The sequence below is a fragment of the Cannabis sativa genome, chromosome 4 (assembly GCF_029168945.1).
Source record: "Cannabis sativa cultivar Pink pepper isolate KNU-18-1 chromosome 4, ASM2916894v1, whole genome shotgun sequence".
NCBI lineage: Eukaryota > Viridiplantae > Streptophyta > Magnoliopsida > Rosales > Cannabaceae > Cannabis > Cannabis sativa.
Window position 1 is genome coordinate 56973544 of NC_083604.1, and position 72089 is coordinate 57045632.

The 72089-nt window shown below is 32.7% G+C and overlaps 5 protein-coding genes across 5 annotated transcripts; 1 reads left to right on the forward strand and 4 right to left on the reverse strand.

The window, feature by feature from the left end:
* Window positions 1–14281: 14281 nt before the first annotated feature.
* LOC115714731 (RING-H2 finger protein ATL43) lies at window positions 14282–16596 on the forward strand. The gene has a single exon (XM_030643488.2). The coding sequence runs from the start codon at window positions 14537–14539 to the stop codon at window positions 16142–16144; it is 1608 nt and encodes a 535-aa protein (XP_030499348.1). The 5' UTR covers window positions 14282–14536; the 3' UTR covers window positions 16145–16596.
* A 14892-nt stretch (window positions 16597–31488) lies between these two features.
* LOC115714680 (phosphatidylinositol-3-phosphatase SAC1) lies at window positions 31489–48707 on the reverse strand. The gene is made up of 16 exons (XM_030643432.2): window positions 48424–48707; window positions 48117–48321; window positions 47865–48030; window positions 47167–47389; window positions 46947–47023; window positions 40556–40740; window positions 39790–39887; window positions 39310–39443; window positions 39052–39186; window positions 38238–38622; window positions 37954–38075; window positions 37580–37690; window positions 37120–37329; window positions 32757–32945; window positions 32509–32620; window positions 31489–31992 (listed from the first exon to the last, which is right to left on the reverse strand). The coding sequence occupies exons 1-16, from the start codon at window positions 48550–48552 to the stop codon at window positions 31744–31746; spliced, it is 2730 nt and encodes a 909-aa protein (XP_030499292.1). The 5' UTR covers window positions 48553–48707; the 3' UTR covers window positions 31489–31743.
* Window positions 48708–49451: 744 nt separating this feature from the next.
* Window positions 49452–50498, reverse strand: LOC133037015 (protein FAR-RED ELONGATED HYPOCOTYL 3-like). Its single transcript, XM_061113808.1, has one exon. It carries the CDS (start codon window positions 50496–50498, stop codon window positions 49452–49454), a length of 1047 nt encoding a protein of 348 aa, XP_060969791.1.
* Window positions 50499–50624: 126 nt separating this feature from the next.
* On the reverse strand, window positions 50625–51743 carry LOC133037016 (protein FAR1-RELATED SEQUENCE 5-like). The gene has a single exon (XM_061113809.1). It carries the CDS (start codon window positions 51741–51743, stop codon window positions 50625–50627), a length of 1119 nt encoding a protein of 372 aa, XP_060969792.1.
* Window positions 51744–62773: 11030 nt separating this feature from the next.
* LOC133036527 (uncharacterized) lies at window positions 62774–63456 on the reverse strand. Its single transcript, XM_061113062.1, has 2 exons — window positions 63076–63456; window positions 62774–62999 (listed from the first exon to the last, which is right to left on the reverse strand). Exons 1-2 carry the CDS (start codon window positions 63424–63426, stop codon window positions 62814–62816), a joined length of 537 nt encoding a protein of 178 aa, XP_060969045.1. The 5' UTR covers window positions 63427–63456; the 3' UTR covers window positions 62774–62813.
* Window positions 63457–72089: the final 8633 nt, after the last annotated feature.

Here is a 72089-nt window from a genome sequence, read left to right on the forward strand (position 1 = left end):
GTAATTTAAGTCCCTTTACAGTGTAGATCATCCATATAGAGGATCATTGATCACATTAGGATTATAACAATGGATAACTAATAATGTGTCTATATGGTGGAACATATAGAGCATTCTATATACTGAGAGTGCAATTCTGAGTTCTATGTGTGGATTCAACGAAGAATTAATAAGTCAGTGAATTTAAGTGGTAAATTCTAGATCTGCTTATTGGAAGCTCGGATATATAGACCCATGGTCCCCTCACTAGTTGAGATGATATTACTTGTAGGACTCATTTAATTGATTTTAATTAATCAATTAAAAATTCTCAAGATAGACTTGTCAGTTTGAGAATTTAGCACTTATTAAGGGCAAAACAGTAAATAGAGATTTTGAAGGGCATATTTATTAATTGGGAAACTTTAATTAGTTTCATTATTAATAAAATAAATGATAATATATTATTTGATAATTATTTTTTAATTATTAAATAATTAGATTTATCATTAATATGGTTGAACAATGGAATTGGCAATTTTTCACAAAAAGGGGAAACTATCAAGTGTAGGAAAAGGAAAGTTGGAAAAGAGGCAAGCCTTGTTTCCACATTGCCTAGGCCGGCCATTTACCTTCCTTTTCCCTTTGATTTTCTCAGTTCAAAATGTCAATCATAGCCCTTGGTGGTCTTCTATAAATAGAAGGCAAAGGCTTCAGAGTTTCATACATCTGTACAACTGAAAAGCTTTTCACAGCATTATTCTGAAAGAATCAGAAAATTCTCTCTGAGCCGCCACCCTCTCTCTCTCTATTCCTTCACTGTTTTGAAATGTATGAGTGCTAGAGTAGTGCCCACACACATCAAGTAATACCTCAATCATAGTGAGGAAGGCTGTGTAGATTTCAGAGATAACAAAGAAGGACTTTCGGGCTCAGATCTTGATTATACTCGCTACGAAAGGAATCAAGGGTTAGAGATCTGAGTGGGAGGAGACATATATATTCCGCTGCAATCACTGTAAGATTTCTGATACTCTTATGTGTTTAATTTCATATCGTTTTAGAAGTTCATATTTAGGTTGTTAAATCAACATACTTGTGAGTAGATCTAAGTTCCTGGTAAAATAATTTCCAACAAGCGGCAGAGCCATGGTAATTGATTTGCTTGCAAGAAATTTGGACTTAAAACGATTTGCTTGTTTTTTGGATGGTATCATGTTGCTTTGAGTGTCATATTGATGTTTGAATGTTGTTTGTGAATTCTGGGAAAAATGGTTACTGTTTTTATTCTGTAATTATTTTTGTTGGATAGTTTGGAAAATTCTAAGCAATTTACTTTTTTACAGAACTCGATTTCGATTTAATTTGAATTAGTTATGAATTTTTGAAAATTGGAAAAATCGGGGTGACGAGCAACTTCATCACGCGCGCGGAATGGCTGCTTGCAGCCTTCCTGCGCCGTGATTTCTCGGCCAATCACCCAGATCCGCGCGCGGATGGCCATGCACAGCATGCCATCCGTACAGTTCATCCAATTTTCCAATTTTTTCGATTTTTCATGCTATTTCATGGAATTAAATTCTGATTTTTTGTGTAGTTTTGTATGTTGATTTTTGTTTTTCAAATTTCAAATCTAATTATCAGAAATAAATTAATTTTAATTTTTAAAATTAATTTTAGATATTAGTGTAATTTGATTTTGAAAATAGGAAAAATCAAGTTTTGCTTACCTTTTTCTTATTTCCTTTAAAATTTGATTATTTTATTTTTTTTAAGGTCAGATATTAATTTTTTTTTGGTAACTTGACCTTAATTAAAATAAGATCACAATAATCATGATAATTTTAAAAGAGAAAATAAGGTATTTTTGTTAACTTTTAAATTTTGTTATTTTTTAATTAAATTAAATTGTAAAACAAGAAAAGGGTATGTATTTACCATTTTCTATTTTATTATTTAATTTATTAAATAACATGAAATTTAAAAGGAAAGTTAGTAATTTATTTTGAAATGACATTTAGGTTACCCAAAACCTAATTTTTCAAAATAGTAGGTTTAATTTTATTTTATTTTTCGAAATAAATGATTAAAATTAAATAAATCCTACATCCAACTATCCAAATCTAACCTTGTTGCAGGAGTATGTGTTTAGATTGTTTGTAAGTTTTCTAAAACCTATTATTGCTTGATCTAAATTGCCTTGGTTAACTTGATAATAGATCAGATGATCTAGTTTTAACCAAAGGTTCAATTGACGATAGATCAAGTAAATAATTTGTAACAGGTAATTTTTACAAAGTTCTTTCATCTGTGTATGACCTAGCAACATGATAGGATCCATCCAAATGTGTATGCCTGTGTGAGCCTATATGTTTAATTTCTATTATAGATACATATAGGTGGTTGTTGCTAAATAAAATATCATAACTGGTAGATTTTATTTAGGCTCATTTAGTTGTGAGCCTATTCAATTAATAACAGTTATTCATTGTAAGGTTAAATTCCTCTCTTTTGGGCCTTGTGTGAGAGTTGGGAGCCTTAGAAGTGGGTGCGACATACTGGACCCAGCCCCCCTCACATGAACAACCCCAATTGTGAAGGCCCATTTGCCTGATTTGGATAACTGTGCTAGGTTAATTATATTAGTTTGACCTAATAAAAGATTGATTAGCAACATAATTAATTTCATTGTTCCTTGAAATTAATTTAAGAAAAACATAGTTTGAATAGTCATATTCTAGAAAGCTATATACATTTTTCTTGTTTTTAATTAAATAAGGAATTATAACCATATAAATTCTTTCTAAATCTTAATTTTATAATTTTATTAAATATTCCTATTTAAGTTGAGATTTAGTTAAATCTATCAAATCAACTTGGATTTGAATATTTTTGAATTACCTATTATAAATTAAGTTGAGGAATTTTGGCAATTGGTTATTAAGATTCTTTAGATATTTTTTAAGTTGATATTTTCTAAATATGGGAACTTAAAATGGAATATCTTCTAAATTAAGTGGTTACTACTTAATTGGTAATATTTAATTAAGTCATTGTTTGAAGAATATTTTAAGTTGGGTATTTAGATTTTCTAAACAACTTAAATAAGATATTTTTCAAAATTATTCCATTTTTGAAATTTAATTAAAGTTTTTACTTTAATTTGTAATATTTCATTATTGAGATATGGAATATAAATGATTAAACAAAATACATGTTTAAATAATGAGCTTTAATCAAAGAGAAATTCGATCTCCATTGTTGGTTTTACATAGCTATTGTTTTAGTGAGTAATCCTCCCTAATGGAGGAACGTTCATTAGCAAGTTAGCGCCGTTTAATCTCGAAAGATAAGTATTCTTATAGGTTTATTTATATGGTTCATGACCACCCTAATGGTGGCGACTATGTAAGACTTATAAGAATGCGAAACAATGGTAGAAGCTCATAAGATAGAATTGCCTTGACTCTCGCCTAAACGGGACAACGCTGAATTCCAATCTTGATCGAATAAAAGGTTGCTAGAATGTTTGACATTTTAGATGAATTGACAACTCTATTCAATGGATGATGCTTTGACTCTCGCCTAAACGGGACACTGTATCAGTTCGTTGGAAACCTTGGCAAATAAACTATGTTAGATTTAGTATTTTTATAACATAAGTGATTATTTGTTTTCTGAACCTGTGTATGAATTTATAGAGCCAAAACCTTACTTCTGTTTATTGATATGTTGTAGTGCCAATATGAATAACCCTCATCCCGATCCACTCCTAGTTAGTATCTTTGCAAAAGAACTCAATAGTGTGAAAATGCATCCTGGTAGTTGCATTAACTCGCACCTATTGTTGATGAATCTGAAATTCCAAAAGGAAAATTTACTAGGAATTGATTTATCAAAGGAACAATGGGTAAAACTCATACTTTATTGTCTTCCTCAGGAGTATAACAGTTTTGTTCTATATTATCTATTGAACAATCCTAACTCCTCCGACATGGACAAACTCGAGACTGAATTGAGGGCCCATGAACGGGATCTGATTGCAATGAGACCTCCTAGCATTGCAAGCTTTAATCAGAGGAAGAAGATTAAGCATGAGGGCTCTAACAAAGCTGCTTCTTCAAGTACAATTATCAGACATCATGTTCTATGTGCGAATTGTAATGGAAAGGGACATAAAGAAGAACAATGTCCCAGGCTTCTAGACAATTCAAACGAAGGTGATGCTTTTGTATTTGAATCATGTGTTTTAGAGAACGACAAATCCTCCTGGATTGTTGATTCTGGATCTACTAACCATGTATGTTCTTCATTGCGGTACGCTTGAAACTTGGGAGAATCTTCACCCAGATGAGTTAACGCTTAAAGTTGGAAATGGCGAGTTGGTATCAGTTAAAGCAAGAGGAACAGCCCGAATCAAGTTTAATTCTAAGAAGTTTTTACTTTTAGAGAATGTTTTATATATTCCTAATTTTAGTAGAAACTTGATTAGTGTTTCATGTTTACAGACACAATTTTATATATTGAATTTTTCGAGTTCAAATTGTTCAATTTCTCGTAATGGATTTCATATATGTGTTGCAAACATGGAACGAGGGCTTTATGTTTTAAGACCTGATACTCAAATGTCACTAAATACTGAACTTTTCAATGTAGCTAAACCTAGAAACCTTAAGAGAAAAGAGATTGATAATGATGATCAAACTTATCTATGGCATTTACGTTTAGGTCATATAGGCTTTGATAGACTCAATAGGCTAACCAAAGACGGTCCATTGAAAAATGTCGTCTTAGGAGAGCTGCCAGTCTGCGAGTCTTGCCTAGAAGGAAAAATGACCAAACGTTCTTTCTCTGCAAAGGGAGAGCGTGCCAAAGAACCCCTAGGGTTAGTACATTCAGATGTTTGCGGACCGCTGAATGTAAAAGCCAGAGGAGGTTATGAGTATTTCGTCACTTTCATTGACGATTTCTCTAGATATAGTTTTCTTTACCTAATGCAAAAGAAATCTGAAACGTTTGAAAAGTTTCAGGAATTTCATGCTTTGGCTCAAAACCAATTAGGTAAAACATTAAAGATCTTGCGAACTGATAGGGGTGGAGAATATATGGATATGCAGTTCAAAGATCATTTAATTGAACTTGGAATTGAATCCCAATATACTGCCCCTAGCACTCCACGGCGGGAATGGAGTTGCAGAAAGAAGAAATCGCACTCTCTTAGAAATGGTTAGGTCTATGCTGAGTTACTCAACTCTGTCTACGTCCTTCTGGGGATATGCTATTCAAATGGCAAACGATATTTTAAATGTTGTTCCATCTAAAGCAGTCCCTAAGACACCCGTCGAACTATGGAATGGTCGCACACCTAGTTTGCGCCATTATAGGATTTGGGGGTGCCCTGCTCACGTCTTAAGAAAGAAAGAAGGCAAACTGGAATCGCGAACTGAGGTTTGCATGTTTGTCGGAAATTCTAAAGAGACTAGGGGTGGACTATTCTATAGTCACAAGGATAACAAAGTGTTTGTCTCTACAAATGCTACTTTCCTTGAAGACAACTATATGAAAGACAACAAACCGAAAAGTGAAATTGTATTAGAGGAAATGCTCACGAATCTTGTTCCTTCAAATGTACCATCTTCTTCTACTCAAAAAGAGGAACATCCCACTCCCTCAGTTGTAGCAACTGAGAAAACTACTACTAAAGCTCCTGTTCAGAAAGTCACCGCTCCTCGTCGTAGTGGGAGGGTTTCTACGAAACCGACTCGTTATGGCTTGGATGGTGAAATCAATATGGTCGTTGGTGACGGTATTGATGACGACCCATTGACCTATAAACAGACGATGGCAAGTCCGCAACGGAAGCGATGGTCAGCCGGTATGGATTCAGAAATGGATTCCATGAAAAAGAACAAAGTCTGGGAATATGTAGAACCACCTGAAGATTTTCGTCCAATTGGATGTAAATGGGTCTACAAGAAGAAAAGAGGTGCGGAGGCGAAGTCGAAACTTTCAAAGCTAGGGCGGTCGCCAAGGGTTATACCCAAAGAGAAGGTGTGGACTATGAGGAAACTTTTAGTCCTGTTGCCATGCTCAAATCCATCCGAATTCTTCTCTCCATAGCTGCCGCTTTAGATTATGAAATCTGGCAAATGGATGTCAAGACAGCCTTTCTTAATGGGCTTCTTGAAGAAACCATCTATATGGAGCAACCGAGAAGGTTATGTTCTTCACAGGCGGGGAGAATAAAGTTTGCAAATTAAATAAGTCCATATATGGGCTTAAGCAAGCTTCTCGCTCATGGAACAAAAGGTTTGATGAGATCATCAAGACCTACGGCTTTCATCAGAATGAAGATGAACCTTGTGTTTACCAACTCAAGGAAAACCAAGTAGTAGTATTCCTGGTCCTTTATGTTGATGACATTTTGATCATTGGAAACAATGTCAAGAAAATGACTCACATCAAGGAATGGCTTGACACTCAATTCGACATGAAAGACTTGGGTGAGGCAGCCTATGTTCTTGGTATTCAGATTGTCAGAAACCGGAAGAACAGATCCCTTGCTCTCTCTCAAACAGCTTACATTGACAAAGTTCTTGAGAGATTTTCCATGACCAATACCAAAGGGGCAAACATGCCCTCTAGACATGGTATCCGTCTATCTAAGGAACAGTGTCCTACTGATCCTCAAGAGATAGAAGACATGGAAAAAATTCCTTATGCTTCTGCAGTTGGAAGTCTAATGTATGCTATGCTATGCACTAGACCTGACATCTGCTATGCAGTTGGAATCGTGAGCAGGTATCAGTCAAATCCAGGTAGGGTACATTGGAATGCTGTTAAGTATATTTTGAAATACTTAAAGAGTACAAGAGATTATGTATTAGTCTACAAGGGTGGTGCTTTGAATCCCTTAGGCTATACAGACTCAGATTTCCAGGGATGTCTTGAAGACAGGAAATCTACATCTGGGATGGTGTTTACTCTTGGGGGTGGAGCGAGTGGTTTGGAGAAGTGCTAAACAAGCTGCAATTTCGGATTCTACCATGGAGGCAGAATACATAGGCTGCGGCTAAAGCGGTAAAGAGGTTGTACGGCTTAGGAAGTTCTTCACCAGTCTTGGTGTAGTTCCTGGAATGGAAAGGCCTCTAGTCCTGCTTTGTGATAACACTGGAGCTATAGCCAACAGTAAGGAACCTCGGAGCCACAAGAGAAGTAAGCACATAGAAAGAAAGTATCATATTATCAGAGAATATGTGGCAAGAGGGGATGTACTGGTGGAGAAAGTGGATACGCAGGATAACTTGGCTGATCCATTCACCAAAGTCTTGGCAGTAACTTCATTCGAAAAGCACCGCCAGAATTTAGGATTAATTGAAATGTACTGATTTGTTTTATATTAGTGCAAGTGGGAGTTTGTTGGGTTTTATGCCCTAAATAAGACTCTGTTTCAATGTAATCCAGATTATTCTATATCAATAAAGTAACAGAAGTAATTTTTCATTCACTTGTGTATGTTTTGGTTCACTTAATCAATTGCTTGTCTATTTGATTTATAAATTCATCCAAACCCTTTTCACATACTTGAACATGTTTATTGTGTTGTCAACACAGTGGAAAATAAACATGACTATGTGAATAAAGTATTCCTAGATTTATCAGAACACTGGGTTTCACTGATATGACAATCTACAACAGAGTTTACTTACATTTGGAGAAATGTTATGTTCTTTCCAGAACATAGGTTAAAGTAAAGCTCAGGTTGGATGCATGGAGTATGCATTGGAATGGACCGATATTGAACTTTGAATTAGATTTTGAAACTTACCGTAAACATCTATTCAATTCAATATCATAAGTTGATCCTAGATCACATGATCTAAATCCTGATATGGTTAGGCTTAATTTCAAGAGTGTTATTCGTGTTCTTTGATTTGTTAGTTAAGCCTAAAACTTTAGTCTGGGCAATACATACATTTTGGGAACACGGTAGTGCGATTGAGTGGGAGCGCTAACATAAATATGGAATCTATAGCTTCTATCTGGCGAATAGTAAGCAAAGGGTGATTTCCTTCGAGCTTAACCAAACGAGATAAATGATTGAGTACTCATTTCACTTAGTTGAAATATCATTTATACAGGGTTAAGTGTTTTAAGGATAAAATACATTGTAGGGTGTTACGGTAATTTAAGTCCCTTTACAGTGTAGATCATCCATATAGAGGATCATTGATCACATTAGGATTATAACAATGGATAACTAATAATGTGTCTATATGGTGGAACATATAGAGCATTCTATATACTGAGAGTGCAATTCTGAGTTCTATGTGTGGATTCAACGAAGAATTAATAAGTCAGTGAATTTAAGTGGTAAATTCTAGATCTGCTTATTGGAAGCTCGGATATATAGACCCATGGTCCCCTCACTAGTTGAGATGATATTACTTGTAGGACTCATTTAATTGATTTTAATTAATCAATTAAAAATTCTCAAGATAGACTTGTCAGTTTGAGAATTTAGCACTTATTAAGGGCAAAACAGTAAATAGAGATTTTGAAGGGCATATTTATTAATTAGGAAACTTTAATTAGTTTCATTATTAATAAAATAAATGATAATATATTATTTGATAATTATTTTTTAATTATTAAATAATTAGATTTATCATTAATATGGTTGAACAATGGAATTGGCAATTTTTCACAAAAAGGGGAAACTATCAAGTGTAGGAAAAGGAAAGTTGGAAAAGAGGCAAGCCTTGTTTCCACATTGCCTAGGCCGGACATTTACCTTCCTTTTCCCTTTGATTTTCTCAGTTCAAAATGTCAATCATAGCCCTTGGTGGTCTTCTATAAATAGAAGGCAAAGGCTTCAGAGTTTCATACATCTGTACAACTGAAAAGCTTTTCACAGCATTATTCTGAAAGAATTTTCTCTCAGAAAATTCTCTCTGAGCCGCCACCCTCTCTCTCTCTATTCCTTCACTGTTTCGAAATGTATGAGTGCTAGAGTAGTGCCCACACACATCAAGTAATACCTCAATCATAGTGAGGAAGGCTGTGTAGATTTCAGAGATAACAAAGAAGGACTTTCGGGCTCAGATCTTGATTATACTCTGCTACAGAAAGGAATCAAGGGTTAGAGATCTGAGTGGGAGGAGACATATATATTCCGCTGCAATCACTGTAAGATTTCTGATACTTTTATGTGTTTAATTTCATATCGTTTTAGAAGTTCATATTTAGGTTGTTAAATCAACATACTTGTGAGTAGATCTAAGTTCCTGGTAAAATAATTTCCAACACTTACGCCCAGTACGTTGCCAGAAAAATCGCATCACCTAACCAGGTGAGCCCATATATCAGATGCATAATATTGTTACATACTCAACCAATCAATCTTTTCATTATATAACAATATTAACTATATCTTAATATTAATCAATTCATTGCAATACTAATTGTATTACATACAACGTACTATGTAGTACAATATACTTTTCTTACCTCAAGTTTTGGTTCAGGTATATTGGCCGACCTACTTGGAGTACGATCGATGATCCTGGGCCCTTAAGCTTTCCTGCTCTGAGAATTTTCTATCCTGCTACTGGAACTTAGATCACTAAGTTTTGGATTGAAAATCGAAAAAAAAATTGATATAGGAGGAGAAAAAATTTTGACGAAAGACGAGAGTTTTGTTTTTGTTCGTTCTTCTGTTTATAAATGTATAACGCATAATATATATACTTATTAGTTTACTGATAAGTTTTATATAATAAAAATAATATTATAATAATTATATTATTATTATCAATAATATAATATTAATAATATAATAATAATAAAAATTTTATTATTTATAATTATCTTATCGTTTTTTAGTCACTAAAAAATTTATATTTTTAGGGCACTAAGTTAAATCCCACATACTCCTAATTACCCCAATATCTATATTATCAACTTATCATAATATTTCCATCAATTCTATCAATTAAACCTGTTATGACATTTCTGGCCTCTGATCGAGTCTCCAAGGTTGCCAAATCTGAAAATATTTTTATTACACCAGTAACTCATATTACATTCACATATACCATATAAATCTATGTAATTTATAAATTACGCTTATTTATCCACTTATAGCAAATTTTAAAATTTATGTTGAACTAGATTAGTAGGATCATAATCTCACTTATTATCTAATTAACCCATAATATAATTTTAAACCCTAATTATTTACCATTTGTCAACTCATCGGGATACTACACACAGTAATGTAATAAAATATCAGTTATCAGGCAGCCTCAAACATTGGTCACACGTTTAGTTTAGTAATTTTGGATCAATAATTTTAGTGTTTTTAAGGTAAACTCTTTCAATTATTATTTTTTTGCATTTAATTTTCTAAAATTAAATTTGAGATTTTTTTCTCAAATATACAAAAAAGACCTCGTATTTACATTTATACGGACATATGCATATTTAAACTTTTATACAAAAGAAGATTCTTTTTTTTTCAAATATACGAACATCCTGTTAATCAAGAGGTGTGTTAATCACAAGAAATAAAGAAGAAAAAAATAAAATAGCAATATATAACCAATACTTTTTTATTTATATGACCAACACTTTTATTATTTTAAATCTTTAAAAAAAAAATTAATAAAGCAAGGTGACTAAATGAAATCTACAAAAGAATATCTAAAATAAAATATATTTTAAATTATAAAATATGTATATCCATAAAAAATTAACTATATATATTTTTTTAAGCTAAACACTTAAATAACAATGACAACTAGACAATAACTCAATTGTAAAATAAAAATAAGGGATAATTTCACAAATACACAAAAACAACAAAAGAAATTACAAAAATATGATTTCACGGAATTTTAAATATTTTTTTTTTTTTGATTTTATTTACAGAAAATACGGTCTTTTTATTATTGATTTTTTGTTATTCGCATGTCATTTTTTGTTGTTATTTTGATGTTATTTAAATATTATTTTCATGTTACTTTTATGTGATTTTTTTGTTATTGTTATGTTGTTTCTATGAAAAACCGTAAAAATATACAAAAAAAAATTCTTTAAACGTATAAATGTAATTTTTTTTTACAAAAAATAGTGTCTTATGTAATTATCCCTAAAAATAAATTGGGTACCAACAAATTATGTCAACTCAAAACAAACTTATAAACAACACACAAATAATCTTAAAAATTAAAAGTAATAACATAAACAAATAATTATATACTCATTTTTGTATTGATAAAATAACTTAATTATTCAAAAAAAAAAAATCTTAATAACAACTAAAAAATAATTGCATAACGACACTGTCTACATATGTAAATCAACTGGACATCAACAAATAGTGTAGACAACTCGAAAGAAACAACAAAAAAACAATTAATAAAACAAGTAAAAGTCACCATTAAAAAAACTACAAAACTACAATGTTAATATAATTGATATATAAGTAATTTGTAGTTATTTTCAAGTTTTATTTTGTTTTTTTGGATGGTTGTTTTGGGGTTATTTTTAAGTTTTGATGAAATATGTTTATATCTGATTTATTTGCATATTAAAATAGAGTTGTTGTTTCATTCCTATATTTAGTTGTCTAAACAAAATTAAAATAAACATTTGTATATTTTTTTAGTTAATTTCTAAATTAAGTATTATTTTTTTTTTATTAATACATTAAGTTGGATTCCTTTAATATTGTATTGATAATCTAAAATACCCAAAAATAAATAAATAAATAAATACCATAACATGACAACAATCTTAATATATGTACCATGAAAAACTAAACATATATATAATTTTATTTTTCTTTTATTTGAACAACTAAATAATAATCAACAAACAACTTTATAACATCTTATTATAATATGTAAATTAAATAAGTATCAAAACAACTGTACAGGTTGCATCAACTCTAAGAAATAAAAAAAAAAAACCAATAATCTATAAAATAAATTTAAAAGCATCTACAAAATATTTACACACCAACTCAAAAATATATTTACCAATAAAAAACTAAACATATACTTATTTTCTCTTAGTTGAACAACTCAATAACAACGAATATACAACTCAATAACAATCCACTTTAAACTAAAAATTAATAATTAGGCATAAACACATTGCATCAACTTAAGAAATAAATAAAAACAACACACAGATAAAAAAAAAATATGTATATAGTATATTAATCTTCTCTTGGTTAAACAACTTAATAACAACAAATAAATAATTGTATAAGAACTTCATTCTAATATGCAAATTAAATAGGCATGAAAAAAAACTCCAAGAAAAAAAAAATACCAGTAATCTATAACATATAATTTAAAAGCAATTACAAAAAACTTGTATACCAATTGTACCAAAAAAAAAAATAAATAAATAAACATATTCTATTTTTCTCTTGGCTAAACAACTTAATAACAACGAATAAACAACACGATAGCAATTTAATTTTAATATAAAAATTAATTAGGCATCAACATATTACGTCAAGTTAAGAAATAAATAAAAACAACACATACATAAACAATCTCAGAAAATTGAATCACAATGGCAAAAGAATTGTACATTAACATATACCCATTTAATACAATTTAATTTAATATTTTAAATTAGTAATACTTTGTATTCACTTAAATTGCTAGGAATTAGCAATAAGTTAGTTAAGAGTTGCTTTAAGTGCTCAAAGATGCATACTTATATATGTAAAAATTTAAAATAAATTAATTCTATAAAAAATTTAAGAAAATTACTTCAATATATTTTTATTTAAAATATTTTTGTAAAAAAAATAATTTTGCAGTACATTTAAAAGTATAAAATAAAAAAAGATGAAAATGCCATTTTTATAAATAAAATAAAAAATTAGATAAAAATCTACAATAACAACATAAAATAAACTTAAGAGCAACTAAATAAATATTTAAAATAATATGACAAAAAATTATGACACAATATATTAGAGAGATATATTGAACATCTGTAATATTATATTGGAAATGTAATTAATTATATATATTTTTTGATATTTATATAAATATATATTATAGAAAAAGAATATTAGTTATTTAATTGTATGTAGAATAAAAAATAGGTAAATATTTATTAATTTTAAAAAATAATTAATAAGATAAAAAGATAAAAAAAAATGAAAGTAAATATTTATTAGATTACTAATAAATACTTGATATAGAAAAAAAGATAACAATAAAATATGATAGTTTCAATAGAATAAAGATACTATTTTATTTAAAAAATAATGATATAATAATAAGTCTTTTTTTAAAAAAAAATGAGTAATATTCACTTTATTATGTGAGGATATTGAAGTAGAGAGAATATTTAAAACCATAAAATGCGTATAACTATTAGTAAAAATTGTAGCCTGTACGTGGAGCTTCGTAAATTAGAAAATAAAAATAAACAAAATATGTAGAAAAGTAAATGGAAGTTTGTATAAATGTTAAAATCATCAAACATTCGTATAAATGTAAAAAAAGTATCAATTTAGCTATTTAGTGTAAAAATTCCATTAAATTTTAGTGGCAAAACTCTCTAAATTACTGAGCTGTTAACAAATTTAAAAGTGTCATTTATTTTTTATTGTTAACTGCCATTATAGATTACTTATGTATACACTCTTCTAAATGTAATACATTTAATATACCTAATATTATTATTTTAAAATTATAAAAATTATTTCAAAATTTATAATATTTTTTATTTTTTAAATATTTTATTTTTATTTTTATAATATAATTTATTTTTAAATAAATTTTTAAAAAATAATATTAGGTATAATAATATGTGTATAAAAGTGTATGCTTAAACAAATAATTTAAAAATTCAAACTAAATAATTTATTAGGTATAATATAAAGTGAGAATTGACTGAAAGGTAATTTAAATTTGTTAATTGCAAACTAAATTAAAAGATTTTAATTACCTTTAAAATTTGTGTTTGAAAAGTAAGTGAAACTATAGTAGAGATTGTTTAAGTGAAAAGAAAAAACTAATTTTTTTTCAATAAATACACACCACGTAAGGGCCTAATAATATGCCTGTCAAATTTGCTCTTTCCTTTCCACTTTTCTTGCCCTGAAGCTGCTCGGTCTTACTCATTCTCTCTCAGAAAACTTTTCCCACTTTTTATTTTGTCCTTTCTTTCAAGAGTACATAATTAATTAATTTGGAAAAAATAATAAATTTTTTTTTTAGAAAAATAATAAAATTTATTGATATATATCCAAATGTGTAAAAAAAAAAAAAAAAAAAAAACCCCATCAAATAAAACTAGTTCTTTCTTTAATGGTTTGTCACGTCGTTTTTGTATCATTATTTCTAAATCCAAACATCACAAGAATCTCTATCTACTTCATTTGTTCCCAAAATTTTAAATTATTAATTAATTAAATTCACAAAAAGTGGTGGCTTCTACCTGTTCCAAGGTAAACAAACCCGCACCTTCTTTTGTTTTTACTTTCTTTCCCATTTCAACGGCTAAAACTAAGTCAGCCATGGCCATACGGGTAAGCCTAACTATTCTCAACCAGTCCTTCTTTCTTCTTTTTTTCGCTTTCTCTCTATTCCTCCAAAACTCTTCTGCAACTAATAATGCAGCTCAAGCTCCATCACAAACACTCTTCACTGTTAACACCGCAGACAATAATGGTACTAACGGCCATTTCATGGCGGGTCCTCCTTCTCCGTCGTCATTGTCTCCACCGCCGCCGAACGAAAATCCCACATTTTCCTCTTTCAAGCCAAGCATAGTTGTCATCGTCGGCGTTCTCACAACCATGTTCTCCATCACCTTCCTCCTCCTTCTCTACGCTAAGCATTGCAAGAGTGGAAACCTTGTCGTCGTCGTCGGCGTCGGTGGTTATGGCAGCCAACACCATCACCCCGCCACCCGTAATACCGAATACCTCTCCGTGGTGGACCGAAAAAACTCCGGTATTGACAGGGCCATTGTGGAGTCTCTACCTGTTTTCCGATTTGGATCTCTATTGGGCCAAAAAGACGGGCTCGAGTGCGCCATTTGCCTCAACCGATTCGAATGCTCGGAGGTCCTTAGACTCCTCCCAAAGTGCAAGCATGCCTTCCATGTCGAATGTGTTGACACGTGGCTGGACGCACACTCCACTTGCCCCCTCTGTCGTTATCGGGTAGACCCGGAAGACATACTTTTGGTCCTAGATGATACGAAGATCCTGTCCCAGAACGACGCTGTTTCGGTGACTGAAACGCGAGTTTCAGATCCCTACAACGCTGAAGAATCGGGTCCGGATATCCGGCGAGTATCGGGTCGCCACTCGTCAGCTGGGGAAAGAGGGAGTAATTGGATGATTCAAATAGTGGTTCAAAAGCCGGAAGAGAACACATGTTGTAATGAAACGACGTCGTTCAGGAGGTCGCTCGATGATTGGTGGTGGTTGAGAAAGAAAAGGGATCCATCTGTCAGCACAGTCGGATGGTTTGACCGGCCAAGAAAAGACGGGCTTTTGTTGACCACGCAAGGCAAGAAGATAATAAGCTCGGAGCAGGAGCAGCAACAGCAACGCACGAGTAGGTTCGAACACCGGATCATTGTATCTCCCGGATGTGGCGGTGGGCTCCACCAGAGATGGAGCGATGTACAGCCGTCGAAGCTACTGTATCTACGGTCAGAGATGATAATTAGCGACAGCCGTAGATTCTCATCCGCATCGGGATCACGCCCGTCAGTGACACGTCAGCATCTGTTGCATCAGAATAGCCAGGTGGCATTGCACTTGGACTGTAAAGACGGAAAAGGACAAGAGGTGGAGAGAGGTGGAGAGAAGATTGGCATTGATTGTAACAGGTTGTTAAGTAGTAATAGTAATAGTAATAGCAGCAGTAGTTGTTGTAGTAATGGCAGAAGAGTAATAAATTCACGAAGCGTGTCTGAAATCACGGGCCTTAGTAGGTACTCATTAAACGACATCAGTAGAACCTCAAACGACAGCCACAACCAGGGACATCAAACGAGGCGTCATCATCAACGGCAGGCAGCAGCTCAGGCGGGGCTGATGTCGAGATGGGTGGCTTGGATTTCTCAGTTGCGGCCAGCTGTTGGGTCTGAATGCAACGCTCATTTGTGAATGGTGATTGATTGGTTGGTAGGTAGGTAGTATTGTTATAGGAGATAGTAAGAGAGAAAAAGAGGGTGTGGTGTGGTGTGCTATTGGGCCAGCACAACGACGACGTTTCTGAATCATTATTAAATGGCATTAGCCGCATTACCAATTTTACCATACGTACGCCAGACAAAACCACGTTATAATTATTGAGAAACAAGGAAACAATGTCCCAAGAAAACCACGTGGAGAGAAGAAGGGATAATATAATACAGATAGACTAGACTCATTTATTTATTTATTTGTCATTTTCTGGGTCACATCTTATAGAGTCTACTCTGGACTTTAATTGCTAACAATCCTGGGGATTTTTCTTTGTGCCATAAGGGAAACTATAATTTTTTGAAAGAAAAAATTTATTGTAAACAAAATTAGATTGCTTTAGGATTCCATCAATGAGGATTTATTTATTTATTTATACTTTTAATTATTTAAAACTTTTTTTTCTATTGCAAAAAAAATATTACAGTGTAAATATTTGAGTTTAATTTTTAAGTTATTAATAATTAGGCAATATAGTCGCCCTAATTTTTTTTTAGTATTATAATAAATAATTACTTAAAAATATAATTCTAATATATAGTAAAATTATAAATATATTATCTTATTTCATATTATTATTAATAATTTATTTATTAAAAACTAAATGCACAATTTTATTAATTATTATTTAGAATTATTTATTAAGAAGTTTAAAGTTTATTATATGTGTAGTTTAAATTGTTTTGTTAAAAGAAATTATTTTTGTAAAAATAAATAAATAAGATGGTGTTGAAAAAAATTACGGTGTTTCCCATAATATATTATTTTCATATCTCGATCATTTAAAACTGTTATTACTATTATATCTCACTTGTCATCTCATTGTATCTCACTTATTTTTATCACCGTATCTCACCCGTTGTCATCACTGTATCACATCCCTTGTCATTACCGTAGTTCACTTGTAGTCGTCACTATTGTATTTCCCAAATTTATATATTAATCTTAGATTCATCTTGAATTTGAAATATTTTCTTAACATTTTAAGACATTAGAGAAAATTCATTAGTTTGTTCTGTTATTAATTAATATGTTCTAAAAAATTGATTATTATTTTTTTAAATATCTTAATTTAAAATATATATATACATATAATAAAATGTGATATTTTAGTTATGAGAAATGCTAAAAGAAAAATATTGTATATATATTGATTGATATTTTATGTATGTATATACGAAATTTACGATTAATTATATTTGATTTAAGTTTTAATATTTTTTTAAAAAATTTATTTTTTATTTTCTAACTTTTTTAAAAATATTATATAGAAAAATTATTAAAATTATAGTAAAATATCAATTTGTAAATTTATACTTTTTATATAGAAAAATTATTAAATTAATAGTAAAATATCAATTTGTAGATTTATTTTTTAATAAAATATTAAAATTGAGAGAATTAAGGAGAGAAGAGAAAAATAGTATTGGAGTGATTTTAAAATATCATGTCACTGCCTCATACTTCTCCTTTATAGATATATATAGATTTTTAAGTTTAATGAGTAGCATTAAACAGAGACTGCTACGTACTCATTGACTTACACTTAAAGGTCAGGTACTTACGAAAGTTTTAGAAATATAACTTAAGTCTTCTTGTATATAGTAGTGATCAAAACTAATCAGTGATTTATTTATAACAAGATCTAATGGTTAATATTATGAATAAAAATATTAAATATACAATAAATAATTTATTCTTTAAAAAATACAAATAAATAAGTAACTTGTTGGTGACTTGTTGTATGGATAATGATTTTTATTGAATTATATATTTGATTCAAATAATGATTCTTTGTTTTCTTTCTAATCCATAAATAATTTTAAAATTAATTATTGAATATTATAGTGTCTTTTTTATAATTTTTAGAAAATTATTATGGAGTTTATTTATTCTACACAAATTGATTATCACATCCCATTGTATGCATATACATGCATGCAAAATAGTAATAATAATCTTCATCATAAATCACATCCTATTTGTATAATATCAAAAAAAAAAAATTAAATATCAATATACTTGTAATATTAAATCCACAAATAATATAAAAATCTAAAAAAATAATTTATATTCAGAAGAATAAAGATCACAAATGATTCAATTGATATCAATCCTACTCTTGGAGATAAATCAACAATAATCAATTAGGCCCAGGCACACCTTTTGCACTGTCCTTTGTGTTCAGTAATACTTTTCTAAGCATCATGTCCCCCACAAAAAACTTCCTTTGTATCACTTATTTATTGAAGTACCGAGCTACTTTTTGCTAATGAGCTAGTAACCTTAAATTTGTTGAGTCTCTTTTTTTTTCAACTTCATCAAGTGATTCGGTCAGGAGGGCATGGTTAGTCTCCTGGTCGTAAGTCAATCTTCTATGGGATGGAGGTTCTAACTCAACGGAAAACATTGCCTCATAGTCATAGCCATAGAAAAAGGTGTTTTCCGAATTGTTGTTCCTTCAATTTTTATGTACGACCAAAGTACCTCTGGTAGTTCCTCCGGCCAGTTCCCCTTGGCCTCTTTGAGCCATTTCTTCATGGTGTCTTTTAATGTCTAGTTGAGTGCTTTGACTTCATTTGTTTGGGGGTGTGCAACTACCGAGAAACTTTTGATGATTTCATGTGTCGTGCAGAAGTCTGTAAACATCTAGCTGTTGAATTTATTGTTTCCCATTATCTAAAATAATTTTTTGTGGAAGTCCATACTGGCATATGATATTTTTCACTACAAAATCCAAAACTTTCTTGGAAGTGATTGTTGCCAGTAGTTTGGGGTCTGTCCACTTGGTGAAATAATCTATAACCACAACTGCGTCTTGTACTCCACATTTTCCTTTAGGCAATTGTTCGATAGGATCTATTCCCCATATAGCAAAGGGGCACGAACTTTGCATCTGCATCAACTTGTTGGGTGGTGCTTGGGGAATATTGGAAAATTTTTGGCATTTTTCACATTTTTTTAGAATGGGCCTTTGAATATTCAATCATTGTTGGCGAGAAATAACCTTACCTTTGTATTTTCTTGGATAAACATTGCCCTTGACATGATTGACACAAAAGCCTTCATGAACTTCAGATAGGAGTTGTGCAACTTCTTTGTTTGTCACACATCTTAATAATGGCATAGAGATACCCCTTTTGTGTTGGGTTTTATGCCCTAAATAAAACTCTTTACAATCTGATTAGTTATCAATATAAGAAATTTGAAGTGATTGATGTTTGCATGAATTCTACATGCTAATGGTTTAATATGTTTATTATGTTTACACACAAAATCAGTTAAATCCAGATCATATGTTTATTCACAATTACAGTATCGTCAACACAGTGGAATGTGATTGTGATCATATGAATCAAAAGACTTGGTCCCTGTTTCATCAGTGTTATTGGGTTTACACTAATGTGATAATCAGCGATGATGTGTACTTACACTTGGAGTAAGTGTTATGTTCTTTCCAGGACATTAGTAAAGTATACTAGTTTCGAATGTATGGAGTATACATTGGACTGGACCGATATTGCAACTAAGTTAAGATATTACAAACTTACCGTTATATATATCTTTCCAAGTCAATATCAGTAGTTGATCTTAAGATTAAAAGAATCTAAATCCTGATATGCTTAGGCTCAACTCAGGAGTGCTATTCATGTTCTTTGATTTATTAGTTAAGCTTACTTTTAGGTCAGGGTGATACGCATATTTTGGGAACATGATAGTATGATTGAGTGGGAGTGCTGAACGTAAATATGGAATCTATAGCTTCTACTGGTGTATAGAAGTCAAGTGATGATTCCCTTCGAGCTTAGCAAATAGAAGTAAATGGATGAGCTCTTGTTTAACTGACTAATTATTAGATCACTAAACACCATTTACAGGTAGCTAAGTGTTTTAAGGGGCAAAATACATTGAGGGGTGAGAACGGTAAAGAAATCCCATCTCGATGTAGATCATCTATATAGAGGATCTTTAAATCACAATAAGATTATAACAATGGTTAAATGAGATAGCATATTGATATCGTGGAACATATAATATGCTCTATATAAGTCTGAGAGTGCAATTCTAAGTTCTAAGAGTGGATTCAACGAAGAATTAATAAGTAGGAATTTACTTGGTAAATTTGGTTCACTTATTGGAAGCTCAGCATATAGATCAATGGTCCCCATTCTAGTTGAGAACATTCTGCTTGTAAGACTCATTAATTGATTCGTGATTGATCAATTATAATTCTAAAGTTAGACTATGTCTAATTTGTGAATTTTCACTAAGCAGGGGTGAAATTGTAAAGAAAAGAGATTCTAGGTTTATTTATTTATTAATGGACTTTATATGTCTAATTAATAATTAAATTAAATGACAATATTATTTAATAATCTATTTTAGTTATTAAATAATTAGTTTTGGCATTTAAAAGGTTAGAATTGGAAAATCGACGTTTTTGAGAAAATAGAAATAAAATTTGATAAAACTGCAAAATCAAGTGGGGCCCACTAACACACCTTGGCCGGCCACTTATTGAGGTTTTTCAAATTAATATTTTCATTATTTTAATGCCAAATAATTCCTAACCTAAACCTAGTAGTTGCCTATAAATAGAAAGTGATGGCTCAGTCAAATCATAAGTTTTTAACACAAGTTTTCAATAACCTTTTCTCACAGAAATTTCTCTCTTCAGAAAAACTGAGCCTTCCCCACTTTCTATACCTGGCCGAAATCCCTTTCTCTTTTCATCTTCATAAAATTTCGACCCTAGTGAAAGAGTGAGTGCCCACACACAGCAAGCAGTAACTCAATCATAGATTGGAAGACTGTGAAGGATCAAACTTGAAGAAGAAGGACATTCGGGCTCAGATCTTGATTATACTCTGCTACAGAAAGGATACAAGGGTTAGAGATCTGAGCGGAAGGAGACATTAATTCCGCTGCATCAACGTAAGGTTTTCTTAACTTTATATGTGTTTAATTTATCGTTTTAGAAAGTTCATATTTAGGGTGTTTAAACAACATACTTGTGAGTAGATCTAAGATCCCGGTAAAATAAATTTCCAACAACTGGCCTCAAAGCCATGGTAATTGATTTACTTGCATGAAATTTGGACTTTAAAACAATTGTTTGTTATTTGGATGGTTTCATGTTGTATTGAGTGTTATATGATGATTGATTGATGTTTGTGAATTTTCGTAAAAAAATAATTGAAATTTTGTTTCTGGAATTATTTTTATTGGATATTATGGAAAAAATTAAGCAAGTTACTTTTTTACAGAACTCAATTTCGATTTAATTTGAATTAGTTATGATTTTTTGAAGATTCGAAAAAAGATAAGGGGCTGAGCACTCACACGCGGGCGCGGATTCAGACAATTTCTTGTCTGAACTCTTCTTCCGCGCGCGGGATACGTGTCAGGTGCCTCCCTACGCGCGCGGACCTCGTCTGGTGCCTCCCTACGCGCGCGGATACCCTGCAAGCTCCTCTGTTCCGCCGAGCTTTCTCGGCTGTCACCAGGGAGCAACCGCGCGGACAGTATGCTTGGCATACTGTCCGTACAGCTCCCAAAATTTTCGTTTTTCTTCGTTTTTTCATGCTTTTTCATGGAATTAACTTCCGATTTTTTGTGTAGTTTTGTATTTATATATTTACTATTCTTAATTCAACTCTAATTATCATAATGAATTAATTTAATATTTTTTAAATTTAATTCAAGATATTAGTGTAATTTGAATTTGAAATTAGTAAATATCTATCTTTTTGCTTAATTATCTATCTTATTTTTAAATTTGATTATATCTTATCTTATTTTTAAATTTAAGGTCAAATATTAAATTTTTTAAATTAATTTTTTTTTAAACATTTTGACCTTACTTAAATTTAAAATAAGATAACTATAATCATGTAATTTTAAATAGATGTAAGATATTTTGCTAACTTTTAAATTTTGTTATTTTATTTATTTAAAATCTGAAAAAGATATTTCATTTATCTTTTCTAATTTTTATTTATAAAATAACATTTAATTTTTAAAAGTAGTTAGCAAATTTTGAAATGATATTTAGGTTAGTTGAAACCTAATTTTTCAAAATTGTAGGTTTAATTTTTAAATATTTTTTTTATATAATTTCAAAATTTAAATAAATATTTTTTTATTTTCGAAAATTAAATTTTAATTTTTTTTTTGTTTTTTGAAAAATAAATTAATATTATTATTTATTTTATTTTTCAAAATAAAATATTTATTTTATTTATTTATTTAATAATTTATTTTCGAAATTTATTTATTTAAAATTAAATAAATCCTACTTCCAACTATCCAGCTAACCTTGTTGCAGGAGTATATGGTTTTAGCTTGTGTGTAAGTTTTTCAAAACCTATTATTACTTGATTCCAAATAGCCATGGTTAACTTGTTGACAGATCCAATGATCTGATTTTAACTCATGGCTCCCTTGGTCAAGTTCATAATTTGTAACATGTAAATTTTACAATCTTCTTTCATCTGTGTATGACCTAGCAACATAATAGGATCCATCCAAATGTGTACCTGTGTGAGCCTATGTGTTTATTTTATTATATAGATGCATATAGGTTGTTGCTAAATAAAATGTCACACCATGATAGATTTTATTTAGGTCTTTTTAGTTATTGGACCTATTCAATTAATAACAGTTATTTATTTTAAGGTTAAATTCCTCTCTTTTGGGCCTTGTGTGAGAGTTGGGAGCCATAGAAGTGGGTACGACATACTGAACCCAGCACCCCCTCACATGAACTACCCCAATTGTGAAGGCCCATTTGCCTGATTTGAATGATTGTACTAGGTTAATTATATTAGTTTGACCTAATAAAATTGAATTAGCAACATAATTAACTTTTAAAATATATGAAAATTTATTTTCATTTTAATATTTTAAAGTTAATTTTTAAGAAAAATACTTTTAGTTTTAGATATTATTTCTAGACAAACTATTTGTATTTTTCTTGTATTTAATTAAATATAGGATTTTAACTAACTAGATTCTTTCTGGAGCTTATTTAATTAAATATTCCTATTTAAGTTATAAATTAGTTGTATCAACTGATTTTTCTTATCTAACTTAAATTTGAATATTTTATTTAAATTTTAAATCAAGTTGAGGAATCCTAGGCATTAGTTATTAAAGATTCTTAAGATATTTTTTAAGTTAATATCTTTTCGAATATTAACTTAAAATGGAATATTTTAGATACTTTTTAGGTTAATATCTTTTCGAATATTAACTTAAAAAGATATCTTCAAATTAAGTGGTTATAACTTAATATTTGATATTTAATTAAATCTAAATTTGAAATTATTTAAGTTTTAGATTTTTTCTATATATAACTTAAATTAGATATTTTTCAAATTTTTGAAAAGATACTTAGTGAAATAAGATATTTTCTAGATAGTAATTTCTAGACTACTTATTATTTCTAATATTTAAATAGAAAAATATTATAAATTGTGAGATTAATTATTTAAATAATTAATTTTTGTACAATTTTATTTAAATATATTTTTCATAATATTAAACTAGAAATTAATAATTAAGCCTTCTTTACACTTAATTATTTATTTCTTGAATTTAATACATTTAATTAACTTGAAAAAAAAATTAAATATCTATGTTGATTTTCATCATGATACTTAAATATTTATTTTTCATGACATTTAATTAAATAGAAAATTCTTTTTAGGTTGAAAATTTAATTTTTCAACTTAAATTTAAATAATTTTCAAAATATATATATTTTTCTTTATTTTAATAATCAATTTCGAAATTTACATTTTATTTATGCAATATTTTTGAATTTATCTTGAAAAATAGATTGAGTTGTAAATTAATTATTTATTTTAATTAATTCTTGGGCCAACTTAGATTAATGATTTTTTCCTTTAATTGATTAATTTAAAATAAATGAATTTAAAAATATATATATTATAAGAAATTGAATTAACTAGTCAAAAGAAAATCTCGATAGGTGATATTTTTGCTTGAAGTATTTCTTTTCTATTTTTTATTATTTTTTCAAAAATTGTATATTTATTATACTTTATTTTTCGAATACAATAAATATATTCTCAAGGAAATTTTTAAGTTGCTAATTAATCAATTTAATTCAACTTAAATTAATTTCCTTAATATTTATATTTAAGATTATTACTAAGATGGAAATAATTAATTTTATTTCAATCACCATCTAGGTATAATTTTATAAATATTATATTAAATTCTTTTTTTGAATTTCAATTCTAAATTTCAAATTTAATGAGAATTTATTTATTAGAATAATAAAGAAAATACATTTTAAAGAATGAGCTTTATTATTATTAAGATATTCGATCTCCATTGTGGGTTTTACATCGCGTTTGTTTTAGTGAGTAATCTTCCCTAATGGAGGAACGTTCATTAGCAATTTCGCACCGTTTAATCTCGAAAGATAAGTAGTTTGTAAGTGTTTTATATGGTATAGATCACCCTAATGGTGGCGACCATATTTGACTTGCAAATTGCAAAACAATGGTAGTAGCTCATAAGATAAAATAGCCTTGACTCTCGCCTAAACGGGACAACGCTGGATTCCAATGTTGATCGAATAAAAGGTTGCTAGAATGTTTAACATTTTAGATGAGCTGACAACTCTATTCAATGGATGGTAGCTTTGACTCTCGCCTAAACGGGACACTGATATTAGTTTATTGAAAAACCTTGGAAATTATTTAGGATTGAATTTTTTAAGTATTTTCTCATATCATTCCTACTTGCTATGTACTTATAATTTCTAAATTGATTTTGTGTTAAACCATTATTAATTTCTATTTGTTGATTTCTATTATTTTGTAATGTCCTGTATTACCAAAATGAATCCCATGTTATCACCGTTGACTGAAAACAAGCTGAATGGATCTAACTTTAATAAATGGAATGAGAACATTAATATTGCTCTCGTAGGAGAAAGTGTCTTGTTTGTTTTAACTGAGCCGTCACCTGAAGTGCCTGAGGATAATGCATCCAAAGCTGTGAAAGAAAAGTATGAGCGTTGGCAGAAAGCAAATGACAAAGCTCTATACTTTATGCTTTCTAGCATGGTTGACACCCTCAAAACTCAGTTTTCTAAAACCGAGAAGGCTGCTGAAGTTATGACGAAGTTAAATGAGCTATTCGGTAAGGCATCACTTCAGTCACGCTTTGACGCGACTAAGAAGTACATTAATGCACGGATGGAACCTCATCAAAACGTGTGTGACCATGTTCTCCTAATGTCAAGTTATTTCCAAGAAGCCCAAGATCATGGTGCTGAAATGGATAGTGCTACTCAAGTAAGTCTTATCTTGAATAGCCTAACTCCAGCATTTCTACCATACACTTCAAATTATGTCATGAATAAGAAGGAAATTGACTTTCATGAATTAGTCAATGACCTTCAAACTTATGAAAATTTGATTGGAGGACCTAAGAAGAAAGGGAGTAAACCTCACAATCCTGGGAATGGTAATGGGACGATGAAACATGAAGCAAATGTTGTCTCTGCTTCGAAGCCCAAATCGAAGAAGAAGTGGAAGAACACCAAGAAGCGAACAAAAGCCATGAAGAATAAAAAGGCTGCTCCTTCTGGTGATACTACACTTAAAGGAAAGTGTTTCTACTGCAATGAAAAAGTTCATTGGAAACCCCAGTGTCCTAAACTTCTTGCAAAGAAACAAGGTATTTCTATTTATAAACTTTAAGAGTTTTAGTGAATTATTATCCAATTGGATTTATGATTCTGGACTAACTTTGTTTATTTGTTTTCTTCTTATTATAGGCCAAGCTACTTGAACTCAATTGAGTTGGATCAGAAAGTTGTACCAAGGGTGAAATCGTCCAGATGAAGATGAAGCTCTTCGATTTATTTTTTGAATTAATTGTTTTAGTTTAAAGACAATTTGGATTTCAAATTTTAGTTAGGGATATTTATCCCTGTTTTTCTCATATTGTTGCAATACATTTTTTTAAAAATTTATTATTAATAAAGTTTCTTTATTTTCGAAATCATCATTGCAATTTATGAGATTGAGCTTCATTTATTTTATCTTCATCAATTATTACCACAATATATTTGTATGTTTGTATGTGTAAGTGTTTTTATTATTGAAGCAAATTCTATAATATTTACAACTCTTCATCGAGTTATATTAAATAAACACTAGAAACTATTTCTATGTTTATTAATAATTGTTCATTCTAATACAATTATTAAGAATTTATTTAATAAAAGGATCTTTTGATCTGATAGGGGTGGAGAAAAGTTAAGAAAACTATGTCGTTCAACGATCTTTTATATCTAATGAACTCTGGATAGTATTCAACTCCACATAAACTCTATCACACTAAGAGAATCATGATCTTTACAACCTTTAAAGGCGGATCATAATCTCTATACTTAGGGGTGGAGGTTATCCATAGTACCCTATATGTATATACTTAGGGGTGGAGTCTATTCCACAATTCCCTATGTGACACATATTTTTTTTAAACATGGAAGTAATATAATGAGTCAGCTATTGTCAATATAAATTCTTGATCTTGATTGTATGTTCCATTTCGTTTCTTACTGATGTAAGTAAAAAAAATTGATATCTATGAAAGTTCTTTGGAAAAGTTTCACACTACCTTAATTGAGTGGGAGAATTTTAAAGTTCTATACACATCTTCATCAGGTTGATACTTGTGATAGGTACTTAAGAACACTACTGAAAAGCAAATCTAACCATTCACATGGATAGGAATAGCTTATCAGAATTATGAGAATAAGATAAAGAACTCTAGTTCAATCTATTCGAATGACTTGAACCAAGAATTCTTAATCCTCATAAAATTTTATGGTATCTTAATTTTGATTACTTAATCTCTGGCATGTATTTTTCACTTCAAATACTGGTCTGCTATGTTGATGACTTAGTCTTAACTTAATAATTTAGACTAATACAAAAATCACAACTAGGTAACTCTCCAAACAATCAGAGGTTAAAAGTATTATTTAACCAGACATTTGCTATTGAGTGGGAGCTATCTGAGATGTAATCAAATAGGGAACATTAGAAGATATTCAAGAAAAATTTATGAAAGTGATCTATATGTTAGACATTAAGGAACTGTGTATCAGTTGTCCTTGTATCTCACCAACTCATTTCGAAATTCTTGAGATGGTGCTTACTTTGGGGGTGGAGGAATTATTCTATAATAATTCAAGCTCTACCAGAGAAGAATTATAACTTTGTAAATTCGAAAATACCAGAAAGTTATATTGCTGAAGAAAAAGTCTACACTGTATTATCTCAATTCCATATTTTAAAATATGAGAGATATGTCTTCTGTTAGTTCAGATGTACTTTTAAAACAGTAAAGATTTCAGTATCCCTTGATGAGTAAAGCATATAATAAAGGATGTTTCATAAGAATATTTATGAAACTAGTTCCAGAAGTTTGGGTGGATTCAAATATACTACACTTGATCTGAAGATCAAGACATCAGATTGACCTATTTGCACAGTTTGTTTTATGTTAGTGCAAGTGGGAGTTTGTTGGGTTTTATGCCCTAAATAAAACTCTTTACAATCTGATTAGTTATCAATATAAGAAATTTGAAGTGATTGATGTTTGCATGAATTCTACATGCTAATGGTTTAATATGTTTATTACAATTACACACACAAAATCAGTTAAATCCAGATCATATGTTTATTCACAATTACAGTATCGTCAACACAATGGAATGTGATTGTGATCATATGAATCAAAAGACTTGGTCCCTGTTTCATCAGTGTTATTGGGTTTACACTAATGTGATAATCAGCGATGATGTGTACTTACACTTGGAGTAAGTGTTATGTTCTTTCCAGGACATTAGTAAAGTATACTAGTTTCGAATGTATGGAGTATACATTGGACTGGACTGATATTGCAACTAAGTTAAGATATTACAAACTTACCGTTATATATATCTTTCCAAGTCAATATCAGTAGTTGATCTTAAGATTAAAAGAATCTAAATCCTGATATGCTTAGGCTCAACTCAGGAGTGCTATTCATGTTCTTTGATTTATTAGTTAAGCCTACTTTCAGGTCAGGGTGATACGTATATTTTGGGAACATGATAGTATGATTGAGTAGGAGTGCTGAACGTAAATATGGAATCTATAGCTTCTACTGGTGTATAAAAGTCAAGTGATGATTCCCTTCGAGCTTAGCAAATAGAAGTAAATGGATGAGCTCTTGTTTAACTGACTAATTATTAGATCACTAAACACCATTTACAGGTAGCTAAGTGTTTTAAGGGGCAAAATACATTGAGGGGTGAGAACGGTAAAGAAATCCCATCTCGATGTAGATCATCTATATAGAGGATCTTTAAATCACAATAAGATTATAACAATGGTTAAATGAGATAGCATATTGATATCGTGGAACATATAATATGCTCTATATAAGTCTGAGAGTGCAATTCTAAGTTCTAAGAGTGGATTCAACGAAGAATTAATAAGTAGGAATTTACTTGGTAAATTTGGTTCACTTATTGGAAGCTCAGCATATAGATCCATGGTCCCCATTCTAGTTGAGAACATTCTTCTTGTAAGACTCATTAATTGATTCGTGATTGATCAATTATAATTCTAAAGTTAGACTATGTCTAATTTGTGAATTTTCACTAAGCAGGGGTGAAATTGTAAAGAAAAGAGATTCTAGGTTTATTTATTTATTAATGGACTTTATATGTCTAATTAATAATTAAATTAAATGACAATATTATTTAATAATCTATTTTAGTTATTAAATAATTAGTTTTGGCATTTAAAAGGTTAGAATTGGAAAATTGGCGTTTTTGAGGAAATAGAAATAAAATTTGATAAAACTGCAAAATCAAGTTGGGCCCACTAACACACCTTGGCCGGCCACTTATTGAGGTTTTTCAAATTAATATTTTCATTATTTTAATGCCAAATAATTCCTAACCTAAACCTAGTAGTTGCCTATAAATAGAAAGTGATGGCTCAGTCAAATCATAAGTTTTTAACACAAGTTTTCAATAACCTTTTCTGACAGAAATTTCTCTCTTCAGAAAAACTGAGCCTTCCACACTTTCTATACCTGGCCGAAATCCCTTTCTCTTTTCTTTTTCATAAAATTTCGACCCTAGTGAAAGAGTGAGTGCCCACACACAGCAAACAGTAACTCAATCATAGATTGGAAGACTGTGAATGATCAAACTTGAAGAAGAAGGACATTCGGGCTCAGATCTTGATTATACTCTCCTACAAAAAGGATACAAGGGTTAGAGATCTGAGCGGAAGGAGACATTAATTCCGCTGCATCAATGTAAGGTTTTCTTAACTTTATATGTGTTTAATTTATCGTTTTAGAAAGTTCATATTTAGGGTGTTTAAACAACATACTTGTGAGTAGATCTAAGATCCTGGTAAAATAAATTTCCAACATTTTGTACATCACACCATCCATTATTATGTACTGTGCAACCTTTCTCATCATTTTTTGAGCCTTGTTCCTGTTGCTTGGAAGTTCTCTAGTGTTAAGATAGGTTGTTATGGGAGTCATCCAGTTTAGTGTGTTGTCTACCATCTCGATTTCCTCCGTGCATGTGATGCTGGGATCTTTCAGAAGTTGGATTAGAATCAAGTTGTCTTTGTCTGTTACTGTGTTGCTCGCCAACCGTGCTAGTTCATCAGTTTTTGCCTTTTCTTCTCTTGGAATTTGTTTGAGGGTGTACCCCTTAAACTATGCGAGCAGGTCATGGATCTTACTGAGATATGCCACCACTATTTCTCCTCAAGCTGTGTATTTCTCCAGGACATGATTTACCACCAACTGTGAGTCACTATAGATCTCTATATATTCTGCACAAACTTCCTAAGCAAGGTTTAGACCGATAATAAGTGCTTCATATTCTGGCTATTTATTAAATGCTTTGAATCAAAAATTTATTGCTCAATGCTAGGGTTGCCCCTTGTGTGATGAGAGTAATCACAACCCTGGATAGCTGGACAGTGGCTGATCCGTCCACAAGCAACTTTCAGATTGGCTTGTCTTCATAGTTTCCTTCTGGTGAGGGTGCTTTTTCTTACTCTTCTTCTAGCTCAGGATTATCTTTTGAGTTGTTTGCCTCTTTTCTCGTGCATTCAACCGCAAAATCTACCAAGGCTTGCCCTTTTACTACTGTGTGGGGTTGGTTAGTTATTTCATATTATCCCAACTATATTGCCCACTTGAGTAGCCATCTAAATGCATCAGGCTTTACCAGAACTTGGCGTAAAGGTTGGTCGATGTACACTCGAGCTGGATGAGCTTGGAAGTAGGGTCTTAACTTCCTTATGGCTAGGAGCAGACAATAATTTAACTTTTCAATCAGAGGGTACCAGCTTTCAGCCTCAATTAGTCGTTTGTTGATATATTAGATTGGATGTTGAACATTGTTCTTTTCTCTTATCAGCACGACACTTACAGCGTAATCGGTGATTGCATGGTAGATCCCTAATTCTTCTTTGTCTAGAGGCTTTGAGTGTATGGGGGGTTCTACAAGTTGCTGCTTAATTCTTAAAAAGCATTCTCATATTCCTCTGTCTATTCAAATTTCTTGTTATCTCGAAAGATATTGAAGAAAGGGAAATTTGTCTCTTAATTTTGAAATGAATATGCTTGGTGCAACAATCACACAAAATAGTTCCTAAACAATATAGGACTGTTCTTAAAACATTTATCATCAAGTTTTCTTCATAAAATAAAAAAGTCCTACAAATTATTAAAAATAGATTGAAAATCAAATAAATGTCACCTAATTTATTATATATTTTTCTTTTATATAAATATTTATTCAACCATCATATATACAAATAATAATGATAATTTTATAACAAATAAAAGCAAAGATTAATATTTATTTATATAAAATATCACCAAATTTATTTTGTGCTCTCCATTATACAAACTTATAAATAGATTTAATCAACCATTATACATGGAAAAAAAATTAATCTTGTGATAAATAAAAGTAAAAATTTAGACTTATTTATGCATCCTAAACAATGTAATGTGAGATTGTTTCTAAAATATTTATTTTCAAAATAAACCTCACAGATTAGTGAAAATAGTACGAAAACCATATAAATACCACCTATTTTTTTTTTTTCTTTCCTTTATATAAATCTATATAAACATATAGATGTGAGTGCACTTTGAAAGAAAAAAAGAACAAACAATTGGAATAAAACACATGAATTGTGTTATCTTTACTTATCTAAAATATTATATATCATACAGTTGCCAGCAGAAACTGCTAAATTTTATACAAGCATGATCTTCAATACATTTTAACGGATGACGGGAATAAATATCAAAAACTGACTATTACAACAGAAAAAATGTTGTTTATTTGTATGAAGGGCCTGGTATGTTTCCTTTTACAACGGCCAAAACATATTAAATTAATTATTTCTTTTTTAGGTTATTCTGCTTTAAGCTCTTTCCAGCTGATCTTCCCCAACAATCCACCTGGTCAACCAACTAGGATCTCCGGCAAAGGATCGGCGTGATAAAGGGCTGATCCCAAGATCAGCACCAATTTGATCGTACTCCTTGAGAGCTGCCCCCATCTCTTCTTCTGTAGCAGCATCCTCAACAATGTCCATTGTTTCCATTCGAAGAACATCAGCATATTGCTGCTCCTGTTCAGTATCATTTTGGAAGGGTTCCACGGCAGGTCCCTACATATTCAATGTATATAGGAAACTACAATATATTAAAAACAAAACTCACAACGCACTTGCAACTTCAAAAGTAGTAGGATTTTAGTTTAGGTAATTAAACATCATGCTTCCTTATTAAGCCAAGTTTAGTCTACCAGTAAAGCCTAATAACACTAGCACAGTCACTAAGGTTGTGGTTGGCACCCCTTTTTCAGACGCTTTCTTCAATATTTAGTAGTAAAAAATATTTTTATGGATGATGGGGTAAAAATACAGTATAAAAAGCTATTTCTAGAGAAGCAACTAATAGTAGCTTTTTCAAAAAACACTTCTCTATAAGCTAAAGCTCAAAGCCGAACAAAGCTAAATTAAACACATAACTACCCTCCTAACTCCTTAGATGTGTAGTGATGAGTTTCTTTCATCCAAATCTTTTCACGTTAAATCAGTACTATATAAATAAATAAATTAATATATACAATATTCTCAAATTAAGATTGTTAAATTATTTGAGGTAACAATCATTTAAGTTACCTCGCATAGTTGAGCATAGTGCTTATATATTTCACTGCTTTCATCTTGATCGCCAACTAGAGTTCCACCATACCAACCATTGGCTTCATCCACGGATGACATTGCCAGATACCTAAAAGTATAAGCTAGTTAGCAAAATACTTTGTACTATACACACTACTTTCTTCACTTTTTTTTTTTGGCTGAATTTACTCCATAGGCATTTTAAGAAAGCATGTGTATGCATTTATTGTATATTCTTTCAATACCTGTGAATGATATCCTCATCATTGCCATTATCACCAGAAGAAACCCAATATTGATTACGAAAACAGTCAACTTCTTTCTCGTCAGTGGATTCGCCATTAGTTTCTCCTGAAATAACTTTTGGGGAAGAAACATTTTCTTCATATTTCCTCTGACCAAACAACCAGTTTGGGCTTTTGAGCTGTATTTCACTGCCAAAAAAAATTGCTGCTATTGTGACAATTACGTCCTTCACTCAAATTTTCAGGCACAAAAGAACAAGAGAAATGAAATGCTAAAGATCATCCTAAAGTGCCCAACACCCTACACTATTATTGGATGTGTGAATGAATATTAGATTGCGCATATTTATAACTAAATTAAATTATTTTAAATTATGTAAAACCTAATTACTTATTGCACCAACAACAATATGTCATGTCCTCTAGAATATTGGACACTAAAGTGCTCTATAGCAAAGCTCAAAAACAATAAATTAGTACATGGACCACCCATATTTTTTTCAAAAGCCAAGAAGTAAAATTATTAATAACAAATGGAAAAAGTATAACAAAAAATCAAAGCAACACTAAAAGGACTTAGAAAAATCAATTACTATTAACTACATGAAACTCTAATAACAATAAAATTTGAAGAAAAAATAAGGAGTAGATAAATCAACAAAAATGTGAATGGATAGGGTGGAAAGGAAGACATGACTGAGATCAAATGTATACAGCAATCTACGCAACTACACAAAGAGATTTGACACAGAACTGTAATTCAACATTATTTCAGTAAAGGACAATGATAACCCGTACTAAAATAAAATATACTTATGCTCGAAGACATAGGAACAAGGGGAGGGGCTTATAATAGATAGGCTTCCACAGGGGCAAGAGTTTGTCATTTTATGTATTCTAAATTAATCTATATATAGCAGACTAAGGCTCTAACCTAGTAAGATTATTGCTTATATTTTGGAGAGGAGAAGCTCTAGTTGGGAGAGATCCAAACCTCTCAATAGTTTGTAATTTCAGATTTTCAATAAGCAATTTTTTTTTTTTTGAAAAAGAGAAAAGATCCTTTTGTCTTCGACAGGATCCTTCCCGATAAATATTAAAAGCCTCCCTTGTGGTGGGAGAAAACCATGGTTACAATTAATAACAAAACAAAAATTCTAAGGCAAAAGTACACCCCCACTTTGCCTCAGAAGAAAAAAAGAAATAAATACAACCACCTACTGCCCCTATACAAATGTTTTCCATTCTCTACACAAATCTAAGAAGGATAGGTCCTCAAAATGTTTAGTTCTAAAGACCCAAGTAGCTGTCCAAAATTTAACTTGCTCCCACACATCCTCTTCTGATTTAGTAGTCCCTTCAAAAATTCTGGCATTTCTTTCTAACCATACGGCCCAAATTGTTGCTAATATCGCTGTTTTCCATAGCTTTGTTTTGCGTTTACTTTCGGTTAGCTTGGATGCTATCAAATGTGATACAGACCTTGGCATAACCCAAGACAATTCAAATTCTCCCAACACATATCTCCATAATCGTCGAATAAATTTGCATTCCAAGAAAAGGTGGCCAACATTTTCTCCGCTGCCTTTGCAACAGACGCACCATCCAGGGAAAATACAAAGAAAAGGCTTCCTTTTTTGCACCTTATCGTGGATATTTACTTTTTCCAAAGCCAGAAGCCAGCCAAACACTTTAACTTTAGATGGAACACAACTTTTCCATAGGGACTTTGTCCAATCCAAGCCCCTAATTGATGGATTTGATGTCATCCAGGAAAAAGCTGATTTACAAGAGAAAACACCAGAAGGATCTGGTCTCCAAATACGGCTATCCTCCAGATTTTCAATAAGCAATAAGAGAAGTAGTTTCAGATTCAATTCAAGATTCATCTTTGATAGATAAATTCCTATCAAATCGGTATCAGAGCGAGGTTTAGCATTGGCTGGCTAAAGCATAGAAGAGAATAGATGCTTGCATAATTGACTACGATTTTAGAGGCTGAGATGTCATATTCTCTAGTGGCTTTGATTGAGCTATCCTATAGTCCTAAGTTGTTAAAATAGTTAAGAGACAGTATATGTATGGAGTTGGGGGGAACTTTTTCGCAAGAAAGTGAGTAAAAGATCACTCAGGGAGATACCAAAGTGTCTCGAAAAGTTCGAAAATTTGTAACTTCCTCTTTGTTATAACTGAAATTCCCTTCTTCTAATTCATTCAAGAATATAACTAAAACATTAGAGTATTGGTATCTGAGCATTACGACTGGGAAGACAAAATGAGACCAAAGTTTGTAGAAAAGAACGTCCAAGAATGGCCGAAGGACCTATTGGGAAGAGAGGAGACACTGAGCTCCATGATCAGCGTTGTTCAGGATGAAATATAATTGGTCAAGGAGGAGATGATCTCCATGATGGGAAAACTTCTTTGGAAACAAAGGAAAGAGAGAGAATCGGCCATGAACAAAGAGCTTGGCTCGGAACAGCTCCATCTGCGACTCCAACAACTGGGGCTTCCTAAATATGATGGAACAGACCCCCAACGACTGGCTACATAGAGTTGAACAATGGTACACATTCTAGATATTTATAATGAGGATACAGTGGAAGCAACAACGAATAGCTTCGAGAGTAAGGCCTTGGACTTGGTACCGGCATCAGCCAATCTTCCTTTGGGAAGACTTGAAACTTCTGATCTTGAATATGTTCAGAAATACCACGAAGGGGAACTTATATGAGAAGATTTTTTAGTATTGACAAGAAGAGACAAAGAAAGGCGACTTAAATGAAGATATTCTTGATTCATCATTAGAATGGACGAGACACAAGGACTGGTCGACTGGTGATTCTGGGATTGCAGTCGTCGCTACTCTTAACAAAAGGATCGATCAATGTACTAGAAAGTCTACACCCGCCACTAGAAAAGAGATGCACCGCTTCTGAGAGGTTACCGCCGCCGACAAGGACCTAAATCGCTTCTAAGAGGTTATCACCACTGATTGGGAAGTCGGTATCTTCACTAGAGAAACCAGCTCTAAAAGGGATTCTGAAAGATGATATCGTGGAAAGAATCATCCGTAATCTGTTCTTTTCCAATGAGTCACTAAACCATATCACAAAAAGCTCACCCCCTTCTATCTTGTTCAAGGTCCAGCCCACAAAAGAAAACCTTTTGACCTAATTTATCAAGATGATGGGCTAAACATTTGGGACCCAGGTAAAGCTCAATTACATGTTTACTCTTTGTGTAAAAGGCTCCAAATGCATCACTTACTTGTTAGTTGTTTCATCAACAACGAATTTGACTCCAAACTTGCACGAACAGTAGGAAGAATCACCACTACAAAATCGGTTCAACCAGCAAAGAAGAAACAAGAGAATTGGTCTCCTAGTCTGATCTACAATTTGCATGGGATTTCAATTTTTTCAAATTGGTCGTGCATTAATTTTATGGGTCCAAAAATTGGGACCCTAACAAGATCTACTTGCCCATTTTTCGTCGACTATGGGAAATTTCTTCTTTCTGTTGATCAGTATTTTCAAAGAAATAAAGACTCCTTAACCCAAAAAAAAAATAAAGAAAAAGATACCGTTAAATTTTCTTGTAACAGTTGTGGTCGTTCGAAGATGAACCTCCAGCGTGTTCTTAGTGGTGGGAAGACTAAAAAGGAACGAAGCCAATTTTCTCCAAAAGTCGTGGGAATGTTCATTGGAAAGGCACATTATGTGCTTTGATCAGAGGAGACCTAACACCCATCTATCTGTTAATGATTTGCTTGTAAACAGATATCCTACATCAGGGACCCAAATGAACACCAGACCCAATATTTGGACAAAGGTGATGAGGCACATGTACTACTTTTGAGCCCATGTGAGTGTGTTCCTTATTAACTTGGATTTTGTGATCCAAATAAAATATCGTGCTACAACATTGGGAATAAGGAGAAAGTGTGTGGACAACGATATCAACATCGGCTGTCGAAACTCCGACAGCAGTAATGAGACACACAGTGGCATCCTTCGTCAGAATTCTAGGCACATCTTGTTGTATCCAGCGTTTGCAAGATGACCATTGGAAAGCAAAGGCGACATCTGTGTTTCAATCCTAGCAAGATATTCCAAGGTCTCGAAAGCTTGGAAACCCCTTGAATTTTGGCTCTGTTTATCAATAAAAGATTCATCCTAGTTATTTAATCTTCTAGTGTGTATCAAGCACATTAAACATGACTTGGTGAGTCGAAAAGTGTGTGCCACATTGAATTACACAGTTAGAGGATAGAACAATAAAAGTTAAACATTTAAGGTAACCAAATGTCAAATCATTAACTGCAATATTAAAAACCACTTTATTGAGAAAAAGTTATTACGCTGCATCAGGAGCCACACCATAACTTCCTGCACCACCCCCTGGTCTCTGATTTGGCTCACGACAAAGCCTTACATTCTTTATTGAACTGCAAGTTTTTTCAATCAATTTATCAAATGACGTCAACTTCATTTGTGAGAAATCCTCTCTGCAAGCTGGAATAGGGGATAGAGGAAATCCAGCTCCCACATGCTTGTTGTTGGTTTCTAGACTGAAATATTAAAAAAAAAAAGTCTAAATTTTCATACAAAGGCAACACTACAAAATTAAACAAGAACCTTTTTTTTTCTTTAAAATGATAATGTCCATGGCTGAACCATTTCTAAAACAGAATTAAGATCTACGAACAATGTCCACACATAATGCGCAGCACTTTAGCTTTTTATGACTAGCTATGTGTAATTAAACATGAATAAAATCCTTACAGATAAATTCATAAAACAGAAAACACATAGGCTTACCACCGATCTGGAAAAAGGTCGTCTCCAATCCCAGAGACATGAAGATAATAATCAGAATCAAGTTCCCAAAGGGCAGGTTTCCCTTCCTGTGGTTTGAAGTAACCCAGAAATCTGGTAAATTATAAAGTACCTTCAGTTGTAAGAAATAGTATAGAAAGAAAAGAGACACAGAAACTATGAGTACTATGTATTTTATAAACTTTCAAGTAAAAAATGTATTTTGTAAACTTTCAAGAAAAGTGGTAATGTTAGAAAACAAGAAGCAAGTTATAGCAAAATTATCAAATAGATCAGCAACCACATTCATTTTGTTAGTATGAGAGAATAAATAGTAATAAAGAAACTTTCATGAAATTATAATGAGGAAAGCATACAGATTCATAGCATCTTGCTTTTCACCATCAGTACAAGTATTACTGTAGTATCGCTTAATAGACTTCAGAAATTCTCTTGACTGGGTTGTGGCTTTCCATTTTCCCTGTCTCTCTGTGAATACCTAAAATACCAAATGTAGCAATAGTATAGAGTGGAAACAGAAAATAATAAACAAGAAAATTTGTCTTATTATGCCATACATTCAAAACACAAGTGGCGTTTCATAGAAAAAGCAAAACAAAATAACAAAAAGAAAATTTCCATTTAAGTCAGATAAGCATACAGTATTGTGAGCTTCAGAGCCACCATATTGTTGTGCAAGAGCATCACCCATGCTTTGGTACATATCCATAAGAGCTGCAGCAATTGTGCTATCAGGATCTACTTTAAGCATGTCTGTTAAACCCATTGCATGTAGTTGACGACCTAAAGCTGCAAGACCATAGGCATATTGGGCAACATTTGTTCGATCCAAGCAATCGATGCAGTTTGTGCGCAGAACCCCACTTTGAAAACATGGTGCTTCACTATAAAAGTTGTCATTTCTGTTATGTTCACCAAAATCAGCTTGTCTGTCTTGATTGACAGCAGAACTAAGAGTCTCGTTACTGCTTCCAAACCTTGCAAGATCCCCAGAACTAGCTCTCAGGTCTCTCAAAGAAGCATCCCTGAGAATAAAAGTGTAACAAAAAATGACTCGATAAACCTTCGATGAAGAAACACGAAAGTAAATAAAATGGTTGTGCAAGCCTACTATTTCCTGCCTCAGCATAAGTAGCGGGTACCTTGTGATGGCACATTTACAGGCTTTATGTTAAATTACTTAAGTTTCAAAGAACTAATGGTATACACAGCAGTAGTGTATCTCAAAAAAACAGAGAGAAATTAGAGGAAAATAGGGAGAAACTTTATTGAAATAAGGAAAGTGAGTCCATGATATTAAAGAGACCTGGTTTCTCTCCAGAGCCAAGGCTCAATTACAACAAATCTGACATGCCCAGCTCTAAACACGTGTAACGGATTGGTGGTATATCAATAATGTAAAGATGCTATTTCAAAATAATCTTATATGTTAGTCAATAAAAAAAAATGCATACCTCGCAGTACTTGTTCGACTTAATTGATTGCCCCTTCGCTTAATAATGCTAGGTTTGCCGCTATAGTAGAAACCTGTTAAATCAAGCGCTTGTCTTGCCACATTACCCAAAACTGCTAATACATTGGCAGACTTGCTACGATGACAACACATACACAAATAATTGATCAGAATTGTTTATGAACATAAAAGATCACATACTATTTATTGTACATACTAAGAAAGAACAATTCTCTCATTAGATAAAAATGAGGCTTACCTCTTTGCAAACTTGTGGAAGTCCCAGTGAATAAATCTAACATGGTTGTCTTGTGAAAGAATTTGGTTCAGATATCCAACCGCATTTGCATACTCACGCCTCAACATCATTTCTCGAGGCCTTTTCTCAACAGTCTACATTTTAAAAATTATATGAATTAAATCAGTAAGACCAGAAAGCATACCATAACAAGCACACACAAAGAAGCGAGAACAAAATGTACAATCACAACAACATAAACTAAATGGTAATATTCTGGGAAAATAACAAATAGTAATCAATATTAATAGGTGAAGAAATATGTAAAAAAAAAAATAAGACTAATGCTAGATATGCAAAAAAATTGAAGGTTGAGTTTGTTTAATCCAATAGCCTATCAGCTGATTGTTTACAATTTTGAAACTCTGTTTATCTCCAAAAGTTCAAAGATGAAATCAGAACAGAAATCAGAAAATTTGTAAATAAGAATCAAAAGTAAACCTTGATCAAATTAAGTACGATAATTGGATTTCCGTATCTTTCAACGAGGTCTTCAAAATGCAGCTTGGTTGCTTGATATGTGGGATCATATCTTTGTACTGCAGTCAACAGGAAAACAACAGAAGAGCTGAAATCTGAAATCTGAAATCTTAAATTAAGCTAGAAAAATGTTCAAAAAGGCTTTATTGAGGATCACCTCAAAGTGAAGCTTCCAAAAGAAAGCCTCAAGGCTTACATACGCCTTAGGGAAGAAAAGGGAGGCTAACACCTAACTGGGAGGCACCCCTGCCTCAAAGGCTAACCCCAACCTTATTATTCTTATTTTGATCTTGTTTGAAGTGTTGTGCCCAACAAAACTAGCTTAAGAACGATTACATATTAAGTTTGGTGCAATAAAAGTGACTTTTATAAGTACTGGCCCAGACAATAATGCCTAGAATAGTAACTAAATTGGAGCATTAGTTAATAACTACCACATGAAATCACTTAGAGGCTGCTAGTTCAAAGATTTAATTGAAGTTTTTTTTTGTTTTTGCCATAATTTTTACTGTTATGATTTGTTTTAATACTTTATTAGTTTTGATTATGATTATTTATTGTTCATTGTTTTAGAATGTATTAGTTTTGATTATTAGTGTTTAGAAGTTTACAATTTAAAAACAGATTTTAATAGGCTTAGGCATCAAAACCCCTTGAGGCTTAAAAAGGATTTTTTAAAAGCATTATGCTGAGTTACAGTACAAACATCAAAAAGCAGTGTCCTTACATATAATATCAGGTTTCGGGAATTTTGAGACTTCTTGAGACCAAAAAAGCGGAATTGAACCACGCATCTGTACGACCGAACTCATCTTTCCCTTACATGACCCAGCTTCCTCATCAAGAACAATCTGCTCTGTTTCAACATCATTTGCAACCCTTCCCCGATCGTTCACTCCCCTTTTCAAGTAACTGGAGTCCAAGGAAACATAGCAATGAGAAAAGTACAAATAAACTAGTAGTGTAGCACTTCCTACTTAATGTGAAAGTTATACTTATTTAGTACTACATGGTAAGTTTGGTATTCAAACATCAAATTTTTTAGAGTATGTGAAATACCAGGCTCTCACCACTAATTTAATATCACTTATCAAACGTTGTTGTGATAAAAAAACTCCAGAGGCACAAAAGCTTCATCAAATAAACAATAGGAAGGACCAATTTTAAAAGGAAAACTTGAGCTTCTACGCTTTCTAGTATGCCATATTGAGAAAAAATAAAATGCCAACCTTATTAATTAATGAAAAAATAGGGTTGTTTTCTAAATGACAAAATTGCCCCTCCCATTATCAGCCCCATTCCTCACTCAAACCATCCCCCAAGCTCACATTCTATCTACCACAATGACACCACCACCACCACCACCTCCCTGAGGCGACTGAACACCACTTCATCACTGCAATGCTGCCACCTCCTCCCATCACCATTGAAGCACCCCATGGAAGGATCACTCTAATTTTACTTTCTTTTTTAATTAATCAAAATAAACTCTAAAACATAAACCTCCAAGAATATTCACTTAAAACACTAAATAAGGTTTCAAACACATATATGTATGCTTTATCAGTTTTGCTTCCAACTTTTTTTCCAAATCTTAACTTTTGAAAATTTGTAAAATTTTAAACAAAATAATGCTTTTGCATGCTCCACCAGTAATGTTTTTGCGATGCTCCCATTTTATTAGCTTTTCATGGGAGCATCGCAAAACCATCATTGGAGATCATCATAAAAGCATCGTTAGTTCGAAATTCTGCAAATATTCAGAGGTTTGGATTTTAAAAAATATGCCAGCACAACTAACCACACAAAGATGTGTTTGAAGCCTTTAAATTAGTGTTGTAAGTTTAAGTTTTGGATGTGATTTCGATTAGTTAAAACATAAAGGGGAAAAAATATAAAAAAAAAAATAGATTGGTGCTTCCATAGGGTGCTTTCACAGGGTGGTTCAGTGGTGGTGGGAGGTGGCAGCATTAATAGCAAAGACGATGTTAATGGCAATGGAAACATTGAAGTGGTGCGCTGCCGCTATAGGAAGATGGTAGTGGTACCGTCATTCAACATAATGACCCTGAAAACTTGAACAACCGTTAATAGCACACGCAATGACCCATCATCGTCAACAAGAAAATTGTGTCGTCTGCAAATTGCAAGTGGCTGACTTGAATCTTATCTCTTATCTCTTCTCATCCTACGAAATACATCCACCACCAGTGTAAATAAAAACAATGAAAAAGGGTCACCTTGTCGTAGTCCTCTGTAACCATTGAATTTGCCTCAAAGTGTGCCATTGGAGAAAAAGGAAAATGAAGCCAAGGAAAGACAGCCTTTGATCACTTCCTCTAAGTCTCTGCGAAGCCCTTCTTGAGCATTACAAAATCTCGAAAGTCCCACTCCACCCGATCCATAAGCATTCTCAAAGCCAATTTTGAATATCATGCCTCTTTTGTTTTTGCTTCTACACTTTTTTGCCGCCTCGTTAGCCACCAATATGGCGTCTAAAATTTGTCCTCCTTCTCAAAAGCCCCTTGTGTTTCCGAACAGTATCAATCAGCACCCCTCTAAATCTCGTAGCCAACTTTAGAAATGATCTTGTATAGACTCGTGATTAGACTATTAGGCCTACGGTCTTTAATTTTACAATTGTTGAGCTTTTTAGGAATAAGGCATGTAAATGTCTCATTGATACTTCCTTGAATTACATCTTCTCTTGCAAAGGCCTTGAACACCTCCAATAGGTCACCCTTAATGACCTCCAAGTTTGATTGAAGCACTGCCATTATAAATTCGTCTAGAGCTTTACTACCATTACAATTGAATACGGACTCTTAAATTTCATCATCCTCAAAAGATCTTTCCAAATGTCTGGCTAGGTATTCAGGGATCCTTTTCCGCTCTATACCCTCAAATCCACACACGTATCTTCTTAGAACTATATCGACTCTTGTAAAAATAGATGATCACACCTTCTATATCTTCCTCTCTCTCTCTAGGACTGTTCCATCCTCTTGTTCGATAATGGATGTGGCATGTGGTATTCCTTGCTTTCCTAGCACTCAACAAACTGTGAAATATTTTGGAATTAGCATCAACTTCTCTAGCCCATTTGCATTTAGATTTTAGCCACACACTTCTTTCTTTTTCGAACATTAACTTTTGCCCTTCCTTTTTAACCTCCATGCACTCTTCTTGTAGTGTTTAAATCCAAGAGGCACTACCTTTCACACTATCGATTACCATCAGCCTTTTCTCTATAGATTTCTTCTTCCACTCTTTGTTCCCAAACTCTTATTTCTTCTTTTGCTCTTCAGTTTACTCATAAATTTAGTCCATAACCAACCAGCCCCATCCGCCTTCCTCCACCATTCTCCAAAGTTCGCATGAAAGGATTTATGTTCCAACTATTGATTGTCAAATCGAGAAAGACAAGGACAGTAATTAATCACCACCGCACTATGATTGGACACAAGTCTTACATGAGCCTCTTGTCTCACAAAAGGGGTAAGAGATTGCCCTGTTATTGGTGCACAAAAATATGTCCATTCTACAATAGATAGGTTGCTCCCTAAAATTGGACCAAGTAAACCTCTCATTATTAAGCTTTGGATCAATCAATCTTAATTCCTTAATCAACTCATTAAACACTTGCATATTCCTTGTGCAAGAGCTACTATTTAATTTCTCTTGCAACCTTCCCACTAGATTGAAATCCCCCCATATACACCAAGATTCACCACAAATTGAGCTCAAACGAGCTAGTTCGTCCCAAAATTCTGAATTGTAAACCCCAATAAACCACCATGGATTATTGCCTTCTACTTCAATCAAAATTGTTATGGAAAAACCTTCAATCAATGAATCCAAGATATTAATAATTGTAGTATCCCGCATCATTAGAGTACCCCCTTATCTTCCAAAAGCTGGGAGGATCCAAGCTTTGAAACGAGATCTATAGATGCTTCCTAAAAGTCTCCTATCTACAGACTCTTTTTTAACTTTCCTGAAGAATCACCACATCTGGATTTATCTTACATATTGTGGACTTAATTGTCTTTCCTTTACCCTTTGATCCACTACCTCTGACATTCCAATTTAGTATCTTCATTAAGCTACTATTGGTCCCTCACTTCCACTTTTCTTTATTTAGTTTACATTAAAAACAAAATTCTTTAGTTCTCTGGTCTTCTTTCTATCTGCCTTTGTAGAAATTGGACTTTATTCACTAATCACCTCCTTTTGTATTACATTCATACCCATATTAGCCATGATTCCAGTTCATTCCACAATGGTTCCTTATAAATTTTTGGAATTCTTCCTGAGGATCCAATCACTTTCTTATCTTTATTGTTTTCATTATTTTTAGTTGGTAAATCCTCTTGCCTAACTCATTCCACAATTTTTTCACATTACAAATAATGTCTTCTAGGTCTTTACTCTCATAATTTGAACACTCATCATTGTCTTCTTCAAAAGAGCAACTATCTTAACTATAGTCCACTATATCCTCTCCTCTTGGGTCTTCTTCTTCTTCCATCTCTTCAGGGTGAAATACCCTTGATTTCCCAATTGTTTCTCTTGCTAGTGACTTCCTCTTCTTTCTCTTCTATATCATCTTCCTCTGAGTTGTGCAAAATTGAGACCTTCACCTTGCTTTCTTTACCATATTCTTCCCAAAATTGAATTATTGTCGTCTTTAAACTCTCTCTTATCTTCAATCTGATGAATAGCAATCAACCTTTCTAAAAAAAATCCTTTATGGCTCTGATTGGATCGTTCACCTTAATCAATTTGTTATTTTAACAACCCTCTAGCCCAACACAATAGCTCCCACTTTCCAACCCACCGTATTCCAAAAGCCCCATATGCTGACCCATAATCTCCAGCCCACCATACCCCAAAAGCTTATTTATCTTCTACAAAACTCCCAACCCACCAATAACCAAAAGCCCAATGCTTTGACTTTTGATATTTGGCTCCAAAGGATAACTTTGAGATTCCACAGGCCCAAAACATTTTCCGCCCATCATTCCTATGGAGCTCCAAATGGTTAAATTAGATTTTGTTGTTGTGACACAAGCCTTTTAAGTTCAAACAAATCCTAGGCTTTGGGTCTTTGATGATGCTTCTCTAAGTCTTTGATGATGCTCGACCCACACAATATTTCAAATAACTGCTAGAATATTCTTTAAAGGCTTATCAACTAACCCTCGTTCACCTCCAGTGTTTGGAACTCGCACCATTTGGCGTCTCATAACATTACCAATGCGACAATCAACCTTGAGATCTGCACTTGCATTAATGGCCAATAATTGCTCCCCTCAAAAACATTTGTGTCCTTTATCTCCATCAATCAAAGGTTTTGTCGCCATTCCCAGTCTCTTCTGTCGATAATTGCACATCCTTCGCCAGAGCACTTATTCCAATCATTGCCTCCTCCTCCCCTCCGTTGAGTGGCATCACACTATCATTAGAGCATCCTTCTAATTCTTCGAATTCTTTTCCTTCCTCTGATCCTTCTGCTTCTTTCATTTTACACAAAGTCATATCTTGATTCCACAATGAGTTGAAAACTCCAATAAATTCCTAGCTTCGACCGTTTAGCTTAAAAGTTCTAATCTAATTTTTGAACTTTCAAGTGGCAATAAATCAGATACAAAGCCCTGAGAATCACCCTCCATTTTTAATCTTAAATGAGACAAAAAAAATTCATCTCAATAGTTTCCTTGTGAACATCCAATAGTCCCCATACAAAACTCCAATTTTCCTCAGAGTTTTCATGTTTCATAAGTTCAAAGGAAAGTCCTTTGACACCGATCCATGACCCTCTACAATCAACCTTGAGGTCATTTAATTGATTTTCCCAAGACCAATGAACGAATGATACCACTGTATTATTTGTTCCTAGAACTTTCATTTGATTTATCTTCATGTTACGCCAAATTATTATTCTATCATCAAACATTTGGCTAACCTCCAGTTTCTTTCCCAGTTCTCTTGACAGTTGTTAAAAATAACACTCCAAGGAATGTTGCTATTGTCCCTCATCATAATCACAGCCATTCTCCAATCTTTCGAATTCAATTTTGCTCGCAGGTACTCATAAAAATTTGGTTGCTTCAGTCTACTAATCGAATAGACATTAATTTTCGACAAGAAGTCTTATCTTCCTAACTTAGCATCGCTTTTAATCCCATGGCTATCTGGAATTCTTTTCTCCCTTCCACTTCCTCTTATTTGTCTTGTTTCTTTGTTTCCTCCTTCCAACTTATTTACTCGTGGCTTCATCTATTGCTTCACCACGTTGGCCCATGATTGATAATTGTTCTCTCTTCTTCCTTCCATCTCTTCTTTTTGACCCAGCTTGTTGTCATGAGTCCTCCCTTTCTTCTTCCCTACTAGTCCGTTCAAGCAGTATACAAAGTCATTCCATCCCTTTGCATGTCTATCCTCAAGTATACAAAGTCCTTCCATCCCATTGCATGTCTTTCCTCTAGGATGACAACCATCTTCATCTTATTTCACTTCAGCACTGAAACTTTGGGAAAAACTCCCCTGGCATTTTGGAAGGTTTCCAAAAAAACAACTGATTGTTTCAGAAAGATTTCTTGAAGTTATGCCTCTGCTGCTCCATTTTCTTCTGCAATTCTCTCATGGTTTTATACACCCATACAGCAGCATCTATAGTTATAGCTATCTCGTAACCAAACAATCTTGTTCTCTCACAAATTTTAATTGAACTGCCACCTTTTGTTAGAGCATAAACACCTTGTGCTTTGTTCTAAAACTCCAATAACATTGGAGTCCCTGACAAATGGAAGAGCCATTGAGTTTGAATGACCATAACCAATGGGGGGCCAACTTTCTCTCCATGACCAGGGGGGACGTGGTGACACTTCCCATGGCCATGAGGGCCACGAGGCCTCCTAACAAACATGATACGATTGATTCCCTCAAAAGTAGTTGAAAGACAGCATATTTTTTAAGAGATCAACATATTGACTAAATTAATCTTAGAACCTATATGACATATATATAAAGATGGAAGATCAACAACCTATGAGAAAAAAGCTTTCTTTGCACCTATGAAAACATCTAATATTTTACACAATAGAAGAACACACCGTGTCCCTGCAAAATGCCGAGAGCGTCTAGCCACCAAAGAAACACTGAAGTCCCTACCAAAGACTGATAGCCTGATCTGTTATTGATGATGAGGACAAATATCATATTCAGATTATATTATTGTAATTTAGAAAATGTCAACAGCATAACAGCATTGGTTCTAAGGCATCAAATGTACTATAAAACCCAAAAAGTAAAGAAAAGTAGAGAGTAGAGTACCTGCTCAAAATGCCCATGAACTAATGCTATTGTCCAAATGGAATTATTGCATCTTGACCGAATAGATTGTGTCAGATAAGAATTCCATACAAACATATTATCATAAGGCATTCCATCCTCGCCAGATGACAACACATTCTTTTGTAAACTTTGCATTATGGGATATGTGTAGCTATAGAAAAAATCTTTGGTCAAGTCAACACTAGATAGAAGCTTTTTGTACCTACATTGTGGAAGATACAGAATTTTAGTATTACCAAAATCATAAATTAGTTAACAAATACATTGCTTTCGGGCCAAGGGGAAAGTGGCAGACTGACATCAGGACACTCATTCATAAATGTCAGGTATTTATTTTTTCGACTTAGCTCATAATAGATGGAACCAATTGAAAATTGTACGGCTGAATCTGAAAAACATTTGAATAACTCAAAGGATGTTGGAAGATCATAAGACATCATTCTAAGAACATTCTAGTAATTTTCCAGGACCCCGACTACAAATTCAAGTTTGAAATATCTATAAACAGAATGCACTAATCAGAATCAATTATATGGAAACTTGTACAGAGTCACTCATGAAAAGTTAGTTTGCTCATGACTAATTCCATTATAGTCAATTTTACAAAATACCCTTCATCTCATCCAACCAAATTCAGAAAAACAGAAAGAAAATTCATAGTTTATCGAATTAATTACCGCAATTCGGTCTTAGAATGGGAAACATCGGTTTGAATAGAAACATGCGGAATCGGAACCAGTTGACTTTCATCTATACTGTAAATTGCATGACCGCATACACATCCAATTTGCCGACGCTTGGTGACCAGAATCAGGTAATAAGATTCCAGAAATTTTATGCAACCTAGGAGAAACAAAAGGAAATAAAATTCAGATTCAACCAGCATATAAATATGTATATGATATCGAAATTTACCAAAGAACACTGACCTGCGATACCATAAACCTTGGTAACGAAGTTTAAACCACCGGTGGCACGATTGCCTTCGGCAATCCGCTGAAGGAGGTTCTTAATCTCCTGCGAGGAGTACACAACTGGGTCTTCACTGAGATTGAGATCGGACGGCTCCGAACGATCAATCTTCAGAACCCGGAAGAACCTCTTGTTCCGATCACTCCCAATCAGATAGAACCTCTACAGAAGCAACTCATAAATATGGAATTGGATGGGTTTTCTCTTTTCTTAAAGAAGGAGATTAGTGTGTATGCTGAAAAATAGACTATAAGAATAGCGTACCGCTCTGGTTTCGTATAGACGAAATTTCTCGAGGGAGTAGGAGGTGAGGTCGACGTCGGGGTCGTTGGAGGGATGTACCTTGGCTGACGGAACTACAATGGGTTTCGCCTCCTCCGCCGCTTTCGACATCGGATTTTCAGTTTCCCGGTGAGGTTGAAGTATAAAAAGGGCTACGATTGAAACTCTCTACGACCGAGAAATCTGTAAAAATGTCCATCTAACAAATTGTTTAGGGGTTCTAGCTAACATTTAATTACAAATAAATAAAAAAGAACTTATGATAAATAATAATAAATTTAATATAAATTATGGCAGCATATTTTGTGCCCATATGTGCAAAACACGGATTGGAATCCGTTGTATGGCAGGGGTCCCACAGTACTTTTAAATGTTTTTTAATTTTTGAAATTTTGGTGGTAACCGGTTGGGAGTTTATTTTTTTAATTAAAAAATAGTTAAGTACGAAAAAATACAAAATGGTACTGTTTGTGTTAGTTAGAGGCAGTGGGTCCATGTTGTCGGATTGAGGCTATTTTGGTATTTTCCTTCATTCATAAGATCATATGTATTTGTGGGATGGTAATTAATTACATTATATAGAGTACCGTGTATATTACTTATTTCTGCGTGATGTTTAGTAAAATTAGTGTACATATTATCACGTACCGATTACAAAATTTCACGTATCGAGTACGTTCATTTACGTTTCGTAGTATATTGTTTAGAAATTTTTTTTTTAAGTGATGAATTTATTTGTTGTTATACATTGAGTTTTTAGTTGGTGTAATTTTTTAATTGTAAATATTTCGTATATTAAAAATTACCAGAAAAATATATTTTTTCACCTTATAAGATTGAGTTTTTTTTCCTAGGCATAATTTAGTTGTTCGTCAATAATAATTTTGAGATTTGGTGAAGATGAGAGAATTACCTTAAACACGCCAAACATAACAAGAAGTATATAAATGTAGAATTTTTGAAGCAATAAGTAGAGTCATAAACGTTAAAACAACAATGGCTAAAAGTAGCTAGTTATAAGAATGACCATAGTAAGACTCTTGTGTGGAGGAAGGCGGTTCCGGGAAATACGCGTTGGAGTGGTCATTGAATGAGTCAGATGCTGGTTGATTGTTTGGAGGTTGTTGCCCCTGAGATCCAGTGTTATGTTGACGATTTGGGCACCGTCGATAATCATGGTCTGATGAGCGACAAATGCGACAATGTCTTGAGTTTCTTAGGATCTGCTCCCCGTTTGGTCCTTCCCTTGTATTTCCCGTACCCTTTGTTCTCACAACTTCGGGGTCTTTAATAATGTTGGGGTTGCTACGATATCTTCCAGGTTGTGGCGTCTCTCCTTCCGGATTGGAATTCAAGTCAAATTCTTCCTTGAACATTAGAGTTAGTCGTTCAAGCTCTTCCTTTGCACGGTTGTACGAGTCCTCTGATTTTGCTGCATAGAAAGTGAAGTTATAAGTCAGTGAACTGAGAGATCCAAACCTAGCCATCTCGTAAATGTGCTGTTGTGGTTGTGCTGGCGGGTTAAAATGTAGGTGGAGATTTATCTTTGCGGATTTGCTCCATCGCTTCATGAGAAGAGAATTAGGTATTCTTCTCATGTTTAATCTTTTCATTGTAGCCCATAAATGTCTACAAGGGTACCCTTGACTTTCATAGAGCAAGCAACTACAGTGTAGTGCTCGTCGGCCTTCACAGTAATGAACTCGGTATTGGACGTCCGGATGCTGGAACTTTCCAATGGTGAATATCTGCCACTCTCCTTCTTGCTCTTGAGTTATGACAAAATAGTTATTCTCTAAATCAAGCTGCTCAGCAACCTTGTGGTACATAGTTCTTGTGTAGAATTCAGCACATTGGTTGTAGTAAGTGGTCAAGCATGTAGGATTAGGTGGGTGAGGTCGAGTGCATCTGCTTTTGAAGTCATTTGCAGTCTCGCTGTGTTTGAGCTTTGAGACTGTCATATCTATGGTTGTTACAAATTCACGCAAGCAATAATTCTTCTCTAAAAAATTTTTTAGAGCGGAGTTGATGGATTCGCAACGTTGTGTGGTTCTCATTCCTGCAACGAATGAACCCCTTAAATAAGTTTCTACCCATTGTTCTCTTGACTCGAATGTTGTTTGACACCATTCATTATCTGTTAGTTGTTGGGTTTGGATGACGTCTAACCATCTTGCTTCAAATTATTCCTCCTCGTAGTAGTTGTACATGAGATCCTTAAATGTTTTTAAGAAGATCGGATCTTTAACCTTTTTCGAAGCATTTGTATTGAGATGCCAAGCGCAGAGACGGTGCGTAACATCGGGCATGTGTTCAATGATAGCCTGTTTCATGGCTGCATCTTGGTCAGTAACTACAACATTTGGCTTCTTATCTCCATGGCATTCTAGAAATTTTTGAAGTAGCCAAGAATATGATGGAAGCTTCTCGTGGAGGAGGAGAGCAAATCCGAAAATGCATGTGTTGAAATGGTGGTTGACGCCAATGAGAACAGTGAGGGGCTTATTGTACTCATTTGTCATGTAGGTTGTGTCAAATCCTAGTACATCCCCAAAAGCTACATAGTCCACGCGTGAGTTTCCATCTGCCCAGAATAAGTTAGCCAAGCGATTCTCGTCGTCAACCTGATAGACAACGAAGAAATTAGGATCCTTCTCTGCGAGACAATCAAGAAATCCCAGAGCCCCTTCTGAGTCCGTCTCTATCTTCTCTTCTCGCTTCGCACCAGCAACCCTGTTGTACACATCTCGAAGTTGACATGGCATTTTCTCGTAACCTCCACTTTGCAAAGCAACATGAGACATTATGTTGGCAGTTTTAATTCCTACGAAGTTCATCAACCTAACTTGGGCAAGCAACCCATTGGAGACAACTCTATATGATCTCAAAAATTGTACCTCACTTGATGAAGCCAGCTCGTGATTGTGTATTGTGCTGAACTCTTTGCATTTCCAAGTGTTACACGGTTGTGTGAGTAAAATACGCAATGCAGCCTGACATCCGGTTCTAGTGACATCATGAGGTCTTTTTTTTCTTGGTGTGTCCGGTGATGCGATTTTTTTCGAACCCTCGGAACAACAAACCCACCTCCGCATTACAATGACCCCATGAGAACGTCGTACATCGTCTTTCCTTGTGCCGAAACCCATCCGTTTCGCATACATTTCGTAGAATGCTTCCCATTTTTCCAGTTTGTCGAGACTCTTGCCTAGCACGTCCTGTATTTCAATCTCATTCACTGGTTTTATGATGTTTAGCTCTGCTGTGATGGTTTCCCATTCATAAGTGTGTTCGTCATTCATGTTGGCTTGTTATTGATTTGTAAGAATTGTAGATGAGGAGTAAGGTTTAGAGGGTGCTGAGGGGATTGAAATTAGATTTTGTGAGTTTAAAGGGCTGAGATAATAGGGTTGTGTAGAGTTGGTGATCTCACTTGGTGATCACATTTAAAGCTGTTGGGCTGATATTAATGGGCCTCTACAATATTACAACCTGAACTCAACTCCTCTCGTACGTCAGAACAGTATAATAGTACAAATTTCTTTAATTTCATTCCACATGTAATTGTAAAATAAGGTTATTTGACGAAAAATTTAAAGGGGTGATGTTATTGAGTTGAAAGGTTTAGTGGTGGGATTTAAATAGATTCGGGTTATGTTAATGGGCCTTCACCTAAGTTTTTCAATGAGTTGAACCATATTCGTACGTCCGAAATAAAACATTGTACTTTTTTTGTTTTTGAAAAAAAATAAGTTAAGAAAAGAAGAAAATTTTAATAAATGGTTAGTTGTTCACATTTAAATCCATTAGGCTTATATTAATGGGCCTATACCAACATCTTTTAATGAATTCAACCATTCCTGTACTTTACAAAGATAACGCAGTACTATTATGAAAACCCCCTGCGTGTACACGTGTATTAAAGTGATGACTTTTTTAGTAGAATGGGTAGTTTTAGTGATTTATATATGTTGGGCATTTATTTATGTTGGGCTGATATTAATGGGCCCTTCACCTACATCTTCTTATAAGTTAAACCATCGTCGTACGTTAGAACAGTACCGTAGGACATTAGGTTTTTTGGAAAAACGGGATTGATGAATAATGTTGACATTTGACCATACTACGTACGCCTACACGTGTATTTAATTGTGTAATTCAGAGATTTAAGCACCCCTCTTTTGACACATCAGATGTGCCCAATGGAGTACATCCCAATGGAGTACAGCTAACTAAAAAACGTACTATAGGGTTATTCTCCACGACTTATATAAGACACTTGAGACGTTTTCCAATCCAGCATCAAGTTTATAGAGAAATGAACTTGTAATTTAGTTATTAGCATTACAATATATCAAGTATGAGTTCAGGTCCACACTGGGTTATTTTCAATGGACCAAATGAAGGTATCTATAGTACGTACGAAGATGCTGTAAGCAAAAATACTACTTCTGATGCGTCCATAAAAATAATTCGTTATGAATCTTTCATAGAAGCTTTTTCTGCTTTATGTCTACATGGAGAGACGGGACAATGCTTCACTGGGCAGCAAGTTAGAGAACTTTGCTGTGTTAATGAGTTTCCCTGCATGTGGGATTCTGATGATGATAATGATGAAGAGGCTATCCTTAATTCTGTTTGCTCACTGTTTGATGAGGGTGAATGTTCTGGTGCAAATAAATCACCCGAACAGGACAATGTGAAAGATTCGACTGACAAAGGTGAGGACCGAAATGGAGATGATATAGAAGTTGGGGACAAAGGAGGAGTGGATACTTCTCCCAAAAACAGTAAATGATGCACTGTGTTAGTGTCCAAGTTATGTTATTTTATATTTTGAAGCTATAATGTACTATGAGTATTTGTTATGAAATCTGTACTTTGGTTTATTTTGGAGTATTAATGTCACTTTCCTCATTAATTAATTGTGGAATTAAAATTGAAGTGAATCATTGTGAAATCACAACTGCAAACAGAAAGAAAATAGACTTAAAATAATATAGAAGAGTTACATACAACTACATATATAATGGAGGTAAGTGCTTCAATCTCATTAAATGGCCTAACAAAAAGTTGATTCAACGGCCATATGAGATGAGTTTTAACAAAAGTACATTATATATATAAAAAATACCACGATTGAAATTGAACAGATGTTCAATCAAGTTCTATAACTTGAGGGAACTTCCGTTGAGACGGAGGGCTATTGTCTCTGAACGGGGACTTTGGTCGTGAAGGACTTTGTCTTGGAGTAGTGTTTGGTGATTCTTGTTTTATATGAAGTGGGTAGTGGGGTATGGACACCTCGGTGTAGTCGAGAATGTCATCCATGATACCCTCTAATTTTTCTCTTGAAGTGTTGGCTTCTTGCATGGCATGGGCTGAATGGTAGAGGTGTTCCGCCAGTTTGTATGACTCCTGCTTGGCCTCCGTGGCTCTTAAATGTGCCTTCCTTATAAGTTTTTCGTGTTCATGGAGAACAGTCTCGAGCCTTGCACAGTTAGGACATCCTGAAATGGAGGCTGAACGGAGTCTTGGACTCCGTGACGGTGTACCTACGGGTCTTGTGGAAGAAAGAGGATGCGGTGGGGATTTTTGAGGACTTGTTTCAAAAGGGTTGAAGTTTTGGTAAGGGTCTATTTGATGTAGGTAACAGTAAAACGGGGTTTGAAAAAAATGCTTAGTTTGGATAACCTAACCTTTACTTATATAGTGGGTTTGTGGGTTGATGTACACGTGATTGGGTTCATGTAATAATAATGGTTTTTTTTTTTTCCGAATTTAACCATTTAATAGTTAATAAATTTTCACAATGGTAATATTTACCCATTTATTAGTTAACCAATTTTAATAAAAGGAGAAGGTCAATCAAATCCCACAAACAAAATCTAAGCAATATCGAGAAAGTACTAAGTGATGTGACATTTTTATATTAAAAACAAATATACCTACGGTTTTATGATTTAAATAATAATTTCCAGAATTAAAGTAAAAATAAAATGCTTTAAAGTATTAGTACACATGGAAGACATAATGAATGAAGTGAATTGATTTACTACGGCCGTATAAAAATGTCACATCACCATCTTTAAATAATAAGTACATGGTTCAAATGGTGAAATTAAAAATGTGATATGACATCCACTCATTTCAGTAGTCAATAATTTATTAAAATTTGACATCACAATCGTTGTTGGTACTACTATCATAATTTATTAAATCTGACCTAATTGATTTGTCCAAATTTTAATAAGAAAAATGTCATATTAGTATATTAGAGCCCAACAAATATTAAATCTCCTTAAGTAATTACTGGTAGGTTTCGTGTTTTCAAATAGTATCTTAATTAACTCAAATCAGGGAATCTCATGAGATCTGCATGTCATAATGTAGTCAGTTTGATTTGAAGTTACACTGTGAAATCGCTGACGTACGTTATGTAAAGTATAGGAAATACTCCATTTAACGTCAGTGAGTACACTGTGGGACGTACACAGAAAATTAAAATATTGATAAGACAACTTTTAATTTTTTTAGTGAGTATCTACAAATTAAAGAGGAAATAGTCCATACTTGGTTAAGAAGATTACAATATTTGGACAATTTTTAAATAATTCCCAACAACTTAAGAACGTGGTCCTAAATAGGAAATGGTTTAAACTGTATTAAAATAAATATTGTACGAATAAATATGTCTGAAATTATAGTTTACATTTGAAAAAAAATCTTATTATCTCATTAAATGCAAATATTGAGTAAACATAATTGCACCGTACTGTATTTACGATGTAAGGTACTCTGCACTTATATTGATGTACGTTATTTTCAAACTTGAACTTATTGAGATATGGGAGATCCAGCTTCTGATGTACATTGAAATACGTTCCAAACATATTTTCATATAATTTATTTCTGTGACTGTTGAAAATTGATTTTAGGGTTGGAAAGACATACGTAGAAATGCGTTATTAGAATAAAGAAATCTTTTATATATGCTAATTAATTTGTAGGAACCACATTACAATTTCTCACTTCTTGATTACAATAAAGTATTCAACATTACAATTTTTAAATAATAAAAGTGAACAACCAACTACCATTACAATGAAGATGTTATGAATCCGTATTGGTCAAATTAATATTAAATATTTACATTTAAAACCTGATTTGACTAGACTGTACAACCTATCAATGAAGATGACTTTGTGAATGCATTGGAAAAAGGCATTTGGATTAACCCAACAAAATGGTGATGTGAGACGTACTGTGTACAGACTTCGACGTACGTATGATGTGACATATATATTTAAAACTCACCCAAGTACGATTTTATAATAAAATAATAATTTCAACACTTAAGTAAATAACAAATCCTTAAAAACCCTAAAGAACGATTTTAAATAATTGTTATTAGTTTGTATTGGAATACTAGTTTCCAATAATGAGTTGACATCTGTAGGATGTACTCCTTCTTTAAAAACAAAAAAAGTACAAATTTAGGGATACCTTTGAAGTGAATATAAAAAAAAAAATGTTTTAATTTAAATATACATTTTGTCTGCGTTAATATCAATAAAACTTAAATTACCTTTGTTTAATTTTTGTCTTTTATTAATAAAAACTCCTACAGTACATATGATGTGACATATATATATTTAAAACTCACCCAAGTACGGTTTTACAATAAAATAATAATTTGAACACTTAAAGTAAATAACAAATCCTTAAAAACCCTAAAGAACCATTTTAAATAATTGTTATTAGTTTGTATTGGAATACTAATTTCCAATAATGAGTTGACATCTGTAGGATGTACTACCTTCTTTAAAAATAAAAAAAATACAAATTTAGGGACCTTTGAAGTGAATATTTGAAAAAAATAATGTTTTAATTTAAATATACATTTTCTCTGTGTTAATATCAATAAAACTTAAATTACCTTTGTTTAATTTTTGTCTTTTGTTAATAAAAACTCCTAGAGTACATATGATGTGACATATATATATTTAAAACTCACCCAAGTACGGTTTTATAATAAAATAATAATTTGAACACTTAAAGTAAATAACAAATCCTTCAAAACCCTAAAGAACCATTTTAAATAAATGAGGAGGACCTTTTTTGTATTTTAAAATAATAAACATTTTAGTAATATTTTTCCATCAATCCATATACGGTTAAATCAGTAGGTTGTACTATCTACTTGAAAAACCTAAAAAAAATAATTACGTAGAAATATGTTATTACTATAAAGATACCTTCATTATTTGTTAATTAATTATGATAAACTATTTTTTAAATGATACGTGTATATTTTTTGTGTACCGAAGGGTGCAAAGTTAGTTGATATTTTTTCTCATCTCATTTTATTTTTATCTTTTTTGACAAATTAAATAGATTATTTAACTTATTCTGCTAATTCTGTTCTTAATAAAATTACAGAATTTTTTAAAAAGAAAATCAAGTGATATAGTAGTATTTATTTTTTTGATCTAAGTCAAATATTGTATGTATAGTTTTTTAGTACAATTTTCTTTAAAGAAAATGTTTTTAATAATTAATATCTAATTGATTGGGACAAGATATCGTAAAATACGGTTGTTTAATTTTTGGTATAGTTTATTAGTGGATATAATATAAACCAGCTAACCATGTACATCCTCAGATTTGAGTTTGAGCGTCAAATAATAGACAAATTGGTAAAACCAAATTATTTATCATTATTATTTTAGTAAGTAAATTGCTTAATTATCATTATTATTTGATACTGTAAATATACATTGTATTGAGATGAATTTGTACATATACTATAACATCGGGACTCTTATTACATGAGGAAGCAATTTGACCTAAGAATGTAAAAACGCTGACATTTGCCTCCCGCGTATCATTTTGTTCGAGAGTCTGGCGCACCGTTGTGTCAAATATGATAACACTCATTCCACGGTGGCCTTGTCGACTCGGGAGGTTGAGGTTCGGTAGGATGGCAATTTGGGTGGCCGTATCGGAAGTAGTTCCGTCCACCCGTATCGGAAGTAGTTCTGTCCACCCTACTCCACCCATCCAAAACCTTCGTCAACATTTCCTGAATATACATGTACCACATACATAAAATTTTTAAGAAACAATTCGTAATAATATAATTTTAAAATAAATAGACATAAATAGTTGAGTTATTACCGAAATTTGTTATGAGATGATTGATTGAATTGCTGAAATTCCCTTGATGCACCTACAACACACGGTTGCAGTGCATACCAATCCTTCTGTTTACACATCTTCACTTCGGTGCAACAACAATACATAATTTACTTTTTTTTTTATATATTATCCCTATACATACGTCTACAGATAGGGAGTGAGTTCTCTAGGAAAGAAAACAATAGTAAATTGAGATGTGAAGGAGTAAGGAGAGGTAGAGGGGTATATATAGTACTTGTGGATGTGATTGTTGAGTGTAGTCTTGTCAAAAATTATAAAATAATAATTAATCTAACCCTAGGTACGGCTAAAAAAGGGGTGGTATAACCCCAAGATAAATTTGATTTTGTCAATCCCTTGAAAAACGTAATTTGAACAAACCCAACCCCCTATTAACTTTTCCTTGGAAGACGTAATTCGAACCAACGAAATTCTCGGTTTTGTTCTGGTTTGGTTGACTGTGGTTAGAAAAATTATTTATTTAAATAAGGTAAATGTTGTTCCCATTGTTCCCATCCGTTAAGAACAACAATGGCCACATAAACTTTTCACATGTAGCAACAAATATCCTAATATTATGTCGAAATAAACATGTGTGGCGAAATGAATAAGAAATTAAATTAGGATGTTTACTAATAATGAGAACTCAATATTTTTTTTCAAACGATTTAAATATTTCATTAAAATATTATTCGTTGGAATAAATATTGCAATAATTTTTGTAAGATTACATTAACGTATAAATCGTTGTAATCAAGATTGTAATAATTTTTTGAATACTAAACAAATATAGATAACTTCACTACATACTGTGTGACAACGGGCCCGTAAACACCGCAAGTCACAGTGTGAGTCGTACGAATGATTGAGTGTCACTCCGTACAACCCTAGGTCGAACACGATTCGGTGAGTTCGTTAGGAGAGTAGTGAGTCCGGTACCCCAAAGCTAACTTCACTGCATACTGTGTGACAACGGGCCCGTAAACACCGCAAGTCACAGTATGAGTAGTACGAATGGTTGAGTGTCACTCAGTACAACCCAAGGTCGAACTGGATTCGGTGAGTTCGTTGGGAGAGTAGTGAGTCCGGTACCCCAAAGCTAACTTGACTACATACTGTGTGTCACCGGGCCCGTAAACACCGCAAGTGACATTGTGAGTAGTACGAATGGTTGAGTGTCACTCCGTACAACCCTAGGTCAAACTGGATTCGGTGAGTTCGTTAGGAGAGTAGTGAGTCCGGTACCCCAAAGATAACTTGACTACATACTGTGTGTCACCGGGCCCGTAAACACCGCAAGTGACATTGTGAGTAGTACGAATGGTTGAGTGTCACTCAGTACAACCCAAGGTCGAACTAGATTCGGTGAGTTCGTTGGGAGAGTAGTGACTCCGGTACCCTAAAGTTAACTTCACTACATACTGTGTGTCACCGGGCCCGTAAACACCGCAAGTGACATTGTGAGTAGTACGAATGGTTGAGTGTCACTCCGTACAACCCTAGGTCAAACTGGATTCGGTGAGTTCGTTAGGAGAGTAGTGAGTCTGGTATCCCAAAGCTAACTTGACTACATACTGTGTGTCACCGGGCCCGTAAACACTGCAAGTGACATTGTGAGTAGTACGAATGGTTGAGTGTCACTCCGTACAACCCAAGGTCGAACTGGATTCGGTGAGTTCGTTGGGAGAGTAGTGACTCCGGTACCCCAAAGCTAACTTCACTGCATATTGTGTGTCACCGGGCCCGTAAACACCGTAAGTGACATTGTGAGTAGTACGAATGGTTGAGTGTCACTCCGTACAACCCTAGGTCGAACTGGATTCGGTGAGTTCGTTAGGAGAGTAGTGAGTCCGGTACCCCAAAGCTAACTTGACTACATACTGTGTGTCACCGGGCCCGTAAACACCGCAAGTGACATTGTGAGTAGTACGAATGGTTGAGTGTCACTCCGTACAACCCTAGGTCGAACTGGATTCGGTGAGTTCGTTGGGAGAGTAGTGACTCTGGTACCCCAAAGCTAACTTGACTACATACTGTGTGTCACCGGGCCCGTAAACACCGCAAGTGACATTGTGAGTAGTACGAATGGTTGAGTGTCACTCAGTACAACCCAAGGTCGAACTGGATTCGGTGAGTTCGTTGGGAGAGTAGTGACTCCGGTACCCCAAAGCTAACTTCACTACATACTGTGTGACACTCCGTACAACACTAGGTCGAATGGTTGAGTGTCACTCCTTACAACACTAGGTCGAACTGGATTCGGTGAGTTCATTAGGAGAGTAGTGACTCCGGTACCCCACAGCTAACTTCACTACATATTGCGTGTCACGGGGCCCAACACTAGGTCGAACTGGGTTCAGTGAGTTCGTTTGGAGAGTATGGACTCCGGTATGGTCAACATTTATAATAATTAACATACATGTTGTCATATGATTAAAAGAAATAAACATACAAATTGCAAACTCAATTAATAGAGAAAAAGTATTGCATAGTCTGTTTATTAATTTTGGCCAACATGTGTATTTGGACATAACATAAAATATAAGAAAGTTCATACAATTCCATTAAACCAAACTAAACCGGCTGTATATGTGGTTTATTCATGTGGGGAGAAATATTTATGTGTTGTACTTTTAACTGTTCATAGAGTTGACATAAAATATTATTTTAATTTGATTGGACTGCTTGTGATTGACACTACTTTTTTGTATATAAGTATAGTGGACCAAAGACTTTGAAGCAAAAAATTGAGAGGCAGCACGAAATATGCTCCCCAATTTTAATATACTTTCTAACGTTTTCAAAGAAATTCGGTTTCCCCCCTAAATTTATTTTCACAAGCCTATTTCCACCATAAGGTCAAGGGAAACACTCCTTTTCAAGCCTCACTAACACCCTAATTTGGTTTGTTAAAAAAAAAAAAACCATGGTGGCTGGTTCTGGAGAGGACCCCTACGGGTTCGAGAGGGATTTCCCTTCATGGAAAAATTCACTTGGGGGACACCCCCATTGCTACTGTGATGATCTAGCTTATGTTTGGACTTCTAGCAGTAGAGCAAATCCTGGTCGTCGCTTCTTTGGATGTCCGCACTATGTAAGACTTCGAACGCCTTAATAATATTTTAAACTAGGCTTTGTAAATATGGTAATGTACTTATTTTAAATTCATGAGAACAACGAAAGTCGAGGATGTGATTACTTTTGTTGGATCGATCAAGCTCATCCTAAAAAACCTGCAGACACTACTCTCGGATTGCGAAACCAAATAAGGAGTTTGGAGAAAGAGAAGATGCACCATGAAAACATTATTAGAAAATTAAATTTCATTATATTTATTTGCCTTTTCATCATTTGCCGACTTTTATTTCGTTAGAGATATTGTATGTGGTATGATGTTTATTTTATGTTTTTTAAGTATGTTGTCAAAGGAAAGGTAGACATTTAAGTTGGTTCTATTAAAAATTTCTTAATTACTATTTGGTCATTGATTGTGAATGTCAATATGTGCGTAGTACAGTAATTAATCTAGTGTGAAATACTAGGATTTAAAGATAAATATCGGTAATTTTCACAATATAATCCAAAAAGTGTCATAGTAACTTAGTCAATATTGTGGTGTTTCACTATATTGCATTTTAAAAATACTTCAACTTTTTTTTCAAAGTTTTAAATTACATGATTTACTTACCTATGAGTTTAATGTCTAATAGATTGCTACCATTTTCAAACGTTGATGTTCAATACACTGCATTTTTGAAAAACAGTAACCTTTATTTATTTTGATCGCTTTTAATTGCATTATTTAGAAATGGTGAAATTGTGTGAACGCCAGAGTTATTATGTCTCATTACTGTACTGTACTTTAACTATGAGTTTAATGTTTAATAGATTGGTACCATGATTTATAATTTTTAATATGTTGGAGGTATCCATATAATTGTTGTAAACCTTGATGTTCAATACACTGCATTTTTGAAAAACAGTTTTTTTTTATAGCCTTTAATTACATTATTTAGAAGTGGTAAAATTGTTACAAAGGAAATTGTGTGACAGAGTTATTATTTCTCATTATTGTACTGTACTTACTCTTTTTGATCCAAATTTATGTCCAAGGCCAGAATTAATGCCTTCATCTCTGTAATGGGAAAGTACATAAGTGTAGGTATTTTTATTATTTTGGACATAATTGCAGTAAAATTGGTCAATTTCATTTTCAAAATAATGTACTTCACTATCCAAAACCTAACAGTACTGGCAAAATATAACAACAGTAATAATATTCACAATAATAATGGGAAAGTACATTAGTATAAGTATTTTTATTATTTTAGCTATGGACATCATTGGACTAAAACAGATAGTGCGAAAAAGAATGTAAAATTGGTTAATTTTATTTTCAGAATAATGTACTTCACATATTGTTATGGTAAAAAAAAATCCAAAACCTAATAGTAATGGAAAAATATAACAACCGAAATAATATTCACAATAATAATGACCATACGGTAATAATAATCTGTTCCACCAAATTCCAAAAACTACCACAACTCTTACCCTATAGTAAATTATAAAATCACCAACATTAGTGCAATTCCAAATCACCTAACAGTAGTATGATGCAAGTATATAACATGACTCACTAAATATAATTTATGACCTAAAACCTAACTTTTGTAACCATTGTACTGAACATACTAAATATATAAATAACGTAACTTTTGTAACAATTGTAATATACTACTTGTTACTTATGGCCAGCCTTTTAGAATGACGGGTTTTCGGGGACTTGCTCTTGCCAGTCCACATGTTTTCGGACCTGGCCTTCGCTGTGCTGAATCGGGGGTCTCAAGGAGACCTTGATGGACTACGTAATGGTATAGTTGTTGATGTTGATGGAAGAACTTTGGTTTTGCTCAATCCAAATTGCTTCTTAACTCCCTCCATCACAGCATGTTTAGCCTTGTTACTCTCGTGGGTGACAATTTTCCCAACACAATCCAGTCTGGCTTCAATAGGATCAAACTGCATTGTACATTAGGAAACCAATTCAGTAATACACATGACAACCAAATCCATAGAAACAAATCCATCAAAAAATAGATTGACACCTCAATTTTCACAATATCAACAGTTAGTTAACTGGATGAAAACTTAAACTAAAGAAATCAACATTACATTACCTCTTCCATTATTTCATTTTCCTCGAATAGTGATTCCATGTACTTCATTACAAACATTCCACAATCGTGGCCATTTTGTTGTTGTGGGTAGTCCTTGCTTGAAGAAATAATTACAAATTCGCTGAAATTCAGGTCTCCTGGCTTGACAGGGGCAAACAATTGGTCCAAAGTCTGGAGCTGCAAAAAAATTAAAACAATCACAGTTGAGATTAGTGCAATTACACTAATAAAACGGCAAACCGTGTATGCATACCATCTCTACGCAGGTGCTCCGACGTGACCTCTTATGCATTGCAGAAGACAACGAGTCCCTAATTTCCACTGTTGTATTATCCATGCTCACATTCGCCGCAAACCAGTGCGAAGCACTCTCGATATCCAGTAGGGGGACCACCATCTGCGACAAAGTAAAACAAACAACGTCATCGGAAAATTGAACTACACACATTTGATTCAACACAAAAGTTTCAAGAAAATGCAAATTACAGTGTGACATAAACTCAAATCTGCATCGTAATAAAGAGTGGACCACTCTTGCTGCTTCGCCATCCTCTCCACAGTCATCGTTCTTCCAAGTAACTTGCTCTGCACAATAAGCACACATAATAGATTACATTTTAAATAAAAACATAGATTTAACAAAGTTTACAGCACAAATACAAAAGAATCATGTCCACTTTTAAATATCAAATTTCATACCGAAATTCTGGTGGGCATAAACAAAGTTCTCTTTCTTCCAATGCCGTTGCGCTTCTTCTCTCGAAAATTCATGATTTGAGCAAAGCAATCAATGACCTGACATTTACACAAACAATATCCGTTATGTTGTCATTCATACAATTTGTAAATGGCATTAACTAAAATAATGAACTACAAATTTCAAAGCAACCAAATGGTAACTTCTACGTACACTATTTGATATATCGGTCTCCGGTTTCATGCATTTGAAAAACCTCCGCTCGACCTCAACCTTCCCAAAATGGGTTAACACTTCACTGAAATACAAAACAAATAATCTACAACGAAACGAATGTACTAATATCAACTACGTACACAGTAATCATGAAACATGAGATTACCTCGGATCATTGGCGCTAGAGAAAATGTAACGGAACAACTCGTACTGTTGATTTGAGTAACCCTTCTTCACAGTGAACGGACCTATCACCTTCCCTCCAGATTCTTTGAATCTTTCGAACGCATCATCATCAAAATCATCCTTCACGGTCTGCTCAACTTCCTCTTTTACAATAGCGGGGAGATCTTCTCCCCAAAAGTTCATAACCTCAAACGAATCATCAGAAACAACCACCTTAGTTGGAACAACGACCTTGTCTTCTGATAGATTAAGTGAAGGGACACTCTCTACATCATCAACATCCTCTTCCAATTTATCCTTCGTCCCTTCACCATCCTTTGTTGGAACTTATTTTACCAGGATCTTAGATCTACTCACAAGTATGTTGTTTAACACCCTAAATATGAACTTTCTAAAACGATGAAATAAACACATATAAAGTTTAGGAAACCTTACATTGGGTGCAGCGGAATATAATGACTCCTTCCGTTCAGATATCTAGCCCTTGATTCCTTTACGTAGCGAGCATTATCAATATACGAACACGGATCTCTTTCTCTGAATCTTTGATGCTGAAACCTCCTTCTTGCTGAAAGTCTTTCTTCACGATCTTCCTCACTATGATTGAGGTATCACTTGATGTGTGTGGGCACTACTCATACACTAAGGATTTCGAAATTCAAGAGGGAAGAGAAAGAAGAAGTGGCAGCTAAAGATAGGGAGAGAGAAAGGCTCAGTTTTTCTGAATGTAGAAAATTTAGTGTAATTTTCCTGAAGCCTTCACTATCTATTTATAGCATTCCACTAGGGTTAGGTTTGAATTATTTGGCATTAAAATAATGAAAATATCAGTTTAAATTTCCTACAAAAGTGGCAGGCCCTATACTAGTGGATTTGGGCCTCACTTTTTGCAATTTTGCAGTTTTACCTTTTCTGCATCTGATTTTCTCAAAAACGCCAATTTTCTAATTCAACCATTTAAATGCCAATTCTAACTATTTAATAACTATAAATAATTATTAAATAATATTGTAATTTATCATATTTATTAATTGAACCATACAAAGTATCATAATTAACAAATATGCCCCTATAAACTCTTTCTTTACAATTTCGGCCTTACTTAGTGAAAAATTCACAAATAGACATAGTCTAATTTGAGAATTATAATTGATTAATCAAAACCAATTACATGAGTCTTACAAGAAATATTATCTCAACTAGTGGGGGGACCATGGGTCTATATAACCGAGCTTCCAATAAGTAGATCAAGAATTTAGCACTAAAATTCACTAACTTATTAATTCTTCGTTGAATCCACGCATAGAACTTAGAATTGCACTCTCAGTATATAGAATGCTCTATATGTTCCACCATATAGACACATCATTAGTTATCCATTGTTATAATCCTAATTTGATCAATGATCCTCTATATGAATGATCTACACAGTAAAGGGATTAGATTACCGTAACACCCTACTATGTATTTTATCCTTAAAACACTTGACCCCGTATAAATGATATTTCAGCTTATGTGAAATGAGATCTCCACCATTTATTTTCGTTTGGTCAAGCTCGAAGGTGATCATCCTTTGCTTACTATTCGCCAGATAGAAGCTATAGATTCCATGTTTATGCTAGCGCTCCCACTCAATTGCACTACCGTGTTCCCAAAATGTACGTATCACCCTGACCTAAAAGTAGGCTTAACTAACAAATCAAAGAACACGAATAGTCTTTCAAGATTGAGCCTAATCATAACAGGATTAAGAACATTTGATCTAGGATCAACTAGGCGATATTGACTTGAATAGATTTTACGGTAAGTTTAATAAATCTAAGTCAAAGTTCAATATCGGTCCCTTCCGATGCATACTCCATGCATCCAACCTGAGCTTTACTTTAACCAATGTTCTGGAAAGAACATAGTATTTCTCCAAATACAAGTAAACTCTTGTTGTAGATTATCATATCAGTAAAACCCTGTGTCTGATAAATCTAGGAAACTTTATTCACATAGTCATGTTTACTTTCCAATGTGTTGACGGCACAATAAACAAGGGTAAGATCAAGTATGTGAAAAGGGTTTCGAATGAATTTATACATTATGTACATATAATCATGAAATAAATCATGTGAACCATGCAACATTAAATGTTATTTACGATCTATATTAATAAGTAAATCTGATTATATTGAAATGAGTTTTATTTAGGGCATAAAACCCAACAAACTCCCACTTGCACTAATATAAAACAAAAAAGTGCGTTTCAAATAATCTCAACACCTTGATATACAAATCAAGTGTATTAGTAGTAAACTCCTCGTAATAGGATCTGAAAGGTTGAATTAACCACAACCTTTTCTCCACTATTACTCTTCCTTTAATCACAAAATCATTGATAATGTGAAATTCCTCTCTATATGTCTACTCTCTTGGGATACTGGATTCTATATCTTTGGCAACTACTTTTGGTTAATCAGGAAATTAACACTAGTAGTTTAAGGCAATTTGGAATGATGCCAAAAATGTATAAAACTTTCCTTAGACTGAATAAGTACCTTTCCTGCAGCTTTAACATTCAGTCTCTCTCTGGTAGACCTAGAGACTTCAGATAGGTTTTTACACTTCTCCAAAATCACTATTCCACCCCCAGAGTAATCACCATCTTATCAGAAAGATTTTCTAGCACAAAGGCAAATTTCGAAATCTGATATGGTGTAGTCTAAGAGTTTTAAGCACACCCTTATAGACTAACATATAGTTCCTCTTCTTTATCTTAAGATTTACTTGATTGTCTTCCAATGTTCTTCTCCTGGATTAATCTGATACCTACTCATTACTCCCACTCAACAGCAGGTGTCTGGTCTAAGGCATACAAAAGCATATCTAAGACCTCTCACTGTTGATATAAGCAATTCTTTCATGGCTTTATCTTTTCTGGAATAGTTAAGACTTTTCCTTAGATAAATAAAATCTATACCTAAGAAGTTGTGAAGCTTCTATAGATTGCCATTAGAAAGAAAATGCTTCAGCATCTTACTAAAGTAAGTTGCTTGCATTAGAGTAAGTAATTACCAGGTATACCACAAGCCATAGGTTTAGATAAACTCAAACCTATAATACTAGGAACAGGAAGTTTTGTTAAGTCCATTGAATGGACTTATTAACTAAAATTTCCTTTTATGTCCTTGTAATAGAAAACCTTAAGTTATTCCATGTGAATGGATTAAACCATAGTTCTATTGGCTTTCTTCTTAGTTTCTTATCTTGACAATCCATTACTTGTTTAAACTCACAATGGATTTTAATCACTAGTGTCTCCCAAGTCATAAGAAGGTGAGTTCCTAGAAACTCTCCCACTACGACAAGGTACCGTGAATTATGTCGAAGAAAACTAAATGGTATTGATCTCTTCGGTTGTGACAAGACAACAGAGGCAGTGGGATCATCATATGTTATATAAGATGATAGAACACTTTTGGAATGAAGAAGAATATCTCCTTTATTTGCTACTTGTTTTCAGACTTAGTCATTTTCTTAGAAAAGTAGTATTTATTTGAACAAACACTTTCTTATCTATTGACAATGGGATGGTCCACCCCTAATCACTTAGAAAAGCTAACAAACCATGGTTAACAGTTCTAGCTTTTCTTAAGATTTTTGATTAGGTCATCCATGAATCTAGTAATGTTTTACATTAAGTATACAACCATTACATCATTCTGAAATTGTATTACCATAGAAGGAATTAGGCAACGACTAGTAACTGATCATCAACATGCAACTCGAAATTTCTGGGGAGGTAAGTTTGGATATAATTCAAAAATCAATTTAATGATCTTTGAACTGCATATCTAGTAACTATTTCTCCACCCCTATCAGTTCGCAAGATCTTTAACCACTTACCTTAATGGTTTTAACCATTGCTAGAAATTAATGAAATTTTTCAAACATTTCAAATTTCTTTGCTAAAAGGTATAATCTAGAGTTATCGTTTAAGAATACAACGAAAAACTCATATCCACCCCTGAATGTACATCCATCTGCGAATGAGATGAACTACTTTCAGTGGATATAGGCATATTAACTCTTTGCAGAGATTGATCTTGTCAAATCCACTATGAACAAGATACAAATGCCATAGATTAAAAAAAATGTGGTAGTGTCTATTGATGACATAGGTTTAGTTACATCAAAGAGTTCTTGGAATACTGCAAGTGGATCCACAGTCACAGAATACCTAACTCATATTCCATACAGTTTTAATCCATTAATAGAAGATGGATATTAAACACTTGAGAAAGTGTAACTGTATTGTATTCTGGAATTAGAAATATAAGAAAATTTCTGTTTGGATTCTAAAATTAAAGTCAAAGACTTAAATTTAACCAAATATAATGAGTAATTCTTTCTTGGACCACCACTATTATTTAAACTCTAAGTCAGATTTGCCCATACAAGTAGGAGATTTCTAAGATTGAGGATTTATATCAATTGGGAATAGAATTTCGGGATTATAATCATATACGTCATTTAATTTCTTAAGAGAAAATATAATGACATGAAATTATTTATAGACCATTCATCCAATGATATATTATTGAGCTAATTCGAAATGAATAAGCTAAGAGGAATTAGGATAATTTCGTTTATAAATAAGAATCCAACGATGCTTCGATTAGCGAAAGACAAAGTAATCTTATTTATGTAATCTTCTTGTTTCATATTGTAAAAATACTAGTCTAAGGTGTCATCAATTGATGAACAGCTAGATGTTGCATATACAATATTTATCTTTCGAGATCTTACATTATTATGTATGTCTAATGGTGAAAATCCATTAGGGATTTATCTCATTAGAAAAACAAACATGTTAGACCAACAATGAAGATTTGAAATTAAACTACAACTTAATAACAGAAAATAACATGGTTCAATATAAATTCATACACAATTCAGAAATTATAAACATATAGCAAGTAGGAATGACTAGTGAAAATACTAAAACATACAATCCTAAATAATTTCCAAGGTTTTCAACAAACTGATACAGTGTCCTGGTAGGCGAGAGTCAAAGTATCATTTATTGAATAGAGTTGTCAGCTCATCTAAAATAGAAACCATTCTAGCAACCTTTTATTCGATCAAAATAAGAATCCAACGTTGTCCCGGTAGGTGAGAGTCAAGGTTATTCTTATTTTATGAGCTTCCACCATTGTTTCATGTTTTATGAGTTTATCTCTAAGTAGTCACCGTAGGGGAGAGTCTAAATAGAGACGAAAACTCACAAAACACTTATCAAATGAAATCTTACGGTGTTAAATGCGTTCAACGAATAACCATCCATAGGGGGACGAAGTCTAGCGTCTCGAGGTTATATTGAAAAAATTTAACTTTTGTAAGACCAACAATGGAGATCGAATATCTTAATAATAATCAAGCTCATTATTTAAAGTGAGTTGTATTTTCTTTGATTCTCTTTATTTAATTTATTTATTTTAAATATATATTTATTTAAAATTTCCAATTTAGAATAAAAAATTCTAAATATAAATTTTAATTTAATATTTATAAATTTTACTTAGATGGATATGAAAATAACATGAATTATTTCCATCTTAGTAATAATTTCCAATAAATATTTAGAAAAATATTCAATTTAAGTTGTTACAAAATTAATTTAAATTAATTTACAACTCAAATTTAATTTTCTATAAATATATATTGCATTTCGAAAAATTAAAGTATTTAAGAATACAATTTTCGAAAATGCATGTTAAAATAAAAAATTAATCCTGGAAAAATTATTGTAATTTAATGTTGGCCCAAAATTAATTAATAAAATTAATTTACAACAAAAAATATAATTTTCCTATTTAATTAAATATATAAGAAAAATTTCAAATATTTAAGTATGATGATGAAAGTCAACTTAAATATTAATTTTCTATTTAATTAAATACACTAGAAAAATACTTCAAGCAAAAATATCATCTATCTAGATTTTTCTTTGACTAATTAATTCAATTTCTAATAATATACTTTAATTCAATTTATTTTAATTAATCATTAAATGAAAAAATTATTGATTTAAGTTGGTCCAAAATTAAAATAAATAATTTACAACTTTAATCTATTTTTCAAATAAAATTCAAAATTCCAGAATTTAAGAAATGCAATTTCGAAATTTGATTAATAAAATAAAGAAAAAATATATTTTGAAAATTATTTAAATTTAGTTGAAAAAATAAATTTCAACTAAAAATAATTTTCTATTTAATTAAGTGTCATGAAAAAGAAATATTTAAGTATGATGATGAGAATCAACTTAGATATTTAATTTTCAAGTTAATTAAATTCAAGAAATAAATAATTAAGTGTAGAGAAGGCTTAATTATTAATCTCTAGTTTAATACTAGGAAAAAATATACTTAAAATAAATTGTACCAAAATTAATAATATAAATAATTAATTTCACAATGTATAATATTTTCCTATTTAATATTAGAAATAATAAGTAATCTAGAAATAACTATCTAGAAAATATCTTATTTGACTAAGTATCTTTGCCACAAAATTTGAAAAAATATCTAATTTAAGTTGTATTAGAAAAAATCTAGAACTTAAATATTTTTCAAATTTAAATTTAATTAAATATCAGAAATTAAGTTGTAACCACTTAATTCAAAAATATTCCATTTTAAGTTAATATTCGAAAAGATATTAACTTAAAAAATATCTAAAGAATCTTAATAACCAATGCCTAAAATTCCTTAACTTAATTTTGAAATTTGAAATTCAAAAGATATTCAGATTTAAGTTGGTTAGTTGTAGATAACTAAATATCAACTTAAATAAGAATATTTAATGAAAAATTTAAATTAAGTTCCAGAAAGAATCTAGATAGTTATAATTCTATATTTAATTAAATACAAGAAAATACATATAGTTTAGCTTAGAATAAAAAATTCTTTAAACTATAATTTTCTTAAATTAATTTCAAAATAAATGAAATTAATTATGTTGCTAATCAATTTTATTAGGTTAAACTAGTGTAATTAACCTAGTACAGTTGTTCAAATCAGGCAAATGGGCTTTCACAATTGGGGTGATTCATGTGAGGGGGTGCTGGGTTCAGTATGTCGTATCCACTTCTATGGCTCCCAACTCTCACACAAGGCCCAAAAGAGAGGAATTTAACCTTAATAAGAACAACTGTTATTAATTGAATAGGCCCAAAAACTAAATGGGCCTAAATAAATTCTATCAAGAACTATGATAATTTATTTTAGCAACAGCAACCTATATGCATCTATAATAAAATTAAACACATAGGCTCACACAGGCACACTTTGGATGGGTCCTATCATGTTGCTAGGTCATACACAGATGAAAGAAGATTGTAAATATACCTGTTACAAATTATTAACTTGACCAAGAGAGCCATCAGATCATTAGATCTGGCAAAAAGTAACCATGGCTATTTGCAATCAAGTAATAATAGGTTTTGAAAACTTACAAATAAGCTAAAACACATACTCCTGCAACAAGGTTAGTTGGATAGTTGGATGTAGGATTTATTTAATTTTAAATTAAATTTTTAATTTCGAAAATAATTAATTAAATAATAAAAAAAAATTCGAAAATTTAAAAAAAAATTGAAAAATTCGATTTTTTTTTTTAAAAAATTTAAATTTAAAATTAAACCTACAATTTTTGAAAAATTAGGTTTCAACCAACCTAAATATCATTTCAAAAATTTGCTAACTACTTTTAAATTTTAAATGTTATTTTATAAATAAAAATTAAATAAAAAATTAGAAAAGATAAATAAATATCTTTTTCAAATTTTAAATGTAATTTAAATAAATAAAATAACAAAATTTAAAAAATTAGCAAAATATCTTATATCATTTAAAAATTACATGATTATAAATATCTTATTTTTAAATTTAAAATAAGATAAGATATAATCAAATTTTAAAATAAGATAGATTTTTAAGCAAGAAGATAGATACTAATTCTATTCAAATTCAAATTACACTAATATCTTTAATTAAATTTAAAAAATATTAAATTAATTCAAAAAGATAATTAGAATTGAATTAGGAATAGTAATAGTATAAATACAAAACTATACCAAAAATCGGAAGTTAATTCCATGAAAAAGCATGAAAAATCGA

Coding starts and splice junctions, on each gene's coding strand:
- LOC115714731 (XM_030643488.2), top strand. CDS start 14,537: ATGGCCATACGGGTAAGCCTAACTATTCTCAACCAGTCCTTCTTTCTT.
- LOC115714680 (XM_030643432.2), bottom strand. CDS start 48,552: ATGTCGAAAGCGGCGGAGGAGGCGAAACCCATTGTAGTTCCGTCAGCC. Junction 39,187..39,309: donor TTCCACAAGTTTGCAAAGAG/GTAAGCCTCATT, acceptor TTGTCATCGTAG/CAAGTCTGCCAATGTATTAG. Junction 31,993..32,508: donor ACTATGCTCAACTATGCGAG/GTAACTTAAATG, acceptor TTGAATATGTAG/GGACCTGCCGTGGAACCCTT.
- LOC133037015 (XM_061113808.1), bottom strand. CDS start 50,498: ATGAGAACCACACAACGTTGCGAATCCATCAACTCCGCTCTAAAAAAT.
- LOC133037016 (XM_061113809.1), bottom strand. CDS start 51,743: ATGAATGACGAACACACTTATGAATGGGAAACCATCACAGCAGAGCTA.
- LOC133036527 (XM_061113062.1), bottom strand. CDS start 63,426: ATGTGTGCTTATTGTGCAGAGCAAGTTACTTGGAAGAACGATGACTGT. Junction 63,000..63,075: donor GGAGCACCTGCGTAGAGATG/GTATGCATACAC, acceptor ATTTTTTTGCAG/CTCCAGACTTTGGACCAATT.